Below are 72,089 nucleotides of genomic sequence, written 5' to 3'. Positions count from 1 at the left end.
AAACATGACATATTATTGATGCATATCTAAATCTTAAAATGTACTGATTGCATATAATACATTTCTCAAATAATTCACTTATAAAACTTGCGTGTCAAATGGAGGAAAAATAGACGATAAACAACGTTCAAAGTAATTTGCCAAATCTTTGTTTTTCTTCTTTAATATATATATTATGCATATGTTTTATGTTTGGATTTATAAGTATACATTCACCAGTTTGCGAATTGTCTATAATATTGTGCAGATTTTCAGAATCATTCAAATGCCAGTGTTACTTTCTCTAACAGGAAAGAGTGATGTGATTAAAAATATTGTCAGCAATTTATTTTGGCTTTCGAATGAGTATCTGAAAAGTAAAGTCTTTCAAGACCAAAACTAGGTTCAAATTCTAGATTTGCTAAATTATTGTTCTGTGTCTCTGAGGAAATTAACATATATCTTTCCCTCAGTTAATGTGATTTGAGTTTCACAGGTTTGTTGTGAGGACCGAATGAGAGAACTACAAAGATACAGTACATAACAGGAGTCTTGTAAAATATAATTCTCCTGTCTAAAATTGCAAACACCAATTTAGCACCAGATTGATGGTCTGAGTTCAGATCTTATACCATTTAACTAAAATTATTACCAATTTATGTCTGATGTATCAAATCAAGGATGACTAATATGTTTCAATTCATATGCTAATGTTGATTGATTGGTTGTGGCTTCTAGTAGCATTGAAACATTTCAATGCTGCATCCAGATTCAGTGGGAAAGAGTATAGTGATTGATTAGTGATTTCCCATCAGAAATGATCGTTTTCTCTACATAAACCTGTAGATTCTACTGGCATATTTAGTATATGGCATATTTAGTATTTAGCATATTTAGTATATACTGGCAAATCTAGTATTGCTAGGGTATTAAACATTCTTAGGCTAAGTATAAATATTTTTGAAGTCAAATATAAAAACAAGAATTTCTTATACAAATTGGATTCCCTTATTTCTTCCAAGCAAAAAATGGTTTGTTTAAAACACTCCAGCTATATCTGCAATTCTATATGTGTAAAAGGGATTATATATTATTCATTTAATATAGGGACTCTAAGAGCATCAGAGTTTAGAATAACAATACAAGAAATTGAATATTTGTATTGTATGTGCTGAACCTTAAATGATAAGGTAAATTGAAATGAATATTGAGAAATGATTTTTCTCCCATTAAAAAAAGAAATTTAGAATGTTAAAAAAATGAATAAATACCACCAACCAAACAATAAAGAAAGAAAAAGCCTGAGGTGCAATAAATGACAAAGATAAATAAAGTATGAAAATGGTTCCAAGGGACTTAATCATTAATAGTATTCCCAGTGGCATTAGACCATCAGTTTGACAGAGTTTAGTTAGTGTTGATACAAAGGCAGCCAGAGTTAGGATTGAGCTCCCTACACCATCTAGAGAACCACGAGGGGGTCCTTCAACCAGTGAGACAAGGAACTGAGACTATTTCACTCCAGTCTGGGGAATCAGCAAGGAAAACATGTGAAAGGAAGAAATTAAAAAAATAAATAAATAAATAAACAAATACATAGCAATTGACATTTTAGAAGTATAGTCATTAAAATTAAAAATTCAATAAACACTTTGAACAAAACATTGGACATATCTGAAGGGAGAACTGTTAGCATAATTGACAAATTTGAGCAAATAACCAAGAACAGAGAAGGAACAAAGAAATATAAAATACTAAATAGCTTTTAAGAACACTGGAGTAACATGAGAATAATAGAAACTCTAATTGTGCTTTTGGCTGTATATAATGGAATAAAAGGAAGAGAAGTTCTACTTGAAGAGGAATTTGTAACAAAATTTTCACAACTGAAAACAAAAATTCCTAAGTCTTCAGATAAAAACAACAGAAAAGATTATGAACAAGAGAAAAGCAAATCTGGACTTGCATACACTATTTTGAATCCATGGATCATAAAATATACAGAATATTCTTAAAAGCTATACAAGAAAAAGACAGCATAAAATGTACAAATTAGCCTGAAAATAAAGATCTCATCAACAATAATGAATGCCTGTAGATGACAGGTTAATATCACAGAAACACTAAAGGAATGTATCGGTCCACCCAAAAATATTTCTATACCCATCTAACCTACCATTCAAAATTTATTGCAAAATACAAATACTATGAAACAAAACATAAACAAAAGATGATTTCCTACACACATACCCTCATTAAAAGATTTACCAAAGAACAAACTTCAGTAAAATGTAAAGAGTGAGATGAATCAAGAATGACCATAGAAATCTATAAACATTTAGATAGATTAAACAATTAGTTAAGGAGGGAGGTTTAAAAACAAGACATAAACAAAATATTTGGTAAATTAAGAGAGTTTTAAGAATTATAAAAGAAAATTGTACATATTGATCAATCTTAGACATAATTAAGCCAGGTGAACATCTAAAATTTATTTTAAAATAACAGAAATAGTTGGGGCTCCTGGGTGGCTTAGTCATTAATCATCTGTCTTTGGCTCAGGTCATGATCCCAAGGGTCCTGGGATTGAACACTGCATTGGGCTCCCTGATCAGTGGGAAGCCTGCTTCTCCCTCTTCTACTCCTCCTACTTGTATTCCTTCTCTCTCTGTCTCTTTCTTTTTGTGTCAAATAAATAAATAAATACAATCTTTAAAAAATAAAATAAAATAACAGAAATAGAATATATAACTTCTGAAGAAACACATGTGTAAAAAAAACAGAAAAGAAAAATCAATATATGCAATAAATGATTTAAAAAGAAGATGCAACTAGATATATATCCCATAAATACAAATGTAATGATTCAAAGGGGCACCTGCACCTTAATGTCCACAATAGCAAAACAATCATAAGAGCCCAGTTGCCCACCAACAGATGAATGGATAAAGAATATGTGATATTTATATACAACGGAATATTACAAGTCATCAAAAATAAATAAATCTTGCCATTTGTAATGACGTGGATGGAACTAGAGGGTATTGCACTAAGTGAAATAAGTCAATCAGAGACAATTATCATGTAATTTCACTCATGGGGAATTTAAGAAATAAAACAGAGGAGCATAGGGAAAGGGAGAGGAAAAATAAAACAACATGTAATCAGAGAGGGAGGCAGACCAATAAGAGACTCTTCACCATAGGAAACAAACTGAGGGTTGCTGGAGGGAAAGGGTGTGGGGAGATGGGGTAATAGGGTGATGGGCATTAAGGAGGGCCCATGATTGTAATGGGCACTGGGTGTTATATATCACTGATGAATCACTGAACTCTACCTCTGAAATAATAATACACTTTATGTTAATTAATTGAATTTAAATAAAAAGTAAAAATAATAAGCAAAAAATACATGGTCAATGGGAAAATACAATAATAAAAATATATATAAATGTTGATAATAAATAATAAATATATACATCAGTGTTTATAAATACACACAAAATATGTTATACAGATTAAATTCCCCTAAAGATAGATAGATACTTTCAGGTTGGATTAGAAATTCTCTTCCATGTGTTGTTCTAAAAACATATACCTTTTGATAATTTATGCTTTTCTATGGTATTTTCCTTCATTGAAGGAAATGATTTGGTTGAATAACAAAGACAGTTGAAAAAGACAGAAAATAACATACCTAGAAAATGATAGAGTCAACATAGCAATACTAATATCAGAGAATTATATTATAGGGCAAAAACAAAAATTAAGCATAAATTGTTTAATGCTAAAGTAAAAATTTAACATAGAATCTATAATAATCACTATTCTTTAGTACATATTAATATGGCAAAAATATAAAAGTAAAATGGTTAGAAATGGATGTACACAAAACAGGTAGTCAATTTTAACTCAGCTTTGTGAGAAAAAATGATAGCACAATCCTTATTATTAAGGATATTCTTATTAGTAAGGATAATGTAAATTAACAATACAATTAATACAGAGCTTTCAAATCTGTACTGCAGACGTAGACACATATTTTTAGTATATATATGCATATATGTATATATATATTTTTTTTCAGATCATGTAGCAGGCCACAAAACAAATGTCTACAAATAAAAAGAAACATGATTCTACAAAATACTGTATATGACCAAAATGTGATAAGATTAGGGGCTCCTGGTAGCTCAGTCAATTAAGTATCTGCCTTCAGCTCAGGTCCCATGTCCTGGGATCAAGACCCATATCGGGCTCCCTGCTCAGTGGAAATCCTGCTTCTCCCTTTCTCTCTGCTACCCCCCCTGCTTGTACTCTCTCTCCCTCCATCTCTCTGTGTCCAATAAATAAATAAAATCTTTTTAAAAAGTGGTAAAATTAGAAATCAATTACAAAAGGACAGCTAAGAAATTCTTGTTTGAAAATTGAAACAAGACAAAAATAATCAATAAAACACAAAAAAGTCTTAGTAAGTTCAAAGAAGAAATGATTAAGTGTCACTGAATGGCAAGTGTCACTATAAATCAAAACCTATGAGAAATCTCTAAAATTAATATTTACAAATTAATTTTAAAATGCATATTTCAAAACAGAATCACTAAGAAGTATTGACTGTGAAGGTCATTAGTACAGTTTATCAAATATATTTGGTTTTATTCCTTTCTGGGCAATGATAGAATTATACCTTCTTTTTTTAAGTATATTTGTATATACTTAAGTATATTTGTATATTAAGTATATTTTTTAAGTATAATTTAAGTATATTTGACATTTTTTGGCCAAATGAATTTTAAGAGTCACAAGTCAATGTGTCATGTTTGGGCAGAATTTTTAAGTGCCAGTATTGTGAGACACTATATCCCTCTTCTACTGCTGCAGTGATTACAGAAATGCATGTCCAGATAAGGCCTTCCTCAGCCTGATAGCTAAAGAAGTATGAGCAGATACCATATCAGACAACACTGACATACAGCATGAATGACAAATAATTTCTTATGTATATTTACCAAGATTTTGGAATTGATGTGTATAATCTAGACTACTCTAGCTGGTACAGGCATCACTGAATTTAAGAAATTAAAATTAGAAATTCAAAACAGTCATTGAAAAGTATAAAATAAAGCTCAAGAAACACTGTTCAAGGAAGAAGGAAATAAGATGTAAATCAAGAATATTGAGCTTTTAAAGAGGCACCAATTTGCACAAGCAATAAAGCATGAAGAAATTACAATGGAATATATGAGATATTTTATACCAGGTATTTTGAAACTAATTGAAGTAAAAATATCCTACAAATATATAAACTAGCAAAATTAACTCCAAAAAAACCTGAATCAAACTGTAGCCTTTGAAGAAAGTGAATTAAGCCCAAAACATCTTTCAAAAAGGCATCAGGCCAAAATAGTTTTATAAAGTTAACCAAATCTTCAAGTAAAAGTTATCCTCTATCTGATTCAAGATGTTCCAGAAAAATCAGAAAAATTTTCCACTTCAATTTATGAAGCTAATTTAATCTTGTTACCAAAAAAATTGGTAAAAGAACATTATCAAAATGAAAATTATGGAACATTGGTTTTTTTTTAATTATTAAAATTATTCTAAATAGTGAGCCTGACTACCCTTAGCTTGAGCATACATTTTCTACTTGACCACAATTCAAGCACCCCCTCCCTATGTGCACTGCAAGTACATTAAAGTTATGCTGAGTTACTGATCTACTCAGGCATCAAGCAGCTGCACAGCAATGGAAAGGTAAACTTAGTGCCAGTCTCTTGTATCCAGTTTTGGATAGCTTATTCATTTTTTTCAAAGTAGTTAATAAATAGAATTTTCTGTATGTGCCAAAATCTTTTTTTTTTTAAAGATTTTATTTATTTATTTGACAGAGAGAGATCACAAGTAAGCAGAGAGGCAGGCAGAGAGAGAGGAGGAAGCAGGCTCTCCGCTGAGCAGAAAGCCCGATGTGGGGCTCGAACCCAGGACCTGGGATCATGACCTGAGCTGAAGGCAGCGGCTCAACCCACTGAGCCACCCAGGCGCCCCTATTTGCCAAAATCTTAAAAAGAATTGGGATCAGTGTCATCTTGTCTTATACCTATTTCAATTTACACATTCACTACATACCACTTCCTTGTGAACATTTTAGTTTGTAATCATTGGGTTTCTGAGACTTAATTTCATGTTTAGTTAACTGAAAAAATATAATTGATAATAAGAATAAAGTAATGTTGGGTGTTGCTTTTGAATATAACTAATACAGTAAGTCTAAGTTATACATTTTAAGTTAAATTTTAGTGTGGTTTAAATTCACACCCATGATAAATGAGACATAATATCATTGGATATTTATCTTATTATTTTAATTTGCCAATTGTTATTTTAGTTTTTTACATGAAATATTTTATCCTTAACTCCACAGACTATAGCCCTAATCTTAGGAAACTATTGAGTCCTGGTTGAATTAGTTGTAAAGTCCTTAGGTGGAATTACTGGGACCATTATCATGACAACAAAATAAAAGAAAACAGTAGTCAAGGAATTGATAGTTATCTTTGTTCATAAAAGAGAGAATGTCAGCTATATGTTAAATTTCATACAGAACACCAAACATGTTCTTCATAACGTTTTAGGAATTTCTATTATAGCTCAATTTCATACTGAGATGAATATATGATAAAAATTTTCCACATGTACTGGTTTTACATCTAATTCTGTTGTAGTATTCTGTTGTTTTATTATTCTCTGCTTTGTGATTTCTATTTTATCCTGAAAAGTCGATTATAAAAACTTCCTCCCAAAGCTTTTTTCTTTAAACATCTTTGTCATGTTTATATTTGTTTTTTTTTTTCTTTCAGTTTGAATCATTACTGGATTTAAAGGTAACTTTCCTCAACAAAACTCAACATTGTACACTTAAATTCTTCTAGCCTATTTTAAAATCCATCACTTGCTACCTAGTGAGTTTTGTGTCCACTGTTACTTTTTTTTTTATAAAGCCAATATCACCTCTTTCATAAAAATATTGGGTTATAAAATAGGTTCATTATATTGTGAGTATTTTTCCTTTGGTAAAATTGATTCCAGTGGGGGGAAAAAAAAAAACTTATTTTAGAGTTTAAAAGGTTATAAAAAGGCATGGTTTTAAATGTTTATAATGTTTTCACCAAAGTCCACATTTTGGCACTAGATACAAAATAAATAAAAGAAATAAATAAAAGATAATTTTCTTATGTGATTTTTTTTCTCCCTTGCTAATAAAAATATATCCTGTCACTACAGTAATGGAAGAAAAGGACTGGTTCTACTCCCAGTATGAAATTCTCACATTTTTTATGAGATATCACTGGCATCAGAATTATATGTTATGTTATAACACATTTTTGATATTTAGAAATCATTTGTCATCACTGCCACTTAATTAAATTGTCATTACCACATTTTACAGTGCCAGCCAGCATGTAATCCACATTATAAATATTCAGCAGATATTTATTTCATGAATAAATAGAATTTGGAATCTCATTTTATAACTGAAACATCAAAAACCCATCATATAAATATTTGCTTCTATCATTCATATGTTTTGCTCCCCTAACATTCCATTCTTCATGTACAAAACAGAGATATCTGACTCTTCATTCTTAACATGACTTGAAATTTCACCTTTTTAAAAAGAATTTTTATTGGATATTACCTCTGAAATTAAGATAGGAAATATTTTAATGAAATTCATTACACTTTGAACAACATGGGTTTGGATTATGCAATTACACTTATTCTTTTATTATTTTATTTGAGTATAGTTAACACACAATGTTACATTAGTTTCAGGTGAACAATGTAGTGATTTGAAATGTGCAGGTCAATTTACATGTGGATTTCTTTCAGTGCAGTACTGTAAATATATTTTCTCTTCCTTATGATTTTTCTAACATTTTTTTCTCCACCTTACTTTATGTAAGAATACAGTATGTAATATAAAACATACAAAATATGTGTTAATTGGCTGTTTATGTTATCAGGAAAGCTTCTGGTCAATAATAAACTATTAGTAGGTAAGTTTTAGGGGAGTCAAAAGTTAATATATGGATTTCCAATGGCATGGGGGCCAGCACCCTTATCTCCCCACATTTTTCAAGGGTCAACTGTAGTTACTTTTCAAGTATATGCCCATTAAATGATTTGTGCACATAAAAGATTACGGGTAATGGCCCTCTCATTTTTTCTGACACCACTACTTCCACTTAACTTGACAATCTGAATTTGTCTTATCTTTCTGGATTGTTTCTATTGTTTTTATTACAGTTCTGTGTCTTCCTTGTGGCTCTGACCATTTTGGTCAATTTCTTGTAATCTTCTAACCCTAACCTGTTCCAAGAAATTCTCAGCTCTTCATACATACTGGACTAGTTCTAGGTATACAATGTTTTCATTGCCAGCTTCAGCTCCATGGGAAGGACACTCCTAGTGGATCAATCTAGTCTTTCTCTCTGAGGAGCAATTAAGTGAAAAATCCTGAAAAAGTAAGTTTTAATTTGCTTGATGATTTACTTTCCAAACAGTTCTCATAATAGTTAGGTTTGTAAGTCCAAAAGATTGAGAGTGTGTGCATAAAATCTCAGGTAGAATTTTCCATTCTCACTTGTAAATGTTTTCAGTATGTAGATTATCCAGTTAAATTCAGAGCACAAGTTGTCAAAAATTTAAAAGCCAGAAGCTCTATTTATTCATCAGATAACACTGCTCATTAGTCTTAACCTTAGTAGTCTATGTCAATCTTCATACTGTAGACTCAGTATCCCAATTGTCTCTTTACCAAGAAATTTCTTTAAATGTATTCTCTGTGCCATGTAATTTATGTTAGGTTTATTCAAATAGTTCTAGATAGAACAAGTATCAATTTAACATGAGTATTTTTATAACCCGTGGGAAGAAATTTTTATTTTATTAGAGGATTTTTAGAATTTACATCTTAGGAAGGACTCAGATTTTAAGATACCATCTTTTGTCCTTATGAAAAAAAATTTTTTTTTTTGCATAAAACTGATACCTTACTGGTTGTTTATATTCATCCCCAAACTAGGTTTAATTTTAACTAATTTTAAAGGACAATGATGATAATGGAAACTTTTCAAATTTCCTTTTTAGTAACATGCGTTGCCCTTATTTTCCACTACAAAGACTGGAAATTCTTATTTTGAGCAGCAAGTCATTTATTTATTTATCTCTCTACCTACCTATCTATCAAATGAACAGAGAATATATCTAACTCAGATATCATTCAATTTCAGACCTATGTATCTTGTCAGGGAAATCTTGTCAGGGAAATCACTTCAGATTGTAATTCTATCTGCTAAGAACTGACTGAGTCCCCACTCATTCAACATACTTAGTAATTAGTTTTGATATAGATTCAAATTTGGTTTCATGGATTTCTCCATACAATTTTTATGCAGATATTGGTTTGTCCCATCTAGAGTATAAAATCTGTGAAACATTTTAAACTAAGTACAAATCTGGCAAGCTTGGAAATTCGACAGTTTCAGAAACAAAGTAATTACATGCTTTCATAGGAGAATTTCACATTTTTTTTGCTGCACTCCCTCCCCACCATTCCCAAATGCATTGTGCTCAAAGGCATAAATTTGGTAAGGGCCTAAGAAAAATAAGCTTCCTTGTGGTTTTATTTCATTTTCATTATTTTAAGTGAAAATGCCATATAGTATACTATACATATTTCTATACAAACTAATGTGTATAATATAAAATATATTCTGAAATTAATTTTAAAATGTTCATCTCTAGGGAGCTGTTAATAACCTTGAACCAGTTGGTTGAAGGTGTCATAGGTTTCATTAAGATATTCAGTAGGAGGGGGCGCCTGGGTGGCTCAGTGGGTTAAGCCGCTACCTTCAGCTCAGGTCATGATCCCAGGTCCTGGGTTCGGGCCCCGCATCGGGCTTTCTGCTCAGCGGGGAGCCTGCTTCCTCCTCTCTCTCTCTGCCTGCCTCTCTGCCTACTTGTGATTTCTCTCTGTCAAATAAATAAATAAAATCTTTAAAAAAAAAAAAAAGATATTCAGTAGGAGGACAGGTTTGCAACTTTTTACAGTGTTTTCCACACTGGATATTGTTTGCTCCTAATTTGTGCTTAGTTGTCTCCTTATTGTTAGAGAGCCTTTATTATTGAATTCATCAAAATATACTGAGTCATTTTATTTTACTCCTCTCTATTGCTGTCTCATATGTACCCTACCCATATTACCACAAGTAACAAATGTTATTAACTCTGTAGTGTGTATTCTTGCATAGCTAACCCTATGATCATAACTATATAAAAATATATTCACAGGTACACATACACATATACATTCAGTTACACAACTGCATGTTTTTGTTTTATGTTTAAAAAGTGTCTATATTACACATAGATTTTTGCATCTTGCTTTATTATTTTTTGGTATGTCATAAAAATCTAAGTCAGTTGTTATAAATTTAATATACACTTTTAAATGTCAGTACAAAAGCAAACGAGCAAAGGGGAAAGAAAAAAGAGAGAAGCAAACTAAAAAACAGATTCTTAACTATAAAGAACAAAATGCTGGTTTTCAGAGGGGAGGTGGGTAGGAGGATGGGTTAAATAGGTCATGGGGATTAAAAAGTACCCTCATCATGATGAACACTGGGTGATGTATATAAGTGTTGAAACACTACATTGTACACCTGAAACTAATATTATACTATATGTTGGAATTTAAATAAAAACTTAAAAAAATAAAAGTCAGTACAGTGTTCTGTGTTTGGGTATTGGTATAAATTATGATTTATTCAACTCTTTACTTATTGATGGCATTCTTTTTGTTTCTACTGTTTAACTCAACAAGCAATGCTTCAGTAAACATCTTTATGTTGGAATCATTCCTTTAAAAATTTTTAATCTGAGGGATATAAAATGATTAATTTTCCTTTATGTTTTTCTGACTGGGAAGTTGAGAATCTTTTCATGTATTTAGTAACATGTGGATTTAACTTTCTGTAAATTGTTCATATTCTTTGCCTTTTTTTGTAGCATTTTTCTTTTGGTTATTAATTTAAAAATTCAAGCTTTGCTTTATCTGAAGATACTCTATCTGGACTATAATCTTACTCTTGTTTTGGATCCTTTCAAAATTCATACTTTGAAGTTTCAAGCTGTGAAATATATCTTATTGTTAAACTATTAATCATAAAAAATGCATTCATTTAAAATAAAATAATTGCTATGTACTTTAATTCTCTCTCTTGCTCTTCTAATTCTCAGAAATAATAACTGGTAAAAGTTTCGAGTTTAAAGAGCTTCCTTTAGATGTTCTTTAGAGCAGATCTGCTCATTCCTGAAATATACTTTTGCTGGATGTAGAATACTGGACAGGCAGTTCTTTTCTTTCAGCATTTAAATTATGTGCCACTTTCTTATTGTCTCTACACTTTCTGATGAGAAATCTACTGCCTTTTGAATTGTCATTTCTCACAGGTAATACATAGTTTCATTCTGTTTGCTTTCAAGATTTTTGTCTTTAATTATCAGACATTCATCAGGAATTTATCTAAGCCTAGACATAGATTTCTTTGATATTATCCTGTTTCAGTTTGTTCAACTTGTTGAATCTATAAAGTTTATATTTTATTATGTTTTAGCCCCAAATATTTTTTTTTCAATTTTTTTCTTCTTTGGTGCCACAATTTTTTCTCTTTTTGAATTCTGATGAATAATTCCTTTATCAGGTCTTTTGTTATTGTCTCACAACTCCCTGCAGATCAATTTATGCTTTTTCAATGTATTTTCTTAAAATTTCTATTGCTTTATCTTCAAATTCATTATTTCTTCTATTGTTTCCATTCTGATATTGAATCTATCCTTTTTTAATTTTGGTTTTTGTACTTTTTAATTCAAAATTTTTCCCTTCTTTTTTGCATCTTCTATTTTTCTTTTTGCTGAGATTTTTTGATAGCTTAAATTTGTTTCAAGAGTGTTTATGATTGCTTATTAGACTATTTAAATGGCAGCTGCTTTGAAATCCTTGCCAGAGATTTCTAACACCCGTGTCATCTTAGTGTTAATGCTCATCATCTTTTCTAATTCAAATTGAGATTCTGTTTCATCTAATGTGTTCATTGACTAGAGGATTGTCCCTAGTTACTCAATAAAACAATAATCTAGGTCTTACAGTGAAAGTATCTTATGGATTTGATTAAAGTCCACAATCATTTGAAGATTATTTTAGATAATATGATTCAATTAGTTGAAAGACCTCAAAAAGCATAGTTGAGGCTTCCTTAAAAAAAAAAAAAATTCCCTGAGGATTGTGGCTCCAGCTCATCCCCAATAGCTCCAGCTTATTCTTCCTGAAAGCCTGTCCAATGACTTTTAGACTTGCCTAACTAGCCTCCAGAATCAGATAAGCCAATTTTTTGCAATAAACTTCTTAATATAAATATCCTACAGATTCTTGTCTCATTAAATCTTGCCTGATACAACTATTCTTAGAATGACAAATAAGTTTGCACTCCACCCTGAAAATATTTTGTGTCATAAGACTATGGTTCCTTTGTAAATCTCCATTTTAGGAGGTAGTTAATTTGCTTACATTCAGAATGCATTTACTGACTCATTTCTGTGGGTTACAGTTCAAATGTGGGTGAGTTGCCACCTTATTAGTAAAGGAGGTAGACTTCAGAGTACCATTGGCAGAATCTTCTGGGAAGGGGCATATAAGAAATAAGTTACAATGGGAGAAAATATAAAACATCAGGAATTAAGAAAGACTAATGGGAAGCATAAACATATTAGTAAAAATAAGACCATTCTCTTGAGTTTTTAAGATTGTGTCTGACTGTTAAAACCAAAAATAATTACAAAATGTTTTAATCTGACCCTGATTTTATGTAGAGGTAATATTTTAGATGAGTACGTCATAAAGGAGTGAGGGTAAAGAAATGCAAATGGTGATAAGGTAACTGTATTTTACTTCATATTGTAATCTAATCTTAATAATCACACTTCTATGTATTTACATATGTAAGTATAAAACTTATTTTAACTAAAAACTTGTGAATGGATTATTATAGCAGTCTTTTTTATAGTTTCTAAAAACTGGAAGTAACTAAGATTTGCTTCAACATGTAAATGATATGTGGAATAATAAAAGGGAATAAGCTATTGATTCTGATAACAAATAATGGATGAATCTTTTTTAAAAAGATTTTATTTATTTATTTGTCAGAGACAGAGCACAAGCAGGGGGAACAGCAGGCAGAGCAGTTAGAAGGAGAAGCAGGCTCCCCACTGAGGAGGAAGCCCAATGTGGGACTCGATCCCATGACCCTGGGATCATTACCTGAGCTGAAGGCAGACGCTTAAAGGACTGAGCCACTCAGGCATCCCATAATGGATGAATCTTAAAGACACTCTGCTGAAAGAAAAAAGTCATGTCCAGAGGGTATATGTTGTATGATTCCATGTATATGATAGTCTGGAAGAGGTAAAACCACTGGGAAAGAAAATAGTTCAACAATTTTTTTTTTCTCTTGGATTTTGAAGAGAGAAAAGAGTATACTACAAAAGAAATGTACATATGGAACCAACCTAACTACATATATATATAAATATGCCACATTTTCTTTTTTTGTTGTTGTTAAAGATTTTATTTATTTATTTGATAGAGAGAGAGATCACAAGTAGGCAGAGAGACAGGCAGAGAGGGGGAAGCAGGCTCCCTGTTGAGCAGAGAGCCCAATGTGGGCCTCGATCCCAGGACCCTGAGACCATGCCCTGAGCTGAAGGCAGAGGCTTAACCCACTGAACCATCCAGGCACCCTACCACATTTTCTTTATCCAGTCATCTATGTATGGGTAATTAGGTTGGTTCCACATGTACATTTCTTTTTGTAGTATATATATATAAAATTACTAAGCTCTAAAAGAGAGTGAAATCTTGCCATTTGTGACATGAACGGACCCAGGGAGTATATATATGCTAAGTGAAACAAGTCAGACAGATAAAGACAAATGCCATGCAATTTCACTTATATGTAGAATCTAAAATATAAAACAAACAAAAAACAGATACAGACTCACTAATTCAGAGAACTAGTGGTTTCCAGATGGAAAGTTGGTGGGAGATGGGAAAAATGGGTGAAGGAGATTAAGGTGAGGAAATAAGTGAAGCAGTTATAAAATAAATGAGTCAAGAGGATGAAAAGTACAGCATAAAGAATATAGTCAGTAACAGTGTAATAATGACGTATGTTGACATATGGTAACTATACTTATGGTGGTGAGCATTGGGTAATGTAAAGAACTGTCCAATAACAATGTTGTACACCTGAAATTAATATAAAAATGTATGTCAACTATACAGCAATAAAAATTGAAATGTGCAAGGAAATGTTGAGGGTTATGTAATCACTCTTCTGTATGATACTGGATTGGTGGATCCATGACTTTTTGTATTTTCAATATCTGTATATCACAAAGAGTGATCCTTGATATAAGAAAATTTAAAAATTAACCAGGAACATTGGAGGATGCCAGAATGGAATACAGACTAATACCAATATGGTGTATATTAGAGACGATGTAGAAAAAGTGAATGTCTTAGTAGAAACAAACACACTTAGCACTCAGGCTTTACTTTACAAATACCCATTCTCCAGGAAAAGTAACTAGATATTCTTGAAGAAATTACTTATACTAAGCCTAGGGAAGGGAAAATAAGTGATGAGATGGAGAACTTTATAGTATTAGAAGCTAATAGGTGCTAAAACTGGAAAAATTTAAAAGAAAGAAACAAGTAATATCAGAAGGACACAGAAGGCAATGTGAAAGAGCTCTCAATGGCCGAACTTGGAATAATTGAGCAACAAAATAAATAACATAGTATTGGGTTATAACTCAAGTCATTAAATAAATATCACTGAGTCCATAATGATATACATAAATGATTGAGAAAGGACAATTTTTCCTTAAAGGAGAATACCAAATAATATATGAAGATACTTCTCCCACTAAAATGTAGGACTTACTTCTCTTCCCTGTGAGTATTGGCTGGAATCACTAATTTTCAAAGAATGGAGTACAGAAAGGAAAAAAAAGAGTAACTTTACAGTGGAGAAGTCTGACAACCTCAACTTAACCACAAGATCAAGGTTTACCATCACCAGAATAGGCAAGTTGATGTATGATGCAATAAGAAGGCAACATCCTCTCTGCAGTATTCTTCTCCAAAATCCATAACCCCAGTTGAATCATGGGAAAATATCATTGAAACCCAAATTAAAGGACATTTTACAAGGTACTGAGCAAATATTTTTCAAAAGTACCAAGAGCTTGAAAAACAAGCAGAGTGAGCTTAACTGTCAGACAGACATGGTTACTGTTTCCAGAATAGTCTCTTTATTGTAGTCTCTTTATTATATTCCACCACTTGGGAACTCTTACCAGCTATGAGTTAATTTTTGTATTTCTTATGCCTAGTACAGTGCCTGGCACAATTATGTTGTGCATTTTACATTAGTGTATTAATTTCTTTTAATAACCAGTTATGTACGTGCTAGTGATTTTGCATTTTGTCCTCATATAGTTCTTTTTCTCAATGTACCACCATTAACCTTCATCTTGCTATTTGGAATTCCACAACCTGGTGCTATAATTCTTTCAATATGCATTAATGTTACATAAGTTTAATATAAAGAACATGGAGTCCACTAGGTATGCAAGAAAAAAATAAACTTTAGTATTCTCCCCCATTATCTTTTAATCACTAGGTTTTGACAATTACCTTAAGGCAGAATTGTTTGAGTGCTTCAGGCATGTACATATGGACTCTCCTTCAGTTCCTTCTATGATTCCAATTAATCATTTATGGACATCTCTGCTAACCCACAGTCTTTTTTGCCTATAGGCTTTTATGATCCCTTGATTCATTTCTGCTATAAGAATGCAATTTAGACATTTATACACCAAACTACTATTCTGGCTCTAGAAAATCAAGAGGATAAAAATATGTAGAAAAATATTCATGTCGTAAATGTCATCTTTTTGTCTTTTCTGGGGAGAAGCTTTTATAATAAGTTTAAGATATTAGTCAATGGTATATTGGTAAACCAGCTCTCTAAGCTAAAGCAGAAAAGAAAAAAAAAGGAATTAACTGATTTGTAGCATTTGTTGATGTCCATGGTGTAAATACTCATCATGACCAAATTCAAACAGACAAGATGGTATCAACAAATTAGAAAGAAAAGCAACACATCAACTACCATAAGGCAGTGTGAATCAGCTCCAGAGCACTGGGGCACTATCCCAGTACTGTACTGACTTGACATGACAGAAGTAGTATAATTTCTTTTGTTACCTATGAACCTGAAGGAGATTGCGTGCTAGGATTAAAGGATCTCAGAGCACAACTGTATTCAGCAGTTTGGAAAAAGTTCATTCTTCAATTAAACCTGAAGTCAGGTGCAGTCAAGCAATCAGATTTCCAACCAGATATTCTAGGTGAAAGCACTGAATGTTAAATTTAATTTAACCAATATTAACTTGGTTTTTTAAAAATTTTAAAATGCCTTGTGATGATTTAAAATGTAATCAGGTTTTAGAAAACTATTTGTTTATTCAACAACTCTTTAAATAAATGGACTATTTTTTCAAGAACTTTTAGATTTATAGATAAATTGAATATGAAGTAGAGAGAGTCTGGATATACCTCCTTGTTACCACCAGCCCTACACACATGCACACACATACATACATATACACAGAGTGTCTCTGATTATTAGTATCTCGCATCAGTGTACTGCATTTGTTACAACTGATGAGCCTATATTGATACATTGTTACCTAAAATCTATAGTTTACATTAGGATTCACTCTTGGTGTTGTACATCATATGGCTTTTGACAAATGCATAATAATATGTATCGACCATTATATTATCATACAGAATAGTTTCACTGCCCTAAAAACCCCTATGCTTCACCAATTCACTCCTTCCTTCCCAACCTCTTGGCAAACACTGATTATTTTACTGTCTCCACAGTTTTGCCTTTTCCAGAGTGTTATATAGTTGGAATCTTACTATGTGTAGTCTTTTCAGACTGGCTTCTTTCACTTAGTAATAGGCATTTAAATTTCTTCCATGTCTTTTTGTGGATGATAGCTCATTTAGCACTGAAAAGTGCCAAAAGATATTCCAGTGTCTTTATATACCAAGTTTATCCATTCACCTACTACTGAAGGACAACTGGTTTCTTTTACGTTTTGGCAATTATGAATAAGGCTGCTACAAACACCCGTGGGCATGTTTTTGTGTAAACATAAGTTTTGATTTCCTTTGGATAAATATAAGGAAGTGTGATTTTGATCATAGTAGGTTTAGCTTTGTAGAAACTGCCATACTGTTTTCCAAAGTGTCTGTACCATCTTGCATTCCTATCAACAATGAATGTGAGTCCCGATTGTTCCACAACCTCATCAGCATTTGCTGTGGTTAGTGTTTTGGATTTTAGCTGATCTAATATGTAATTAGTGGTGTCTCATTATTTAAATTGTTGATCATCTAGGGGTGCCTGGGTAGCTCACTCCATTAAGTGTCAGACTCTTCATTTTGGCTCAGGTCTCAAGTGAGATCAAACCTTGAGCTGGACTCCATGCTCAGTGCAGAACCTGCTTGAGAACCTTGTTCTTCCTCTCCCTCTGCCCACCCCCCCGCTTGCACTCTTGCTCTCTCTCTAAATAAATAAAATCTTTAAATCGTTGATCATCTTTCACATGCTTGTTTGCCATATGTACATCTTCTTAACTATTTTTGAAGCAAGAACTTCCTATGGAATTACTTTAATCTCAGTGTTAGAAATAAATGGAGAGTAAATGCAACAAATACTTGGAGTGCATGTCAAGTTCAAGCAAGTCCAGTTGCTGAGGAAGTTCATATGAAGGACATTCAATCATTTTATGAACTAGGACAGAGAGGCCACGTTTTATTGATCTTAAGACAGAATCCAAGAGAATGTGTGCTTAACATATCAGAAGACCCAGATGTGAAAGAGGAAAATTTGATAGGCCCTTATATACTGAAATTTGTAATGAATGCTTATTCACTCCTATTAGTCAGCTCTGATAATTAAAGTGATGAGTCATTTGAAAAGGTAAGTAAAGTGATTTCTGATTCCATCTTATCTAGGGCCTTTCACATACTTTCCAGTATTCAATTTCACAATTTAGAATTTACACTGAAAATCCCTAAAAATTTGGTCTTTTCATATTTGTAAGTTAGTAAGAATAAATCCTATCAGAGACTTAAGAAAAATAATGGTTATTCTAAAACTTCAGTTGTAGCAATAAAAGAATAAAAAGGAATAACATGAAAGCCACTGTAGAACTGTCTGCTATTTGAAGCCATTGCAGGTATCAGAAAATAAGTCCTGTGCAGACTGAAATTTTCTTGCTCCTCAAGTTCTGTCTGAATATATTATTTTTAAAGGATCCTTGAAACATAAAGCATCCTGTATGTGCAGGCATTAAAATAAAGTACTATTAAAATAGATACAAGAATATATTAAGTGAAAAATACCAAATAAATAAATTTGAGGAGGATGTTGGAAAAGAAAAGAGGATCCCATACTGTTTTCACAGTAGACAAGATCAACAAATGAGAGAACTAGTAAAAGTTACAAAAACATCAACTTCCTTACAATATCTATATGGAGCAGTGATACATGTTTCCCAGAAAACTGTGAGCAGATCAAACATTCAATCACAGTCTGGTCTGTTATCTAAGACAGACATTTACTCAGAGTTCCACAGAAATCAAAGTGCATTTTTTTTTCACATAAACTGCTCATTTATTAGCATAATAAATACTAAATATGAGTACAGCAACATAACCATTTCCAGTCAATACATGGAGATGCATTGGAGGTGGCAGAACAAGGGGAGGCAAGTGGCAGCCTCCTATTTCTTCCACTCCTCCTTGTTGTAGTACCACCTGGCTGAGAACCTGTGAATCAGGCTGACCTTCATATACAGCATCCTCTTGGTCTGCTTGGTCACCCACTCCTCTTCCAATGTGTGGAGGATGGAGCTGTACACATTGTGCTTCTCCCAGATCAGAATGAGTGGTGAAGTCGTGAGGATCATGCCGGCACCCACAACCATCTCCCACTCTTTCCTGCTTCTGTTCATTTCAGCAAAGCTCTAATTGAACTTCATATGGTACAATTCAACTTTTTCATTAATGGGGAGGCTGCTCCAGGAAGCCCTCTCCTCCTCTTCTAAAGTCTTCTGGTGGAGAGGTTCTTGATGTGGGCCACCTCAGGCAGGGGATAGCTGGTGGACATAACTCGGGAGAGAGCATAGTCTTCATTCTTCAGGACATTTCCATGTGCTCTTACACATAGTGAGTGGAAATTGCTCACTTGCCAATTAAGCTAAACACCCTGCTAGCAACATCCTGCCACTACTGTCCACTGCCCCAAAATGTAATTTTTAATCCAAATATAAAAGAATTAAAATTGTACTTGACATTGAAACAGGAATTTCAGATTGACAGATTTGCTGAAACTCTATGTTGAAGAAGAAAATGTCACATAGGAAGATATATTTCAAATATGTTAACATGGTCATTTAGAAGGCAAAAATCTGTTTATTCCTAACTATCCATGATTATCTGTGAAAACAAAAATATGAAATTGCATGTGGTGAATTTCCATAAAATGGAAATTATGTTTTTGGGGTTTTTTTTGTTTTTTTGTTTTTTTTTTTAAGATTTTATTTATTTATTTGACAGAGAGAGATCACAAGCAGGCAGAGAGGCAGGCAGAGAGAGAGGAGGAAGCAGGCTCCCCGCCGAGCAGAGAGCCCGATGTGGGGCTCGATCCCAGGACCCTGAGATCATGACCTAAGCCAAAGGCAGCGGCTTAACCCACTGAGCCACCCAGGCGCCCCGGAAATTATGTTTTTGGATGAAGACCCAACAACTCTGACACTGCTTGCAAACCATGTTATTTTTAAAGTACACAATATTCAATGTTCCCATGAGCATGGCATTAGAAATATTTCACAAGCAAACATAGTAATAAGATAACATGGTATGATTTTCAGAAAGGGCTACAAGAAGGTAGACTCTATATCCTGGTATATTTGTGGGTCTATTTGCTGCTTAATCAAGACAGAACTTCTGCTGGAAACAATGCTGTGAATTCTTGTTGTTTCATTTTGTAAACAAATTTACCAGAATGATAATCACAATGTCATTTTGGTATCTTAATCTGACTTCTCTCTTAAAAATGCACTTATTTATTATTAAATCTGATTGCTTATAATAAACAATATAGGCTAGAGACAAAGAACTTTATTAATTATGTATTAACAGTTTGAATATAAATATACTGAGAAAGAAAAGACAAATAATAATCTATTCTAATTAGTGTGTAGTTTTAGTATTAGTTCATGATTCAATGGCAGCCCATGTTGTTTTAGCTTGCCCAGGAATGTGTTACTTGTCTGGGCCTTCTCTAGTGTTTAAACTCTTCCCATTCACACTGATTTGGTGACTCTTATACTTCCCCCTGACAAACATTTTCTGCCTTTTTTTTTCCCCCTCTTTTTTAAGAGACAGAAAGAGAGAGAGAGAGCATGAGAGCATGCTGGAAGTGTGGGGAGCGCAGAGGAAAAGGGAGAGAAAGAATATTAAGCAGGCTCCATGCTGAGCATGGAGCCCACTTGGGCTTGTTCTCACAATCCTGACATCATAACCTGAGCTGAAATCAAGAGTCAGTCACTTAACTGACTGAGCCACCCAGGCACCCCTAGTTTTGCTTCTTGATCCTAGACAGCTTCCTCTTGATATTAATGACAATACACTAATTCCAGAGAGCTCTAGGGCCCTGCCTCTAAATCTTCAGATTTCAAATATAATTGCAGAGATATATTATTGTTCATGGTCAGTTTTAAACTTAATAGTGGAACTCTTGATTCCATCTCACAAAAATTAGAAACAGGCAATAGTATCAGTTAGTGTTACACAGAAGCTACACATGAGCAGTGGAAGGAACACTCCAAGTCCAAGTCCCAAGTCCTTAGAGGGAAATAATAGAGAAATTTCCAGAGCAAGGATGGTGATAAGTAAACCCAAGGACACAACATCCTGACCTGTGGCTTCTAAGACCTTGGGGCTGACGGATCAAGAGCCACTGGTTTCAAGCATGCATTCTCCTCTTCTTCCTCTACCTCAGGGTAACCCCTAGACTCATTAATGCATTCGCATTACAGTTACAGCCTCCATCTCCATGGAAAAGGTTGCCATGGTGATTGGGGAGCAAACCTTGCAGGGTCAAAATCTCCTCCTTCCAACCTGTTGGGGGAAGTTCTCCAAAGGCTTAGAAGCAGACTTCATTAGAGACCACCCTCCATATATCTTGGCTCCTCCCAGCCCAGAGAGACACAACAAATATACAATCCCTAAAGAACCTAGGGCCAGTTTCACCTCATGGAACCTCCTTGCTCTCCCACCTTGAGAGTGTACTTTCGCTTTAATAAAACTGCTTATGCTTGCTACTTCCCTTCTGGCTGTCTTTATTCAAGCCCAGATTCCCACCTAAACGCTCTTGTGAGGAATCCAAGGATCAAGACCTCTATTCACACAACACAGACTCTCCCATTGGTAACATTAGTACATTTCTCATTTAATAGCAGCTTAAATACTCTTAAAAAAATGCAATGTCAAAGAAAAGGTAGTTTATATAATTAGCATATCATACTATACCTCAAGGATTCCCCACATAACAGCAATGATCAGAAATGGTAGTGAAGGCCATAAACTCTGCCATCAAGCAGTCCTGATTTCCAGCCAATAGACACAGCAAGAGGGACATCATATATTCTTTGAAAATCATAAAATATATTAGATTTCATATGACAAAGAAAATAATTGAACAAATCATACATAGTACTTTAGTTGTTAGTTTCACGGATGCTGTTATTTTACTTTAACATTGATGTTAAAATGTTTACCTTGGAAAAAAGGGTCAGGCATTCCCATAGAGGCACTTCTTAAGAACAATAAGGGATACCTTTTGGTAACAAACCTCAAATTTATTTTTAATTTTATAAAATTTTTAAAAATGTATCTATTTGACAGAGAGAGATAGATCACAAGTAGGCAGAGAGAGAGGGGAAGAAGGCTCCCCACCAAGCAGAGAGCCCAATGTGGGACTTGATCCCAGGACCCTGAGATCATGACCTAAACTGAAGGCAGAGGCTTAACCCATTGAGCTATCCTGGTGCCTGATTTTACATTAATTTTAATAGACAAAAATTTCAGTATTAATCACATAGCATATAGAGAATCTAGTATAGGATAGATCATCTAGACAAGTTCATCAATATTGATTCTTATACTAGGAGGGAAGATGAAGATAATGATTTTATAGGAGATACAATTAACTATTTATTCCAATTAGCCAGGGGCACAGATTTCTAGTTGTCCTCCATACCTGATTTTTCCTTTGTCATAGCATTACAAATTTAACTGGCTCCATGAATTTCCAGAATAAAAATTTCATTCCCCAGACTCCTTGCTGCTAGTATTAAGTCTTAGAAGTATTAGACAGTAGGCTCTGGGAACTTTCTATCCTGCGATAGAGGGTAGCTCTAACCCACTGCAATGCACTTTGATGTCAGTCTGCATAGGTTTGAATCATTGACACATACTCAGTGCTTAGTAAATTTAGTTATTAAAGACACAGCTATTAACTTTTGATATCATTTTGCTGGAGCAGCGTTCTTCATCTGGGAGTGATTTTGTGCCCCTCCTCACCCCCCACCAGAACACATTTGCCAAAATCTGGAGCCATTTCTGAATGTCACCAGGAAACTGGGGTGGGGTGGAATTCCTGGCATCTAGTAGGTAGGGGTGCTGATAAACACCTACGATATGCACGAGACAGCATATTTGATATTTTAAATTTGGTATTTTTAAAAAGTTACTTAAATTTGATATTTTAAAAAGCCACTTAAATAGCGAAGCCTTTAAGAGAGTTGTAACACTAATATCTTTACAGATCCATGATATAAAGATATCAATTCATTCAGGCAAAATCCCCCAAAATCAAAAAACACCAAACTTCTATTTTGTTGCCACCCCTCTAAGTTCTGCCAGAAATTTTAAGGGTAGAATGATAATAAGAGACTACAAGTTTCCAAAATGGCATTATTCAATGTTGTCAATCCCAGCCATTTTAGTTAGAATGTCTAAGTTAAAAAAACAACACAAAATTAAAGAAAAAGCAAAAACAAAACAGAACAAAACAATAGCAACAAGCTCATCCAGACTTCTATTAAAAATCATCCAGCCTAATCTTTAAAACCCTGTACTTGGAAAAAGTAAGGAATTTTTTCTATTCCCTAATCTGACATATTTAAATTTAGCTTTAGAAATTTCAATGGTTGGTTTGCCTAGCCCAACCTCAAGTATAACCACCTGAAACAGAATGATTTTAAACTTATTTCTATGAAAACTTTTCCTTGTGTCCTACACTTCACTGGCTTCCTGGGAGATATTTCCTCTGTTGCTGGACAGCACCCTCTTTGAGTTTCTTCTCTTCCAGGGCTCAGCTCTCTGTATCCACCTCAAGCCACAGCTTCGTTGTAGAGCTGGTAGATTAAAGAGCATCCCCTGGGCCTCTGTCTCCGGTTTTCCACTGAAATGCTCCTGTCTGTCCTTTGCCTAGCATTTTCAGCCACAGTCACCTCTCACCACCTTTTCTGTGCCCCAAGACATGAGATCATTTATAGCTTCCCTGACATACAAAAGTGCCACCATTTCTGCCAGGCTCAGACCACATTAGCCTGAACACAATGCACAGTCCTTCCTTTATTGTGGCTGTGCCATGCCTCAAGGTGTCAGCTAGTGAGGTGTTGTCAGTGAGACAAGATGTCCACACAGCATCCAAAGCTCTTTCCAGGTCAATGGATTACTTCCTACAAAATCCCCTGCTGCCTCTAGTCTCTTTACTCACCCATATTCTCTGTCTTCCTACAAAACTAAAAGAATATTCTCCAGTTTCCCCAAAGCAAGGAGCTCCCCAGTCTCAGCACTTTTGACATTTCAGGCTAAGTAATATTTTGCTAGCAGAGGAGAAACTGTCTAGCTTATACTGTAGGTGTTTATTGTTCCCAGATAAAGAACACTGCCCCAGCAAAATGATATGCAATCCTCAAATCTCACTCACCAAAACATTTAAAATATGCTAGAAGTGTTCCAATTTTTTTCAAGGGCTGTAGTACTTTGGAAAGAAAAGTTAGCAAAGACTTGCAGAATATTTTCTATTTTCTATCAAACTTATATCCCTTACCCCAAGATAATAATTCTGTATCTCTCTAATTGAATGGAATGATGGGGGTGGAGGGAGAAAAAGGAAGCAAAAAAAAAAATCAGTATCCCAAAAATATTATTCTGTTGCATGTATCTGTTATTCTTATAGGCCCAGTCTTCTGATTTGATGGGAAGAATAAAGAACATTTATTTAGATTATTTTTGGAAGTGAGTAGGAAGTCAAAATTATTTTTCTCATGGACATGCTTCTCCCATAGCATATGGAGCAGATTGCCTCCAGATGTTACTATGCATTAATTCATACCTATGATCATGGGGTGACAAAATCTGTCTCTTCTTTCTGTACTTGTTTCTTCGATTTAGAGACATAATTCCCTCAACTTTGCTTCTCACTGGGACGCCTCTACCATTCTTACTGATCCTATTCCTCTAGCTATGAATATAGTGGAAGGACCTGATTTTAGAACACCGTTTGCTTCAAATTTGACATCTTTAATGCATGTGGTTTGTTGTGTATATAAGACTTCACTGTAACACCTTTTATTGACTGGAGGAGTTGTTTTACTTTCTCTTTTCCAACAAGTGAGGCTTTCTCTTAGCTTAATTTTTCCTCTAATGGTACTATCATGTTCCTCTCTCTTTCCATAGTTTTTAAATACAATTTTTGTTTCTCATTGTGAGTTTTCTCTATTTACTTATTTTTGTTCCTGTGAGACTCATCTAAGGCTGTCCCAAAATTTTAATCGCTGTGTTCTATGAAGGATGGCTCTGGTTTAGCGTTCTTTGGAATTTGATTTATATTTCTTTTCCACTCAAATCATTTTTTTTCTTTAATTTCCTCTTATGAATCCATAGGATAATTTTGCTCTGGAAAAACACTCTGGAATCATTTTCTTTTTCCTAAAGATTTTATTTATTTATTTATTTGAGAAAGAGAGAGACAGAGCATGAGCGGAGGGGGACAGGCAGAAGGAGAGGGAGAAGCAGACCTCCCACTGAGCAGGGAAGCCTGACGCAGGGCTATATCCCAGGACCCCAGGATCATGATCTGAGTGGAAGGCAGACACCCAACTGACTGAGCCACCCATGCCCTCCAGAGGCATTCTTGATTCTTTTTTCTCTCACAACCTATATTCATTCTGTTGGGGAATTCAGATGGCTCTACCTTTAAAATATATCCGTAAGTCCATAACTCTGGTTGATTCTCTGACATTTTCCAAGTGATATGCCAGTGTCTAGAAATAGTAGGTGCTTGATAATATTTGTTTAACGAATGAATATGTGGATGAAAATAAAGATATTATCCATGTATGCCACTCAGTTCACATATCTAATAAATAAATACATGTAAAATCAATAGCAGTGCTAATTATGCAAGAATTAATTTTGCCTATAAGAAATATAGGCAACTGCAATCATGGTAACCAGCATGTTATTGTTTTCTAAGAAAATATTGGCAATATCATCAGATAACCAATAATTATCGTTCTAATTTCAAATATTTCCTATGTCTTAATGAAAAACATCTTCACTGTGCACTGATGAGTACATCAAATTGGGGAACTGCTGCTACAAAAACATAATTTGCTGCATTGTTCTCTAAGATTGCTTTTTATTAGTTGAAACAGAAGTGAGCATTGTCCTTTCCAGTGTACATATATTTTTATTTTGACTATAAAATGTTCATAATTAAACTTCTCTTAATGTTTTTCTTCTCATGCAAAACATTTTCTCAGGAGTATCTTAAATTTTTTTTCATTGTATATTAAATTAGAATCTGAAACTTTTGGAGAATTTTCTGTAAAAATACATTGGTTTATTTAAGCGTTTCTTTCTCTATTTTTTTTTTAATTTTCCCCTCAGAAAAAATGGGGCCTAATATCTAGAAGGAAAAAAAAAAAAAAAAAACAAAACCGTCTTTGTTAAATAAATCAATGAATTGGTACAATATGTGAGTGGTAAGTCAGCATTACATATTCGTGGACTTCCAGATTCTTTTATTCTGTTTTCCCTTTTAGATAATTGTCCATGAAAGCTGGCACACTGTTTCTTTAAATTCTATAAAACACTTTTGTACAACCTGGAGTATTGCTTTCTGTATATTGCGCTTTTTTTCAGTTTCATGGTCACCTACTTCTAGAGACCCACTCTATCAGTTACATTTGGCCCAATAGTCATCTTGGTCATATATGATCCAGTTCATCAGATTCCTTTGATGTTTGCTTTGTGAGTGAAGTATACATTGGTCAGCAAGATTAATCAAGTATCAGCTAGGTACGTTTGCTTTACTTGCATGAGTGTCCCGGCAGGTGTTTAAGTGGATTTGGTGCTCATTTAGTACTCTTGCAATGCTGCCAATATTGAGAACTGCATATGGAACTTATCTATTTACATCATCAAACCAGATGGCTTTATCATATATTCCTTAATTGATGCTATGTGTCTTACTCTTTCCTTTTATTCTCTGCAAAATGAAAATTTGCCTCATTAGTTCTATTTGCTTAGAGAGATAGACACCTGTTAGATTTCCTTCCTGAGTCTCTACTCTCAGTAAGAAACAGTTTGATCTAAAAGTGTACCGTTTTCTGTCCTGTTTAGATTATGAAGGTGGTCTTGGTAAATACCAAGCTAAACTATAAACACAATTAAGATTGCATTAGTAGTTACTTTAATGAAAATTTCTCTCACATAAATATATATGTGTGGGTACATATATACATATATATGTATATATATCATGATAAAATAAAATGGTCAAATATCCTTTAAAATTAAAAAGTGCTAATATTAATTGTATCCTTATGTAAGGAAATTTATTCAATCAAGGCACTAGAGAGGGAAAAAATATAACTGAAATAATTTTTCTATGTCATTTTGTAATTAAGAATCACTTAACTAAGCAAGTATATAAAATGTAATCAAAAGAGTTTAATAAGTGCTCTAATAGTACTGTGAAAATTAATGGCTTCAATGAGAACTAATTATCTAACTTGCTGTTTCAAATATTTAAAATAAGTTTTTGTTCTTCACCCTTTAAATTCATTAATATTAAACAACTTCATTAATAATGTTAAAGTGCAGCTTACATTTGGTGATTAGAATACATAGATATACTTCCTAGCATAGAAATATAAAGGCCTAGTAAGAAAAAAAAAGTAAAATGGGCTTCAATATGGGTATATTATAGCACAGATTTGGTTCTGACCCAGTGGGAGCATAACTGCATGTTGTTTTCTTATAATGGGAATAGTTCCCATAAGAAAGATACTTAAGGGGGCGCCTGGGTGGCTCAGTGGGTTAAAGCCTCTGCCTTTGACTCAGGTCATGATCCCAGGGTCCTGGGATCGAGCCCCGCATCGGGCTCTCTGCTCACCAGGGAACCTGCTTCCCTTCCTCTCTCTCTGCCTGCCTCTCTGCCTATTTGTGATCTCTGTCAAATAAATAAATAAAATCTTTAAAAAAAATAAAAAAAAAGAAAGATACTTAAGGAGTAGATATTCTAAAACTGAATAATGTTACAGTTAGTATAATAACCAATCACTGAGAGAATCATAAAGGTAAATGAGTATTTGATAGTCATTTTTCATTAAAATGCAGCAGTGTCCTGGTGTTAATAACTAGTTAAAAAAAGCTAAATGATACTTGCATTTTGATTGCAAATCTAAATTTTCTAAAACACAGACAGTGGCTTAAAAGTTCTTCTGCATTTAATCATTTCATGCAATGATATATATTTAGAACTTTATATTTTTTGAAGTGTTTTTCACTTCTAATTTTCAGTTTTTAAAGGGTTTTAGTTAATTATATTCTTCAAGATATTTCAGCTTGGTTTTTGCTAAGGGAGATGTTTCCTCTAAACAGGAAGAATGGATTAAAATTTAATCTCAATAAAAATCTACATCAGTTTAAAAGAAAATAGAAATAAAATTGTCCAAACGATTTAGAAGAAATCATGACTGCTTATCAAAGTTTTGCTCTCATTTGTGCTCGTTTTTTTCACTTAAGTGAATTGACGGTATTTACATAGTTATACATCTGCTTTAAATTTATCATGCTCATAATGTTAAATTTGGTCCCTGCTATAGTCACTCCACATGTTTTTAGAGACAATTTGAAATAAGAGATTTGATTATTTTTATATTTTGAAAAAAGAATTGACATACTATATAATATATGTAATTGACATACTATATAATATGAAGAGAAGAGAGAAAAATATTCCTTCAATAAACATCCATGAGAAAGTTTTTTAATGTTCAATAAAATTTTTAAAAAGACATAATGCATAATAAGTTATTCTTTATCCTCAGGCTTTAGCTTTCAAAGTCTTTTACACATGAAACAGAAAGTTATCCCTACTATAGGAAAATAATTTATTTTCCATGAAAGTTTTGCTTAGAAGTAAATTATTCTCACAAATTGTATGGATTTTCTTTTCTTTTTTACTTTTTTTTTTTTTTAAGATTTTACTTATTTATTTATTTATTTATTTATTTATTTTTTTAAGATTTTATTTATTTGACAGAGAGAGACCACAAGCGGGCAGAGAGGCAAGCAGAGAGAGAGAGGAGGAAGCAGGCTCCCTGCAGAGGGGAAAGCCCGATATGGGATTCGATCCCAGGACCCTGAGACCATGACCTGAGCCGAAGGCAGAGGCTTAACCACTGAGCCACCCAGGTGCCCCAGATTTTACTTATTTATTTGAGAGAGAATGAGAGATATTGAGAGAATGAGTGAGAGGAAGGGCAGAGAGAGAAGCAGGTTGCTGGCAGAGCAGGGAGTCCCATGTGGGACTCAGTCCCAGGACCCTGGGATCATGACCTCAGCTGAAGGCAGACACATAACTGACTAAGCTACCCAAGCACCTTGTATGGCTTTTCTTATTAAATGTCTTGTGTAGTTTGGATTTTGACATCTGTTTTTACAATCTGAGGGTAACTGATAATAGACTCTGGAACACAACAATAAAAGGTAAGATTATGTATTATATATTATTTCTGGGTCAAAGATCCACGACATAACTCACTACAAACATGCTTTCCTGACATGGCCATGTTGGTGGGATGTGGGAATGTGTGAGATTTAGAAATGGCTTTAAGATTGGCCAGGAATGGGGGTGCCTGGGTGGCTCAGTGGGTTAAGGCCTCTGCCTTTGGCTCAGGTCATGATCCCAGGATCCTGGGATTGAGCCCCACATCGGGCTCTCTGCTCAGAGGGGAGCCTGCTTCCTCCTCTCTCTCTGTCTGCCTCTCTGCCTAGTTGTGATCTCTGTCTGTCGAATAAATAAATAAAAATCTTAAAAAAAAAAAAGATTGGCCAGGAATGTGTTTTATGGTATATATTTATGTGTATGTGTATGTGATTGTGTATGTGTGTGAATCATTTTGGCTCCAAATCCATTTTTAAGTTTTCATACATAAAGATAGAGCTTCAATAGCTTGGCTATAGGACTAAAACTACATGGTTCAGGCAAGAAGACAGGGTGTGGTGCAAAAATAATGAATACTGGGACGCCTGGGTGGCTCAGTTGGTTGAGCAGCTGCCTTCGGCTCAGGTCATGATCCCAGCGTCCTGGGATCGAGTCCCACGTCGGGCTCCTTGCTTGGCGGGGAGCCTGCTTCTCCCTCTGCCTCTGTCTGCCATTCTGTCTGCCTGTGCTCGCTCGCTCTCCTCTCTCTCTGACAAATAAATAAAATCTTTAAAAAAAAATGAATACTGTTTCGCTGAAAAATAAAAAAATTAAAAAAAAAATAGAACTACCCTGTGATCCAGCAATTGCACTACTAGGTATTTACCCAAAGCATACAAAAATATTGATCCAAAGGGATACATGCACCCCAATGTTTATAGCAGCATTATCAACAATAGTCAAGTTATGGAAACAGCCCAAATATCCATCAATTAATGAATGGGTAAGGAATATAATATAGTAGAATATTACTTAGCCATAAAAAAGAATGAAATCTTGCCATTTGCAGTGACATGGATGGCAAAATTAAGTAAAATTAAGGCAGTCAGAGAAAAACAAATACCATATCATTTCACTTATATGTGGAATTCAAAGAAAAATAAATCAATGAACATAGGAGGGAGAAAAGAGCAAAACCAAGTAACAGACTCTTAATCATAACGAATAAACTGAGGGTTACAGGAGGGGAGGTAGGCAGGGGAATTGGTTAAATATGTGTTGGGGATTAAGGAGGGCACTTGTGATGAGCACAGAGTGTCATATATAAGTGATGAATCGCTAAAGTCTACACTTAAAGCAATTATTACACTCTATGTTAACTAACTGGAATTTAAATAAAAACTTAGAAAAAAGAAGAAGATAAGGTAAAAGTAAACTAATGTAAAAATTGTTGAAAAAATATTGTTTCTTCAGTTATTTTTCAGTAAGTCAGCCACTGAAATGTTATGCTGTCATATATACTTATAACAATATTAGGACCTTGACTTTTCATACTATCAACCAGGGAATACTGCTATGATTTCCTAGATAGAAAAGAAGAGCTGCACAATTAACCATGAAGTCCACAGAAAATATTTTGTAAACTTGAACTTGTGTTATCAAACTGAGTACTTAAGAGCCTGCATCTGGAATCAGAAAACCCAGCTTCTAGTTGACTTTGTGAAAATAAAGAGCTGTGTGATTTTTTGGAGATGTTCGTAACATTTTACTTTTAAAATATTAGCCTGTTTCAAACCTTATAATGCTGTATTTACAAGAAGATTTCTTTTAATAATTTTACAATCAGTCCTTCTTTTGATAATTAACATAAAAGTATGCTTATTTCTATGCATGATAATTTGCATATATAAATTCCCACTTATAGTAATGGCAGAGTTATATGCTATGAAACCAGTTCATCTACCAATGAAAGTTAGAAAAGTCATGGTACTTTAAAACAAATGAAAACAGACAATATTTGTTTCAAGTAATCTGAGCAATCAAGCCATCCAGACATGAGGAGGGTTTCAAATCCCAGTGAAAACTAAATGCCTCTAGATGAACGTGAAATTTTATCAATGACTTTGAGAGAGTCAAATGAGCCTCTTTGAGGCATCTGCTGCTTTCTTTTTTTTTTTTTTTTAAAGATTTTATTTATTTATTTGAGAGAGAGACAGTGAGAGAGAGCATGAGCGAGGAGAAGGTCAGAGAGAGAAGCGGACTCCCCGCAGAGCCGGGAGCCGATGCGGGACTCGATCCCGGGACTCCAGGATCATGACCTGAGCCGAAGGCAGTCGTCCAACCAACTGAGCCACCCAGGCGTCCCGCATCTGCTGCTTTCTTAACTGGTGTTCTATCTAGAGAGTTAGAGTCAAATAAACAAACCAACAAAATGACTATGAGACCAGAAGGTAAGTATAGATTGAAGTAATTCTGTACAACTGGAAGACAAAATTTGTATTTCAGAGATTGACAAAGCAGCACCCTTATACCATGCATATTTCTAGTGAGGATCTTAGAAATACTATTACCAAAGAAAGTACAAAAGCAAAGATTGTCTAGGTCTTACAAAGAAAGAAGTTCAGTTTCAAATTACCTAAATCCCATATTATATTAAATTTATATGCAACTATTCTAATTTCCTATCACAAAGAAAAAGAAAAATCTCTCTATTAGGAGATAACACCAACCAAATCTTGAAGTTAGTCTTGTCAATCATTTTATACAAAGGAAATGACCCAACTCTAGGAGAGGAAACAAAACCAGGAGAAAGAGATATGTAAATGATCTTGAAACTGAAGTAATCAAAGACTTTAAGTATCTTGATAATCATTCAAGATAATGATGAGTAGTTTCTCCAGATATTACAATCTGAGAAAAGACAGTCAAATTAAAAAAAAAAAAAAAAAAAAAAACAACAACAATGAGGGGCACCTCAGGAGAGTTGAATAGGCATCTGACTCCTGGTTTCGGCTCAGGTCATAATTTCAGGGTAGTGAGACTGAGTCCCACATCTTTGCTGGAGTTTCTGTCTCCCGCTCCTTCTGCCCTTCCTGCTCATGCTCTCTCTCCCTACCTCAAATAAGTAACTAAATCTTTTTTTTTTTAAGAAAAAGATACAATGAATGAAATTAAGAATACAATGGTTAAGTTTAACAGATTAGGCATAGCTGAAGACAGGATTGGTAAAAATGGAAAGTTAAAAATATGAAAGTTTTGACCAAAATATGCAGAAAAAGTGAAAGAAAATTAAGAAAAGAGCATAAGGGATAAATGGAGCATAGTGAAAAACCAAAACAGTTAATTTGGGGACCTACAGAAAGAAAGGAGAGCATGATGCAAAAGTGAAATTTCAAGAGATACTTTGAGAATTTTCTCAAAACAATGAATGACATCGAGCCTCAGATTCTAGAAGCCCAATGAATTCAAGTAAGGAAACACACACACACACACACACAGAGTTTCCAGGGAACAACTATATGTCTGATATCTGACTTTCATAGAGGACAGAATAAAATGTGTTGATATATTTTAGTGTTTAAAAAAGAAAAACTAGCGGGACGCCTGGGTGGCTCAGTTGGTTGGACGACTGCCTTCGGCTCAGGTCATGATCCTGGAGTCCTGGGATCAAGTCCCGCATCGGGCTCCCAGCTCCACGGGGAGTCTGCTTCTCTCTCTGACCTTCTCCTAGCTCATGCTCTCTCTCACTGTCTCTCTCTCAAATAAATAAATAAAATCTTTAAAAAAAAATAAAAATAAAAAAGAAAAACTACCAATCAATAATTTTAAATCCAGTGAAATGTTAGGATGGAGTGATGATTTTCAAGTTCTTTACATGCCAGACTGAAAACCAGGAGTCTATTTGTTTTTAATAAAATTAAAGTCTTATGTTCTCAGGAGAAAAGTAAGTGATAAATAAGTTGTCTTCTTTTTTCCTTCCATGTTCATTTCCTTTTTTGTTTAAAGGAATAGCGAACTGTTTGTTATTCATAACTACAAAGGCTATCAGGATTTGATAATTATTACTGGAAAAAAGAAACAAAATGAAATGGAGTGATGGTTAGAAAAAATTTAAATAATACAATTATTTTCCCTTTTCCCTTTGAGTTATTAAATGGAAAATATCAATGGACACCATTAGCTATTTAGGGACAAGGACAGGGAGGGTACCTTAGGTCAATAAAGACTTTCAAAAGATCCTAAGACTTGTAGGGACTAGAGGTAGCATGTCCTTACATGTATCACTAAACATGTATCACTAAACATAAAAATAAACATAACATAAACATATATATATGTTATGTATAACTAAACATAACATATTGTGGCCCAATATGTATTTCCTTGTTATATAAGAAAGCAGTGATTGGGGGTGGGGGGGTTACCCAAGTGGCTCAGTTGGTTAAATGTCTCCTTTTGACTCAGGTCATGATCTTGGAGTCCAGAGATCAAGCCCCACATCTGACTCCTTGCTCAGCAGGGAGTTTGCTCCTCCGTCTTCTTCTGTCCCTTCCCCACTCATGTTTTTTCTCTCTCTCTCAAATAAATAAATAAAATCTTAAAAAAAGTAAAAAGAGAGAGAGCGAGAGCAATGGGAGTTGTTAACCTGTAGGAAAGTACTCATCATTAAGGGGTATATGTGCACCCTGGGTTTTCAGTATTCAACATAATTTTAGACTCTTGACTCCTCCTAACAGCTTCCCTATTTTATAGTTTCCATTTTCCTCCATTGGTATAGATTTAATCATGAATTCAGTACACTGAGCAAAGAATTTCCTATCATTGGGATAGTCATCTCTATTAAAATTTGGCCGTGATATGGAACCACACATAAAAAACTGGCTTAAATGGTCCAAGGGATCTTTGTGATGTCATGAATAATTATTGTGATTTAACTCTTTAGTGATGTGGACAAACATTTCTTTAAAAAATATTCATTTAGGGGCACCTGGGTGGCTCAGTGGGTTAAGCCTCTGCCTTTGGCTCAGGTCATGATCTCAGGGTCCTGGGATTGAGCCCTGCATCGGGCTCTCTGTCTGCAGGGAGGCTGCTTCCCTCTCTCTCTCTGCCTGCTGCTCTGCCTACTTGTGATATCTCTTTCTCTGTCAAGTAAATAAATAAAATCTAAAAACAAATTCATTTAAACAAGTTTTAACACAATATAGTAATGATTAAAAATTTTATTAATCTTTTTTCACCCCTGGGTTAATTATAATACCTAAATTTGCTTCTACTTCCTTTCTTTATTCAATACATACAACAATTTAGTGTCTCTTTTTTCTTTGTTAAAACTCTCTTACCAGTGTCTTCCAAAGGTCAGCAGATAGACAATCTAGTCACTCTGACATTTCTCTAAATAGAAGGTGAAGTTTGTGCACTTTCTGTTTTTCTTTCCCTAGTCAATGATTTGTCTCTCCAAGAGCAAGTGTACACTTACTGAAGTCCTGACTTTAATTAAATATTAGCATTAACTTATTCCAAGAAAGTTTTAACAGAAATAACTATGTCAAACCTCTATACAATTTTCAAATTCTGGAAATAAATTTTTTTAAAATAGAAAATATCAGGACTTTATATATAATAGTGTGTGTCATATGTATGTATGTGTATATAGTGTATATATATATATATTTTTTTTGCCATTAACCTCCATTTTCAATGGATGATTTTAAAACCATACTTTAAACATAATAGCTTATAAAATATACATAGTCAGTATCCATTTATTCTCCCTCATCTTCAATATAATTTTCATGTATTCATATAAATAGCTAAACTATTACTGGGTATATTTTTATAAATAATGTATAAGATATAAAATTTGTTGTAAATCATACACATGTACATATATCTTATATATAAGTAAATATGTATATGTTTATGACTCCATTGATATATTCGTATTTTCTTATAATAGTTTTTCTTTTTTTTTTAATTAACATATAATGTATTATTTGTTTCAGGGGTACAGGTCTGTGAATCATCAGTCTTACACAATTCACAGCACTCACCTCATAATATTATTAAAAGTTACTTTATCACAGTAATATTTTCCCTTAGAATTCATTAAAACATAATAATTTCCTGTAATCACCCACCATGCCTGTTGAAATGAAACACAGATTATTTTAAAATACCTCATGTTCTTTGGTTTTATTCTTGTAAATTTGTTTTTTTCTTATAATTGAGCTTTATTTTCAGATTATATTTCTTATTCTACAGTTCTACATTATAGGCTGTAGTCTGTAAGAATATTAAGGTCATTATCTATATATTTGCGATTCTTCTCAATGAAAACATTTTTGTAATAACATGGAAATGGTATGTCATTGTCAGCTTTCAATATATTCATAATCATATCAGAGTAACTGACAGAATCTTTTTTAAAAAGGCAAAAGTGAATTCAAATATCTACAAATTACCCCAGGAATAAACAGATTTGCAAAAAGCAAGACTCATACCAAAGTAAACATCAATGCTAACATATTGAATGACTAACATACTGAAAATTACATTCCAATATAGCAAGATGATCAGAACAAGAAAGTTTAGTTTCTAAAGGAGTAGTATTTTAAAAACGTCTTTGCAATTAATTTTATTGAATGGATAGTTCTGATATCAACTGAAGCACCCTCAAAAAAAAAAATAGGCAGAAACAAATCTTAAGACATACTTTACTCAAGTAGTGTCTTAAAATTAAGAAAAATTTTACTCAAGAAGTTATTTGCCTTCTACCCCCAATTTTTCATTGCATAGATTTAAAAATGTGTGTTACATTTATTTGTCTATGTAAATTGAAATGCAGAGAAACTAAGATTAGGTCATCTTAACAGAGGAACAACAAATAATAAAAATGTAAGTGAGTTATAATGCCTAAAACCCTCACTATTTCATAAGGTAGGGATTCAAGGATAGATTTAAAATTTCTTTATTAATAAGATATCTACCTCTGTTTAATAGCAAATCATCTACAATGTGATTAACAGTACAGTGATAATATATTTGGCTACATCCCACTTCATTTTCTTTACAAGAAAGAGTGAGTTGAACATTAATCCATCAATGTATCTACAACTTAAAAATTACTTTTAAGAATTAGGAGGTACTTTGAGTGTTTTTTCAATGTGCTCAGTTGGTATTGAATAAAAAGTGGCAAGAAATGATTATGTGCTAAAAGTTGTTCATGAACTATGCATATAAATCCCCATACATAGTCGAATCTGTTACACTATAACAAAATATTCTGAACTCTGGTGAATCTACACAGTAAATTCAGTTACAGTGAATACACACAATTAGTTAACTTAACCTATCCTTTAAAGTTATCACTGTATTAATAATGTACCTCCAATAACTTCTACATAATCTTACTCTTTCTGCCCCCAAATAAACTACAAAAAGTGAAACCCAAGTGTATGTAACATGCCATCTAATGTGAATACAGATGAAATTTCCACTTGCTCTCAGTTGTTGGGGTAAGAAGATAAGCACGTTTTGATTCAAGTTTCTTTCTTTGTGTGTCACTAGAAATAAGGGCACTTGGTTGCTATTTTTTGACAGTAGTTTTGACATATATCATGGCTGATGTTTGTAATCTTGAGAGTGGAAAAGATTTAGTTTTTCTTTCCTCAACTCTTTAAGAATTAAAAATTTACACATGAATTTAAACCATATATGGATTTGCATGTGATTGTGAAGTTACAGGTCTGTGGCTTATTTAGGAATGACATCCTGATCTATATTTCAACAAATCTTTACATAAATCAAAACAAACAGAAAAAAGAATTGAAACCTTACACTTTTTCTCACTGATCATCATAGTGTCTAAGATTAGACTATATGGGGAATTCTTTCTTTATGGTAATCTTTTTTTGTTAATATTAAGAGGGAATGAACAAAGAATTGGTAAATATGAGTCTAGGTGATTAACTGATTTGGAGTACATCTATTAATATACTTTCTTCTCAGACTTTTCTTGTCCACTCATTTTCCTTGATTTGACTTATAAAATCTGGATATGTTCAGATAAAGCTCTAGATTCTCTTTATAGCTCACTTCTCTCTTTACTATTAGCCTCTTACTACCTTCATAATTTCATCGCATGCCATAATTTTTCTTACTTACATACTGACAAATTTTAAATATGTATCTCAGGCACAATACTGACACAAATACAGCTTTATAATTCAAAAAAATATTAACACTTCTTTGCCTGGTTCCTCTCCCTTGTCCCACATATTTCATGTAATATGCATGTTTATTCTACTTCAAATCTCTTACATTTATCCTTTTCTCTTGATCTCACTGTTACAATTCTAATCCAAACTACCATTTTTTTAACTGTAGCAATAACTCCTAATTGATTTTTTATTGTGGCTAAAAAACATAAGATCTATTATCTCAACCATTGTTAAGTGTATAGTTCAGTAGCATTAAGTATATTAATTCACACTGTTGTAAGACAGATCTCCAGAACTTTTTCATCTTGCAAATCTAAAACTCTATAGTTTTTGAGAAGCTCCCCTTCCCTGATTTCCCTTCAGCCCATAGTTACTTCCATTCCATTTTCTAAGAATTTGACTACTTTACCTACCTAAAATTGTAGAATCAGTGTATTTGTTCTTTTATAATTGGCTTATTTCATTTAGCCTAAAATCCTCAAAGTTCATCCATGTTGCATCATGTGACAGGATTACTTTCCTTTCTAAGACTGAATAATCTGTAGTATGTATATACTGCAGTATGTATATATATAATATATATAGTATAATATATAAATTAAATATTTTACTTAATTTATATTATATATTTTATTTATAATATATATTATATAGTAAAAGTATATATTAAATATATAATATATGTTATATAATAATCTGTAGTATGTATGCATATGTAGTATGTAGTATGTATATATACATTTCATCTACTCATTCATCTGTTACTGGACATTTGGGTTGCTTCCATCTCTTGGTTATTATGAATAGTGCTGCTATAAACATGGGTGGACAAATATTTTTTTAAAGACATTGCTTTCAACTATTTTGTATATATACCCAGCAGTGGCATTGTAGTTCTATATTTTTAATTTTTTTCAGTGGCTTTCCTACTGTTTGCCATAGCATTTACAACATTTTACATTTCCACTAATAGCACACAAGGGTTTCAATTTCTCTACATTCTCCCAGCATTTGTTCTGTTCTCTTTTCTTTTCTCTTTTCTCTCCTCTTTCCCCTCTCCCTTCTCCTCTCCTCTTCTTTTCTTAGTGGTAGCTATCCTAATGGGCATGAGGTGATACCTCAGTGTGGTGTTGAATTCTACTTCTCTGATGATTAGGGATGTTAATCACATTTTCATATGCTTGTTGGCTATTTGTATATAATTTTTAAGAAATGTCTATTCAAGTCCTTGGGCTATTTTAAAATAGAGTTATTTCATTTTTCCCTTGTTGAGTTATAGAAGTTCTTTATATATTCCAGATACTAAACCCTTACAGAAATATATTTGCATCTTCTCTCATTCTTTGTCTTTTCACTCTTAATTGTGTCCTTTGATCTGATTTTTTAGTAGCCTCTTTTATAAGCCCCCAATTCATTATCCATACTCTTTGTCAAAAAAATGCTTACAAAGCCCAAATAGGATCCTATAATTTCACAACTTTATAGTTACCAATGTCTTCCCAAAGCTCTCTAGTTAAAATTCAAAATGCTTAAAATTGTGCTATATAATCTGGCATCAATCTATCTTACCAGTATCTTTACACACCTTCTTTCTCCCTTTACTTTCTACCACACTGATTCTTCTCATACCTCCTCTGATGACCCAAGCCCCTCCTTATCTTAGGTCCTTTGTCTATGCTTTTAATTCTGTTTTGTGTTTCTCCTTATTCCATGCAAAGAAAACTGTATTTTTTGAGCCTCAGATTAAATGTCTCTTATTCAATGAAGCATTTCCAGACTTTCCAGCTTAGAACAAATTTTTAGGTCTATAATGTCGACATTCTCTGAGATGATTTGTAGTATTCATCAAATGGAAAAATTATTTGTGCAATTATACAGTTATTTATTTCATATCTGTCTCCTCAAATAGAATGTAAGATCCATGAATAAAGAACCATCCTTTCTTATTTATCATTATGTCTCCAACACCAGCAGAGTTCCCTGCCTATTGAACTGTTCAATAAATACGTTTTAGATGAGTAAAAGAATAAATGAGGGACTAAATTAGTTGTCTGATTTCTATAGGGTAATTTTGGCTATCAACCAATGATATCAATTTGGGCGATGTGGTATCTGGACTTGAGGCTTGGGTATTATATTCTAGTTGACACTTAGGAATAAAATATTAGGCCAAAAGTCTATTGGGTTGAAAGGTGTAGCCAATGAAGTGTAGGAGGAAGACCTTGATGTAATACAAATCAGGAACAAGGGACCAGGTAAAACAAAATTAATTTAGGAGCAAGGCTAGTAAAAAACTGACAAAAGCCTAAGAAATTCATATGAATGGAAATGAAGAGAGGTTTGCCTGAGTTACTGGCCTGGAGACACATTTAGGATAGGTGAGTTGAACAGAGATGGTTTCCAGGGGAGTAAGTGTTAACATGATCAAAGGTATGGCCCAAGGCAAGGACTTAACTACTTATTTTTTCCTTCAAATTTTAAATATCTGCTTTGAATTGTTACATATTACCTTTATTATAACTATTGTGTTTTCTCCATGAGATCCACACTGTTTGTGTTACTTTATAACAGGTATTCCTAAACCATTTAGGAATGTATTAAAATTAAAGCATGTAATGTGAAGAAATTTAGAATACTTTATTAGGCAAGAAGAATCCTGGTAATTTTAATTAATGGTCTAGTGCTCCCAGCTAGAATTGTATGCAGTTGCCTGGCAGATACCATCTATGCCTATGACCAAGGAACATAGCTTACGTTTCCCCTCTCTATGTGATGGAATTTAATTATAGTACATTGCTTATTGCTCTGATCTCAACCATAATCTTCTGCACAATATTTTGCCATCACTTAATCAGGAATATGAAGACATTAACTTCAAATGGCAGTTTTACTTCCTGATTGTGATTTATTTATATTTATTTTTACTACTCTAAGAAAGGAGATCATTTTTCATAAGTAGGTAGAAGAAGAAATTTTGATAGTCTTTTCCAGGTGGTATTTAATACATTATGGTGCATGAAGAGATTTTTGTCCTGATTATTTCATAAAGATATCTTTTACCCTTTGAAATGCCAGCATCTGACAGTTGTGAACTCCTTACTTTGTTGAACAAGCTCTAACTCAGGGAAAATACCAAGAGTATACGTGCGATTGACCTTTAAACAAGACTTGCCTTCTACTGGAATGTGTAAGTCTCTGTGACTGAGCTTCTCTCAAAGAAGTTTTTTTTTTTTTTCCTATTATACATTATCATACAAGTAATACTTAGTTTTTGAATTTTCAAATAATGTTGCATTCTATTTACATCAAAATATCAGACTAAGAGGTAATACCTGACAGTTACATCACTTAGTTATAATGTAGGTACTTATGGATATTTTTGTTTCCAACAGCGCTTCTTGTTTTGATCAATATTACTTGTGTATAGAAGCAAATTGGCCATATTCCATGCCTTATGTTTCTTTTATGTTATCCATACTACCTAGTAAGAATGTACTGTTTTAGACAAATCAATTTCCTTCTCTGTGTCCAAGCTTCCTGTCAGTAAAATGAAGGTTTTTGAAAATAGCCTATTGAGCTTGCTGTCAAGCTCTGACACTGCTGTCAAGCAGTAACATTGCTGTCACTCTATGTTTCTGTATTCTCAATGGGGATGATACTATCTCCAAGGATGTAAAAACTGTTTGGAGGGGGGGGCAGTAAATGACATCTTAATGTGTGGCCCTCCAAAGGGCCATCATAACAGTAAATAACAGTATTAAAATTCTATGAAAGGAAAGACGTAGTTAAAAACAGTATATTTAGGGACACCTGGGTGGTTCAGTTTGTTAAGTGTCTACCTTCGGCTCAGGTCACAATCCCAGGGTAATGAGATTGAGTCCTGCATCTGGCTCTTTGTTCAGTAGGGAGTCTGCCTCTCCCTCTCTCCCTCCCTCTGCTTGTGCTCTCTCTCTCTCTCTGACAAATAAAATATTTTTAAAAAATGATCAGTGTATTTAGTAAGTTTCCTTAGGAAGTAATAATTTAAAACAACAACAAAAAAGTTTAGAAACATTGCTCCATGCATTTTTGCACCTCAACTCATGGGCCCAGGCTAAAATCATATTTAAGCCTCTGTTTAATCCTTTTTTCATTCATACCATATAGTCATATGATCACTATGTAATGTGGATCATACATATAGGTGTTTACAGTGATTATTTTCTGTCTAATGTTTGTTTTCATGTATACATTCTTTATTTCTTTCAGGCCTATATCTCTAGGTCATTATTTCCAAGTAAGGACTTGAACTCTCAATGATATTGCCCTCAGGAATATTATACAATGTAGAGAAAATTTTCCAGCTTGATAATAAATATTTTCTTCAGGTAGAAAATTATTGGATTTTTTTAAAAGATTTTATTTATTTATTTGATATACAGAGAGAGACAGCAAGAGAGGGAACAGAGCAGGGAGAGCACCAGAGGGGGAGGGAGAAGCAGGTTCCCTGCTGAGCAGGGAGCCTGATGTGGGGCTCCATCCCAGGACCCTGGGTTCATGACCTGAGCTTAAGGCAGACATTCAATTACTTACCTACCCAGGCACCCCTGGATTATGTTGGTTCAGAATGATAAGCCATGACTTAAAAATGGAGCAAAAAGTCAAATATGATTCAACTTACTACCCAAATATTTAGAACAGTTTCATTTATTTATTTATTTATTTATTTATTTATTTATTTGACAGAGAGACACAGGTAACAGTGAGAGAGGGAACACAAGCAGGGGGAGTAGGAGAGAGAGAAGCAAGCTTCCCAGCTGAGCCCAATGTGGGGCTCTGCTCCATCCCAGGACCCTGGGATCATGACCTGAGCCAAAGGCAGCTGCTTAATGGTTGAGCCACCCAGGTGCTCTTCTTCTACTTTTTTTTTTTTTAAGATTTTATTTATTTATTTGACAGACAGAGATCACGAGTAGACAGAGAGGCAGAAAGAGAGAGAGGAAGGGAAGCAGACTCCCCGCGGAGCAGAGAGCCTGATGGGGGGCTCAATCCTACAACCCTGAGATCATGACCTGAGCCGAAGGCAGAGGCTTAACCCACTGAGGTGCTCCCTTTCTTCTACTTTTTAATATTAGATACAAATATATACCAATACAAAGAGTGCTCTTTCTTAATCATGGTTCCAGTCCAACATTTTGAGACACAATAAGCATATGTGTTAAATAATATAGGATTACATATATATATGTGTGTGTGTGTGTGTGTGTGTGTGTATATATATATATAAAACTTCCCTTTGTTTTTCATGAGGAAAATTTTAAAAAAGAAAGCAAAGTAAATGTAAACAAGTGACACAGGATAATAACAAACTTGTCATCAAAATGTAATCAGTTTTCACAAATACTTACAGGATTCTACTCTTAAAGAGTTTATATTTTACACCAGAGAATGAAGTTAAGTATTCAAATTGCAGTTATTACCAGTATGGTTCCAAGAGTCTGGGAGAGTAGATAAAACTGCCATGCCTTGCTACAGGTTCACTGACCAAATGGCAATGTCCAATAAAAACCAAACACGTGAGTGGTTAACACAAGTAATGTTTTCTAAATTTTAGAAACAAAACAATTTTATAACCCAAAATGTCAAAGGTACAATTAAGTGGATAATTAATTTATCCTCCCATTAAACTGTGATGATAATGTTTTACACACACACACACAAGCACACGTACAAAATACTCTGTATAATAAATATGTCATGAGTATGGTGGGCAGAATAACGGTTCCCCAAAATGCATATGTCCTAACCTCCTGAACCTTTGAATATGTTCTATTACATGGCAAGGGGCAATTAAATTTGCAGATGAAATTGAGGTTGTTAATCAAATGACCTTAAAATAAAGGGATTATCCTAGATAATTCTGTGAGCCCAGTGAAATATTCTCCTAGGCATTGCTCGCTGTGAAGATATTCGGGAGCTACAAGGCAATGAAAGAAGGCAGCCTTGAGAAGCTGGAAGAGGCAAGAAAATGCATTTTCTCCTAGGGCCTCCAGAAATGCATGCAGCCCTGACAATTTTATTTTAGCTCAGTAAGGCCATCTCTGTTCTCCAAGCTCCAGAAATATGTGTTGCTTTTTTAAGCTACTGTTTGTGGTAATTTGTTACAGCAACAACAGAAAACAAATAGAATGAAGTAAAATATTCAAAAGCCTAGAAATATATTATTAAGGCCAAGTAAGTTAACAAAAATATCAGAAGTTACTTATGCCTTTAAAAACATTATTTCTGGGACGCCTGGGTGGCTCAGTGGGTTAAGCCGCTGCCTTCGGCTCAGGTCATGATCCCAGCATCCTGGGATCGAGTCCCACATCGGGCTCCTTGTTCTGTAGGGAGCCTGCTTCTCCCTCTGCCTCTGCCTGCCACTCTGTCTGCCTGTGCTCGCTCTCTCTCTCTCTGACAAATAAATAAATAAAATCTTAAAAAAAAAAAAAAACATTATTTCTATAGACAGGTGGGACAGCAGTATAGTTCAGAAGAAAGTCTCTAGAAATAGTCTACTTTTTTCCAAATCCTAGCTTTACCGTATTCTATGTGGGTAACCCTAAGAAAATAATTCCTGTGGCCCCACTTTCTCATTTTTATAGTGGATGAAATAATAATTGTACCTCAAAAATTATATCAAATAAATATCTCTGATATTACAATCAATATTACCAAGCACAGAGGAAGTCCTATGTATAGTTTTCTTAATATTTTTATACTATTTATTATTTGCTATTTGTGCTATTATTATTCTGAGAGATAGCACTCTAGTACCCAATTTCATTTTTGTATTGTATCTTATATAGACATAGTTCTTTTGGTTTCAGTATTATACCTGAAAGAACTGGTATAAATTGTTAGCCTTTGGTTATCTTTAGAGGTTGATAGGGGGAGGTTTTTTCCAAGGGCTTTTTATAATAATCTCATTATCATAGATAAATAAAAAGCATAAATAATAATAAATAAATAAAATAATAATAAATTAATAAATAATAAATAAAAAGCATAAATCTGTGTATCAGAGATAAACATGAAGAAGTTGATAATTTTTAAGCCATTTTGTGGTGGTCATTTGAAAGGGAATTGGCCCATCTTGAAGCTATCATTCTTTGAAAATACATAATGATTTAATGTATTGCCATATATAGACATAAGTACTGTGAAATTTACCAATTACATGCTGGTTTTGTGTTATGTTTTGGTTAAATAGGGCTATTATGAAAATGAAGCCGTTTATTTTGGGGTGCATTTATTTTGGGTAAAGACAACAATTTACACAAAGATAAACTTTTTTTTTTTTTTTTGGTTCTCCCCTTTTAAGGAAGTGTTGATGTTAGCAAATTTTAATCAGTGAAACATCCGTTCCCCTTAATATATTTACGCCACCACAAATTCACTTATATCAGACAACTCAAGGAAAGGAGAACATATTGTATATTGCTCAAAGCTACACAAAACCACTGAGATGTAAAAAATTATCTAATGACAGTTTTTATTTCAAAAATGAAGTTACTTTTTTACAGAAGAAAAAAAAAGAAACCCAAGCACTGTAAAATCTTGGGGTTTTTTTCTCCACTTCTGTAAAATGAATTTAGATTAAACATTCCTAGCTTCATCTGGTTTTTTGAAGTCTGTTTTTATTGTACATGATGGAAAGATGTTTTGCAGTTATAACCACATCAAACAGTGAAAGATGATACTTTGATAGACTCAGCATCTTGTGGATCTGGGAGGATTCTAAAAATCATCAAATCCACATATACTCAGCTAAAATTTGACAATATATTGAATAAACCATTAAAATTTTATATCAATTTTCATGTTCAGGATATGAGAATCTCATATATTTATGCTATGACATAAGCCCTTTTAGTTTGTCTATTTATAGTAGAAGTTAAAAATACTAGATTGCTCTTTTGCTTTGTTTGTTTTCATGATAAAATTTCAAATGCTTGAAGACTATGTCAAAGTTTCTTTTTCCTTGCTCTTCTCAGTAGGTAAAGGGATACTGTTATTCTTTGTCCCTTGGGTTACTGTGTCCAATATCTGGTCTTTTTCTCAAGATGGACTTCAAGTTTACTCCGAGTTTCTAAAGAATATATTGACTATAATTTCCTTAATTTACTTTAAAGGCAAAACAGTTATTTGTATTCTACCTTGGTATCACCACTTTACAATGAAGATGATAAATCAATCTTGTTTTCATTGAATGCATCTGGCATTCAACATCCAAGCCTAATAAAAACTATGATCTAATGAAGATGAGAAAAAGAACATTTCTGTTTTCTTTATACTGACAAATCTAGTCAAACAACAACTGAAATGTTCATTTATAGAAAGAGAAAAACTTCTTTATCATCAGAAACTGATTTATCACACCTGAGTTTTTCTGTGCTTGAATTTCCTTGGGGTATCTTTAAAAGTAAAGTTGATTTTAAAGGTAGAAAAGGTAAAACCAATTTAATTGGAGAGATCAAGAGAGCCGAGGTGAATATCACTTTGAAAATATTGCAGTATTATCTCAGAAACTAGGATAGACAGTGTTATTTCAAAAGAAAAAAATACAACTATTTCTATTCAGGCAATCATAGGAATATAAAATGTGAAGCAGGGGGATAGGGTAGTATAAACTGAAAAAAAAAATGTGTTAAAACCTCTTCTGTGTCCTAAACCTTGAGGGCTAGAAATCGCTGACCCCCAAATGAAATTATATTGGTGCATCTTTAATGTGGATGTGTATGATATCAGGATTTTTTATTTATTTGAAAGGGTGTGGGAGAGGAAGAAGCAGACTCTCAGCTGAGCAGAGAGCCTGATAGCAGGTTTTATCCCAGGACCCTGGGATCATGACCCAGGACCCAAGTTGAAGGCAGCCACTTAACCAATTGAGCCACCAGACATTCCTGATATCACTTTTGTTTTTTGTTTTTTGTTTTCCTTTAAGAGACTCATGACTGAAATTAAAAACATAGGGAAAAGTTTAAAGTAGCAGATGGTCCTTATTAGTATCTCTCCTTTTGTTGTCCAGTTTGAAAACATGACATTAAAAGTTAACACATGTGTGTGCTTGTGTGTTAGTACAATGTGTTATAAATATATGCATATATTCTTTACTAAAGTGGAGTTTGACAGTTGGCACAGAAGTCATAATATTCTCTTTTTTCAAGATAATAAAAAAAATGCAATGTGTCTTTTTATATTCATTTTATGAATACTACTGAGGTTTCAAATGCTAAAATGCACCCTTCAGTGACTATGGCTTTTACAGAAAGGTGGTAGAGACAGCTAATGATAATTCTTTTAGAAAGCATGGAAGATAAACAAGAAAATAAAGCATTATTTTAAAATGCCTTAATAAGAATGATTATAAAATAACTACAAACTAAGACCGCCTTAAAGGGTATTTTGGTATTTGGGCCATGATCCTCCAGCACAATGTTCGGCAAGTCCAGTTGGAGATGATGTGTTTCATTGGCAAGCCACAATTACAGGACCTAATGACAGCCCATATCAAGGTGGTGTATTCTTTTGGACAATTCATCTTCCTACAGATACTTCTTCACACCACCTAAGGTTGCATTTGCAACAAGAATTTATCATCCAAATATTAACAGTAATGGCAGCATTTGTCTCGATATTCTAAGATCACAGTGGTCCCCTGCTTTAACTATTTCTCAAGCTCTTGTATCCATTTGTCCACTGCTGTGTGATCCAAACCCAGATAACCCCCCAGTGCCAGAGACTGCATGGATGTATAGAACAGACAGAGGAAGTACCACAGAACATCTCTGGAAAGGACTCAGAGGAATGCCATGTGATGCTACTTTAAAGTCAGAATAACCTAACCTGCATTAGAGGTGGAATAAACTTTAACTTACTGTTTAAAAAAAGGGGGGGGGCACCTGGGTGGCTCAGTGGGTTAAGCCTCTGCCTTTGACTCGGGTCATGATCTCAGGATCCTGGGATCGAGTCCCACATCGGGCTCTCTGCTCCACGGGAAGCCTGCTTCCTCCTCTCTCTCACTCTGCTTGCCTCTCTGTCCACTTGTGATCTCTCTCTGTCAAATAAATAATATCTTTAAAAAAAAAAAAGGTATCTGGTCAAGACTCTTAAGTTCACTAAGATATAAATATAAATTACTATCTATAAATTGGAAATAGCTACTGGTTAATTTTAAAAGGTCTTATTTGCAGATTTTTAGAAAAGACAATAATAACACTAAGCATCAACATACACAATATATTATGACCATAAAAATCTGTTTTGCTGAGTCAAAATAAATGTCAAACACTAATTCCTAATGTTTGGAAGGTTTTGTGCGTGTGTGTGTGTGTGTGTGTGTGTGTGTGTGTGTGTGTGTGTGTTTTCCCAAAAAATCCCTTGAGAAATTATATACCCTTATATTTTATAATCTGATATTTCTCTAAAGTGGTTTATAATGATAAACAGCTTTGGAGATAAGAACAAATCCTTTATTACTATTTCCCTTATGTTCTGTTTTGCAAATATGTTTACTTTAGTAAGAGTAAATGCAAAGAAGAAAAAATCCAAGTCAACCTCTCAACTATATCTGAAAAAGTTCAAGTGCATCAGTTACAAAGGGCCTGATAATTGGTAGAAAGGACTCACAAGTCTCCATCGGATGTGGTGACAAAAACTTTAGTAAAAGTCAAGAGTATGGTACCTTAGGAGAAAGAAGAACATACCCATCATGGAGGGTCTGACACTTCCAGGTGCAGTCCCATGTTTATTCTCAACTGCAGATGTTCTTTTCATCAGATTATAAATCAATAAGACATGCAAGGCATCTTGCTTTCAGGATTGCCCAGTCAAAAATTTACAACAGTATTTTAAGATTTACTTATTCATTTATTTGAGAGAGAGGGAGAGAGAGCACCATCAGGAGGGGCAGAGAGAAAGGGAGAGAATCTCAAGTAGACCCTGGGCTGAACATGGAGCCCCATGGCAGGGCTCGATCTCATGAGCCGAGATCATGATCTGAGCCAAAATCCAGAGTCAGATGGTCAACCAACTGCGCCAACCAGGCACCCCTACAATGGTATTTTTTAATACCTAACTGGTTATATAGCTAAAGCCAGGCTGTGCAGATTGAACTGAGTGTAAACCTTCAACCCATCCCAAAACAGTGTGGGTAATTTAGCACTGGGCACCTATATTATATGGGAGTTTCAAACTGTAATTTGCATTTTATCAGTAGCTAACATATCCCTATTCCTATCAAGTGTCAGGACCACATTTCTAAGCATTCCTGGAGATTAGCACAAAGTAGAAGAGCTGCCGCTGAAAGATGACCTTACCTTACAAACAACTGTTAGTGTTGTCACTTCATTGATGAGAAAGCAGAGGCAGAACCAATAATCAGTTTTCCTGAGTTTATTGTTGAGAGAGCTAGGATTGGTAACCATCCATTGATACCTAGCCATGAATCTTCTGGTGGAATACACAACCTCTTAGAATAAGAGTCTGATATTTGCATTTGACTAGAATTAAATAGCACGATTCCTTTGGCTAGAATGACAGATATTTGCAAAGAGTGAGGGATTTCGTGCTTTTTCCATTTTCTTTGGGAGCTCTGAGTGATCCCATAGTAATTTCAGACATGGACAAAGAAGTGAAAAGAAGGAAGGAAAAGGAGAGGCGAGTAGAAGAAATAAGGAAGGAGAGGCAGAGAAGGAGGGCGACAAGGAGAAGAGCAGAGCAAGAAGAATCTAACTCATGCAAAATTATAAATGCACAATAGAAGATCTTTGTCTTTTGGCAATCTCCCCAAATATATCTTTGTCAAAATAACAAACAATCTCATAAATTCCAGGAATAATTTACTAGTGGTAGAAATAAGAGTTATCATAAAAACACAAGGATAGTTTTCACTGGGGCTCAAACAGTAGAGGAAATCTCGGTTCACAATAGCACTCAGCTTCTAGTTACACAGGGTATAGTGTGCTATATAGGTACTACTAAAGACACGATTCGTGTGTGTGTGTGTGTGTGTGTGTGTGTGTGTGTGTGTGTGTGTATGGAGGTATACACACTTTAGAATTCATTGGATTTTTCATCTTATCCAAGAGAAAAAAAGTCATATGTAAAATCATGGTATTAAGGAAAAAAAATAATTGCTAATTTAAATGAATAATCTCTACAGCAGTTATTCAAACCTAGTACAGAAGATATCTTTCCAGCCCCCAACCATAGCTTCTCATTTCTACATTTTTCATGACCTTATTGCAAGTAACACCATGTGTTTCCAACATAAAGCTATTTGTCTCCTTAAAAAACAAAACAAAACAAAACAAAAAGCCAAAAACAAAAACACAAAACAAAAAAAACAAAATCCTGGAGCCTTATGTATTCTTGATAGCCACTTCACAGACAAAGAAATGCACTTACTGTGCCTTATGTATTCTTGATAGCAAGACAAAGAAATGCACTTACTGTGGCAAGTTTTCTGGGTCAGAGTCCATAGAATTCCTTGAGAAAAAAACTGAAAAGAAAACATATTTTTACTCTAAGACTAGGAAGCTTGTAATTCTAAATATAAAAACTTGTCTTTAACTTTTCTACTTTTCTTAGTTCACTTAAAATACCTTCTTTATCATTTTAAGACTTACTACATCATCACATGATGGTACAGCTGCGGTGTAGTCATAAACATTTGCTCCAAGAGATGGCCTGGCCTGAAATGCTTCTCATCTTGTGATTTTAACATGAGTTGGAATAACTGGTGTGAATTACCTCTCAACTGAAAGCACATCATTATAGAGCAGAAGTAGCATGCTCAACACTCACTCAGCGTAGACATCTGCTTTAAAACCCTGTCTAAAAGATGCATTGAAAGTATGAGAAGACATCAGAAATCTGGCATTTCAGATAGGTATTTATGACAATGCTAGTCCACTTTCTCTGGGCTTTCTGAAGTCTAGTTGACCACTTCTCTATAAGTGTTTTGAGTGCTTATCATTGCTTTTCTTTCTGTTATTAGCTCTGAGGAGGGTAAAGAACATAAAATTTATTTACCCTTCCTCTGGGTATTGTAGATCTTGAGGAAAGAGTCTCAATTTCTTTCAGCTAAGTCACAGTAGAGTGGGTATGAGAAATAAAGAATCCTGAAAATAAGATCTTCTCCATAGACACAGTGTCTGCTACACACAGAGTTAAATTATCTTGGATCACTGTGGTAATTCACATTTTTTTTTATTCCTGTTGGTAGTAAATCTTAATCAAAGCTCTTATGTCTTTGAGCCATCCATGGGTTTATCTGCCTGAATCCTGATGTCAAGAGGCTGCAAAGTATTGGAAGCAAAGGTATCAAGAAAAGAGAACTTTCAAGAGTTCAATGGGGGGCGCCTGGGTGGCTCAGTGGGTTAAGCCGCTGCCTTTAGCTCAGGTCATGATCTCGGGGTCCTGGGATCGAGTCCCACATCGGGCTCTCTGCTCAGCAGGGAGCCTGCTTTGCTTCCCTTCCTCTCTCTCTGCCTGCCTCTCTGCCTACTTGTGATCTCTCTCTGTCAAATAAATAAATAAAATCTTAAAAAAAAAAGAGTTCAATGGGATTTTGAATAAATATGAATCCCAACTCTCATGCACTAAGACATTCTAAGGGGGTAAGGGCATACAATCTGATATTAAGTTTCTTATTTGTTTGTTCACTTACCCATTCAACAAATATTTATTTGGTGCTTACTATATGGCAGGCACTTTATGGGTACTGGATATATAGTGTTATCATGGAACTTATATTTTAGTGGTGGAAGACATTCAATAAAAATACATATATAAGTAGAAATTATGCTAATTGTTGTAGAGAAAAGTAAAATAGGAAGAGAAATAGGAAGGATTGAGATGAAAGACTTAGTTATTGAGCAGGAAAGGCCCTTTTGAGGTTAAGATTAATAAAATATCAGGTCAGAAGGGACCAAAATTTATTTGGGCGGGGCAAGTATTCAGACAAGGAACCACAGGACAGCTTTGCTTCGCTTAAGGCTTAAGTTTTCCTGGCATGGTTGCTCTGCCAGTCAGCAATAGCATAATGACCAATAGAAACTTGACGAAGATGTTCATAGAAGATTTTCAGTTTTCTGCTTTTTAAATATGTAGAAGTATCTCAACATAACAAGATTGAATTTTAAAACAAGTATTATTGTGAAGCAATGTAAACTTTAAAAAATATAAACAGAACATGCCAAACATCCATATACTCACCACCTATATTTAAATGTAAACTTAAATTTTTGCCACGTTTTCCAAAATTCTTTTAAGGAAGTAAAGCATCTGTGAGAGTGATGACAATACTGACTCCACCTTTGGCCTTCCATCTTGTTGATATCCAAACAAGGACCTCCCCGCTTTGGGGATACATGTTCTAGGCCCCCTGGAGGTTAATGTAAGCCCTGACCAGAATGCAGAAAGTCTTCTGATTTTCCCTAAAGGGACAACATAGCAGTCTCCATTGCGGCTAGCCAGAAGAAATGACTGGCGTACAGATGGCCTCAGTGTAGATAACTACCCTGTGACCTCACCACCATGTCCCTCTCTCTATAGACACTGGGGATTAAGTTCTCACAGTGAAAAGGACAAAGTATCAGGGAGGGGACACTATTGAAAAGAAATCTGGAAATTCAATTTTCTACACAGGTAATCCACAAAGGCACAGATGTAACAAGGAGCAAAGACTACAAAGGTTGTCATACTCTTTGATGATAGGATGAGATGTAAACACATAACATAGATCCTTATTCCAAAAAATGGTGCTCGGGCAGTAACAGCACAGAAAGCCACAGAGATCCACTGGGAGAAATGACCAATGAGCACCTATGGGAGTTTATAGGAAGGGATTGAGTTGATCAGGAGTATGTAAACTTCTTCCAGTGAAGAGACCATGGAGAAATGAGGAATGATAGATATACTTGGCCAGCAATATACGGAACCAGTGTATGCTGCCTTAATCAACATGTGGTAGGTGAACAGAATGCAAAAGATGGCAGTCCCACCATTATCTCAGAATACAGCTACAGATCAGGAGACATATTCAGGTTCTACAGTTGTTATGAGAGCAGCAGAAGCCCAGCCCCTGTGAGCTTGAGCTATCTGGAAGACGAATACTTGATGATGAGAGTGAAGGGAAAGATAGGACAGGGACATCTGACATTCTGAATGCTGGTAATAATGTGGATAAAACGAAGTACATGGTAAATTGCTGCAGAAATAGCCATTAAGCCTGGGTAAATTGTTCCAAATAGTACCAGTCCCAGCCATCAAACCAGTTACAGAAATTACAAAGCCCCTCTTCAGCCAGGAACTGGGTAGTCCAACAATTAATGTACAGATAAAATTTGTGGATGACATTTTAAAATCTCAGGACAGCCAAGAAACAGGTGAAGAAAGGTAACAGTGATTGATCACTGACTGGAGGAAATCTTCACAGGTATGTTCTGCTTCTCATAGGATAACCGCAGCAATCTCAACTAAGTCAACTTGACATCAAGGGTTGGCAACCCAAATAAACAGTTCCACAGCATTCCTCAAAAAATCGGCTCTTTTGGAACAGAAGTTTTAAAAATATATTACTGATTAATTTTTAGCAGTAAAGTGCACTTAATTGAGTAATTGTGAAATTAAATGATAAATAAAAGGCTTACAATGATTAAAATGAGTAAGAAAACAATGGGGAAAATTATGGATGAAGTGAAATGCTTTCCACAGACTCTTACATTAGTCTTCAAACATACAGCACCACTGACCCATAGAGGATAAGAAAATTGGATTGTCTGGCTTCCTTAGAGAACAACAGCCTAAAGAACCAATGTAGTAACACTTGCCAACTCAACTTTGGCTCTGTACTTTTCTTACATAATGCTTTTAAAATCTTTTAACTGATTTTTTAAAGTTAAAAGATTTAACTGATTTTTTTTTAAATCTAAAATAGTGATTTACTAAAAATTTAAATCTAATTGTCAAAAGACTACTTCAACCTAGCTGGGATTTCATATTTTTTTTAAGATTTTATTTATTTATTTGACCGAGAGACCACAGTAGGCAGAGAGGCAGGCAGGGAGAGAGGGGAAGCAGGCTCCCTTCTGAATAGAGAGCCCGATGCGGGGCTTGATCCCAGGACCCTGAGATCATGACCTGAGCTGAAGGGAGACACTTAACACACTGAGCCACCCAGATGCCCCCATATGTTCTTAATCTATGATCAGAATGTATGATGATTAATTCCTTTTTAAAAAATTTGGAATTGCCTTTCATTCGTTGCTATAATCAGACTCTTATGGGGTTTCTCAACTTTAATGTGCACATAAATTATCTGGGGATCTTGTAAGAGTGCAGATTCTGTTTCAACAGGATTGAAACTAAACTGGGTCTAAGATTCTGAATTTCCAGCAATTTCTCAGGCGATGATGATGGTGTTAATGTGAAGATAACCCTTTGACTAGCAAGGCCTTGGACCTCACTTGTACTATCCCAACCCCAGCCTTGTCTAGCTGAGAGCATTCCTATTAGCAAGTGAGATCAGGCCTGCAGACAATGGAAGAAATAGACGAGAGATTATAATCTTTTTAAAATAAATATTATCTCATCCCCTAAAGAAACTGAAAATTTTTCCTGAACAGTGGTTCTCTTGCAGGCAAGTTGTTAGATCTGCTGAGATGTAAATAGGTTATTCCTTATATGCTATAAGCTTGTCTTAAACACTTTGTAATATTTTTTTAATTAACATGTAACAAAAGATAGGCCTCTGAAAGTTAAGAACCACAAAACAATAAAGAAAGTAAACCCTTTTGTTGAAAAGCTCTGATTCCCATGTTAACATCTCATTCACAGCCTAATTGTAACCCAATTAAGAAAATTAATGTAAGTAGAAACAGCTGGAACAGAAGGCACTCGGAGTGAAGTGTACCCTCCGCACTCATTATTTGATGGAGATCACCCAACTCTACACACAGTGCGTGATATTTAATATGATTGGGCTAATTTATATCTGAAAAGAATAAGAGCACCTATGTAAATAAATGAATCGACCTATTAGCTCTGATTCTTTAAACACTCCGCTATTTGATGTTTCAAGTGTAGCCATGTGACACGCCTCGGTTATGTTGTTAGTCTCCTTTCTATGTCCCCGCATGGCTTTTCCTCTTACCTTTTGGTCCTGGTATTGTATTCACCCTGTGAGTGTTGCAACCAAAGAGGCACTGGCAACAACATTGAGATGTCCAGTGTTCAATTTTATGTGTTGTTAGTGTTAAAGACAGAATGAAAGCCTGGTTTGAATTTCACACCAGTAGTTACACACATATAGTCTTGCATTCAAGGGACTCTCACACTGAGGAAAAGCCTACATTGTTACAGCATGTTTTTTAAGAAGACAAGTTATGCATCACAAAAGGACATTTTTTTCTTTTCTTTAATCTATGTGAGATGATGGAGGGTAGCTAAACCAATTCACAATTCGTGTAAATCAAACCATCATGTTGTACACCTTAAACTTATACAGTGATATATGTCAATTATTTCTCAATAAAACTGAGGAGAAAGAGACCACAAATTATACTGTTAATAGTGACTTAAATTCTTCAAGTCTTACTTTCCTCATGTGCAAGAATAAGCAGTAACCATTCATATCTCACAGAGCTGTTGAGAGGATTAAATGAAATAACTCATGTAAAACCCTTGGATTGTGCCTGCCTGTGCAACTTCTCAGTAAATACTAGCTATCTTTATGTATGGGGACCCAGCACATGGATTATTATGATTCATAATCTCTCCTCAAGATCAGCTCCTAGACAAGTTAAATACAGTGTAATTTATAGATTGTCCTGTGTGTATATACACGGATAGCTCGCCATCCCAGCAGGCCCATCTACAATCACACTGTGGAGTTCATGAAAACAAGTAAAATAAATGACAGGAAAAAATAATACTTCTGATATGCACTTCGGCAATATGAATATAAGCTAAAATATTAATGAAGACATAGTTTCAAATTATCTTGGTGTATTTCCATTTTAAATAAAAACTCAAAGATACTGGATTTTCTTGTCTGAGATCATGTGTAGTTGTTATCTATGGCTTCTGCATTTTGAGTGGATGGAGTAAGCAAAAATAATAAAGCAATGGATTACATGATTTCTAAGGACTACAAACTCCAGTTCCCCTCTACACACACACACACACACACACACACACTATACTATACCTTCAAATATACATTTATGGGAAATATGGCCATCTAAAAAGTGACCCAAGCAGTCTGATAAATTTGAACTTTGTCTACACAGTAATAACAGGACTCTTCAATTTGATCAAGACTGTAAAACAACTCATCAGTTTCATGAGAGGTAGGGTTCCTTCATGGAATTAGCCAGTGGTTCACTGAGCTCATTGATTAATTCAGTCAGTTTATAACATCTTGTAACCCTGGAGAGAGAGTGGACCCAGGTCAGCAGCTTCAAGCACTGCTCTGGTTTATACTGGAATGATAATATGTTGGTGGGATAGCCATATTAGGATTGGTGAGGTTTCTCAGATTCTGTAAGAAAATGAGCTACTGGCTCTATTTTGCATTACCAAGAAAAAAAAGGAACAACAACAACAAAAAGATGTGCTTTCTGGTACATATGTAATGTGTTGTATCCACAGGATAAATGGACTAAAATTCCATTTCTGATATAGCAATCTCAGATGGAGAAGAATAAAAATAATATATTCATGACTGTGACTAGATTTGCATTAACATAGCTAAAGGTAAAATTTTACCCCTTGTGTTTATGCTTCTTGACAATCTGGTACTTAATTTGGGGGGAATTTCTATTTCCAATATCCTCAGGCAATATGCATATATAGAAATGTTCAGCTACTTAAAAGTGACATGGAAGCAATTCTGCATATCTTTCATGACTAATGGAAATACAAAAAAAAAAAAAAGCAGTTTCTAACTAGCTAAGCTTGACAAGCTTAGATTTATACTTCACAAGCCTGATTATTTATAGCCCATTTATTTCCATACTAACTATAGAAGAACAATGAAATAGTCAATGAAGTTTGACTGTTATTTTGAAGATTTGTAACCAAATTACTTTGTACATTTTGTTTGAATTTTTTCCCAATAAAGTTATTATTTTTTAAGAATCTAAGGAAAAAAAATTGAACATGCATAGTATTAAGAAATAAATAAAGGTTCTTAAAGAACAAGAATAATTTCAAATAACATTAGTGAATTTAAAAATAACTGGTACTTTTTAAGGGGCCATTATGTAGCAATTAAATATACAAGTTAATCAGTACTGAGAGAATATAAGATTATTAGGAAAAAAAAAATACAAAGTCTCCGTGAAATAGCCATCCATACATCCAGCCTTGCAAAGGCTTTCCTGGGCTTCCTGACTCCCCTCTGGGCTCCCTCTGCCCTGCCTCCCTAGCTCCCACCAGCAGTGTGCGGTCCTACCTCCAATTCAAATGCTCATCTGGAGAGCTGGACACAAGTGTGGGCCTGTGGGAGCGCTGTGAACCTTCTGGAAGAGGTTCAGGGAGCTGGGAGGAGCTTCCACAGCTGCTGCTTTCTGTGTATGGATTGCAGGACAATTTTAGATGGCACAGTGGTAGTGGTGCATGATGAGATCTACTTGCAAATCTTGCTGTGGAAAGAAGGATGGGCTGAAAGGCTATTGTTGCAGCCAGGGCACTGGCACACTCAACATGGACAGTAAGGAGAGGCTGGGTATCAAACCCAAGTGTGTTCAAACTCACATGGCTACAACACACGCAAACACTTCCAAATTTGCTCAGAAATACAGTGGTACTGAAAAGTGTCCCACATGTAGGGATTTTGAATATGCTGCTGAGAGGATAATTGGAGCTGGAAAACCCTAGTAAAAAAACTGTTTCCTAGGTGCCAACTGTGGGAAAGATCTTGACTCAACAACTCCAAGAAGATGAAATCTATTGTAAAGGATGCTAGGCAAAAAACTTTGGGCGCCAGGGATTGGTTATGGTTATGGAGCAGGAGTCCTTGTTCATGCTCAGTAAAGATGTACATCCAGAACTGAGATCATATGCTGAGAAACTCTACATAATCTAATATGAAGCTACTGTAAAATTCTATGAGCACATAGGGCCTATTACCCTGTCCATAGATATATTGACTGACTAGCAGAAAGAGAGCACTGTATCCTTTTGCTTTATTTATCGGTATTTTCAAGAGCCATTTTTTTTAATCTTTAAAATTTTTATTATTTATTTATTTAACAGAGATCAAGAGAGAGAGAGAGAGAGACTGCATAAGCAGTGGAAGAGGGAGAAGCAAAATCCACACTGAGCAGGGAATCCAATGCAGGGACTTGATCCCAGGGCCCTGAGATCATGATGAGAGCCAAAGGCAGATGATTAGCCAACTGAGCCACCCAAGCTCCCTTCTTTTACATTTTAAATGAAAGTTCAGCTTGAAAATAAAAAGTATCCCTATGTAATATTTACTATTCAAATATAATATTTAAAAAACATTTATTTTTTAAAATTTTATTTATTTTTTCCCAGCATCATTATGATATAATTGATATACACCATTGGGTAAAAGTGTATAATACGTTCACTTGATATAATTACATATTGTAAAATGATTATTAATATTAAAGAAATATGTTATAACTTCTATTCCATTAAAAGTTTCAACCTTATTTGCATTGTTTTATATTGGGGCAGGATCCTATGTTTCACTAAAATGCTTAGCATCCATAAGTTTTATCTGGCTTAATTTTCCTGTCCACCTTTTTAAACACATGCAGGCCATAAAAGCCATCAAAAAAATCTACAGATTTTCTGAGAGGTCAAAAGCTGAATTTGAGAAGTCCTCATAATTGTCAGGGGCTACAGGAAGGATTAGGGTATCTCAGAGAAGATTTCCAAGAAGCATATACTTTCTAGGAAAAGTAGAACTTGATTTTTTCCCAATATATTCTTGGTGTGTCCTTCAGACCATATTCCATTGAAAACCACCAGCTCTGTTCATTCTCTTCAATACGTAGTTAAAAACCTATTTGAGATTTCTCTGCTGATTTTATCAAATCCAAGTCCCTAATTCGGTGTTTTCTCCCCCAACAATGGACTTTGAAATCTGTTTGTTCTTTCGCCTATGACACCCCTTTTTGTTTAGAACACTCTTCCCCTTCCATTCTTCCAATTAACTCCTATTCCTTCTTTTAGACTCAGTTTTGCTCTCACTTCGTCTAAGTCAGAATGGCTATGTTATATTGTAGTAACAAATAATCCCCAAATCTCATGGCTATCAACATCAAATATCTGTGTTTCATCCATGTTATACTTTTGATGTAAAGGAGCAGGAAGTTCTGTTAAATGCAGGTCCTTAGGGCTGGTAGAGGCCCTATTTCTTCATTTCAGGATTGAGATATGGCAATTCATAGGGAAGGAAATGCAACAGAGTACACTTTAGGCCCTTTAGGCCCTTAGGCTTCCTCTCCAAAGATGACACGTTATCTCTGTCCATATTTCATAAATGGCCAGTCACATGAACATACCTGACTCAAACAGGAATATTAAGAGTACAATCCAATGATGTGTCCAGTGGAAGGAGCAGGTATTTGTGACCATCATTTTGTAATCAAGGGAATAAAAAGTGCTCCGTATTTACCATGATACGCACTGGCTATGCAGCTTTCAAATTCTACATGTATATCCTGAGTGCAAATCTACGTCTAACAATTTCTAAGTTATTAATTACTAATAAGTATAATACATTATCCTGGCTCTTGACAACAGGAAATCAACCTTCAACCACAAGGTAATTAGCCACTCTATCTCTAACTTGCAAAATTAGAACATGCTTGAAGAATCAATAGGCCTTTGAGGTGATTTTTTTTCTTTTTTAAACTTAGGAAAAACATTTCAGCGAACAGTGAGCTTGCATAGTCAGGAGTAAGACAGCATTAAAAATAAGTGGAAAGGGGTGCCTGGGTGGTTCAGTGAATTATGTAGCCGACTCTTGATTTTGGCTCGGGTCTTGATCCAGGATCTTGGGATTGAACCCTGTGCCAGCCTCTCTGCTCAGCAGGGCATCGGCTTGTGGATTGTCTCTCTCCCTCTGCCCCTGTCCCCACACTCTCTAACAATAAATAAATACATCTAAATAAATAAATAATAAACATAAGTGGCAAAAGTGAGCACAGAGTGAAAAAAGACCTATTTCCCAGCTAATTAACCTACCAATTTCTAAGTCAGGGATATATTCAGACAAATTGAAAACCTTGTCATAATGTTGAGGAGGAAGATAAATTTTCACACTAGAACATTTAAAGCATAAATGAGATCTCATAAAGAATTACCATTTTATTTTTGATTATGGCATAGTAAAACACTGAGACTCACCCACAAGAGGGAAACCCTCTCTTCACTGCCCAAATATAGGAGACTATGGAGGTGTTAATGACAGACCTGATTATGCACCAAGAGAACAGTAACATCTGAACACAGGCAAAGATTCCCAAAGGCTGACTGACAGCTCTTCTTTAGCAGATAGTTCTTGGAAAGGAAAAACAAGTTTCCGTTATCACTTGTCACCACTTCTTTAATGAACACTGCCTGTATCTGACTGGTAATCCTTCACCCATTCCCCCACCGCTGCCCCCCAAGCTGTACATAGATATGGCTATAGAAAAATGCTAGGAAGAAAACCTGTCTTGTGCTGGTGTCATATGTGTGCCTAGCATACAGATCCTTTCTTTCTGGGTACTAGGCATATGATCACATGATTTTCTTGGACTTCTATGCACCATTTTGCAATTAGTTTTATGTTTTACTATTTTGCATTTGTTTCACTAAGGCTTATAGTGTAAGTTTTTACCTAACTTAATCTTCCTGCTTACTTCTTTAAATATATGAGGAATGCTCTAAGGTTAATGGAGTTACATAGACATATGGCAAAATCACCTTGAAGAAACATAAAGGATGAATCTTAAGCAAGTAAGATCACAGGGTGCCTGGGTGGCTCAGTGGGTTAAAGCCTCTGCCTTCAGCTCAGGTCATAATCCCAGAGTCCTGGGATCGAGTCCCCTATCAGGCTCTCTCTGCTCAATGAGGAGCCTGCTTCCTCCTCTCTCTCTGCCTGTCTCTCTTCCTACTTGTGATATCTCTTTCTGTCAAATAAATAAAAAAAAATTTTTTTTAAATGACCATATTTTTTAAAAAAAGAAAGTAAAATCACATTTTCATTTGTGTAACAAGGAAGAGGGTCCTGAACTCTTCTTTAATACAACTTAAAATAAAATTTAAAAACTGTAAATTAATCAAGTTAAGATACTGTATTGTTTCTTATATATTGTAATTCCCTTAGCATTTTGAGCATTGTGGATTTTTAGTAAATATTGCCTCATGAGGATATGATCATCATTCAGTGAATGATGCTAATAAAGTCTAGATAATTTGGCAAAGCTATAGCCAACTCAGATTTACCCTACTGCTTAACACCTCTGAGGAACTCTATGAGGATAGGCTAGAGGACAAAATTATGTGGTGGAGAGGTATTTCTCATCCTGATCTACTTTACTTTGAACACTTTACAGACACTTACTTTGCAATGCCTTTCTAGCATTGTGTACCATGGTGCTCTTTCATCTATAAACAAAACAAAATAACATAAGACAAGGATCTTTCTTTCCTCTCTATATTTATAAAATACCATCTCCTCCATTGTCTTTTATTTAGATGGAACAAATTGGGTTATTTTAAAAATCATAGTAACAGGAAAATTTACCTTAAATTTTTCACTTCTTTTGGCCTTCAGCATAGTGATTAGTTAGCAGTAGACTTGTTTTATCAGAATAATAATAATAGTTTTACAACTATAAAAGACCATCCCTATAAAAGTCAAAAAAGGGAGTAGTCGATGATAAATGCTGTAATTTTAAAGACTTGTGCTCTGGTTTGAAAAATATTCCCTTTTCTTGTCTTGTAGAAGTAAAACACAAAATGGTAGTATCTCTCTGAATTTTGGTAAATGTGCAAATCTGATCAACAGAAATATAGTAACTATATTTTATTTGCTGGTACAGGTCCATATTAAGTAATCAGTTTTAGCATTTACCTGTGTATTTCTATTAAAAAGGAAAGAAAAGAAAATTACTGTTTGTTACCATTCACAATTAAAGATTAAGTACATATAATTTGTAGGGACTATATAACACAATAAGGATAAAGTAGTAAACAGTGGCATGGGCCTTAGCATCACCTAGAAGATATAAAAAGAAGCAAATAACTGCCACAGAGAGAGATGAATGCCACATGAAAGAAGTAGAGATACTTTGTTATCTCTACTTCTATGGGATGCTAGCTATGGGATGGTGTGTGGCAAGGCTTGTCCGAGAATGTAATTTTGAAGTAGATCTATAGATCAATAAGTAGTTTAATAGAAGGTTGGAGATAGAGAGCAAATGTCTGAGAGGTGTGTGTGTGGGTACGCGAGTGTGTGTGTGCACGCACATGTGTGCTGTGTTTCAAGACACAAAGAGCAATATGAGTGGCTGAAGGAACAGAGGAAAAGGGCCTAGTTATGAAAGTCTTACAAACTATATTAAGTTATGAAAACTTTACCTAAGAGCAGGACTGGCTCCATTTTTATTTGCAAATAAATAAATTTTATTTTAATTTGCAAAATAAAAATACGGAGCTCTTTGTTCAAAGATTAAGAATTTCAAGGGTACCTGGGTAGTTCAGTCAGTTAAATGACTGACTTTCGGTTTTGGCACAGGCCATGATCTCAGGGTGGGGGATCAAGCCCCATGTGGTCTCTGCACTCAGCAAGGAGTCTGCTGGAAATTCCCTCCCTCTCCATCTCTGTCCCTCCTTCCACCACCCGCTAAAATAAATAAATAAACCTTAAAAAAAAAGAAGAATTTCAGATGATAGAACAGAACATTAAATCAAGATTGGACCCTTCTAGAAGCAGGACCTGTGCACACTCATGTCATATACCTAAGAAACTGGTCCCATCTAAGAATAACAGGAAATTATAAAAGTTTTTAAGTATCAGAATACTAAAAGGTCATTTTAGTTTTAGAAATATCCCTTGCTTCCTTCATAGTGTATAGCTTGGAAAGGAAGCCATATTTGAAGCAACAAGACTTGCCTGAGGGCTATAAACATTCAGATGATCATCTTGGCATCAACTATGGTAAAGGCCATAAAAGTAGAGTGAATTATAAAATTTGAGGATATAGCATTTAGAAGGGAAAAGACAAGAAATATGATAGATTGATGGGAGAAATAGACAAGCAAGCTCAAGAATGAATCTTAGACTTATGTTTGAGTAAAAGGAATATAAGAAATAGAAAAGTATTAGGATATAAAATAGTATCCCCATTTAATTGAAATTGCAGTGATCAGTTGTATTTATGCTATGAAATTAAGAGATATATTCTAAAAATAGAAGCTAGGAAACCATTGGTATTTCTAAAAGAATTTGAATGGTGGAATTTTTGAGACAATTTACAGAGACTATGTACAGTGAGTAGAGAATAAGAAGAGAGTCCAGACAAAAACTAACATGATAATGATATGCAGAAAAAATTCTGAAACAAGGAAGGAAGGAAAGAAAGAAGGAAGAAAGGAACATAGGCAGACAGACAGAGGTGAAAAACTAGAAAGGTAGGTGTTATAGAAGCCTATGGAAATGTTTTTCAAGAAGAAACGTGTTGTCGATGGTATAAAGGTTGCCAAAAGGTCAAGTAAGGTAGGAACTGAAAGGAATTTTGTGATAAAAAATTCACAGTGGCCTTGATGAAATTGATTTCCAAGAATATGTCTGTAGGGTAATGAGGAAAAAAAACAAAACAAAACTGTGAGTAGGCAATTCCAGGTGATTGGCTCTGAAGAGGCCAGAAATGAGGTGATCACAAAGCAGGGCTGAGAAGAAAGACTAGGAACGAGCATTGGGCAATGGTGATAGGGAAGGATGAAATCAAGAATGATGGTTTCCCAAAGATGCTTATATTCTAAGCCTGAAAACTGTGAACATATTACCTTACATAGCATAAGTGACTTTGCAGATGTGATTAAGGTTAGTATCTTGAGATGGAAGGCTATTCCTGGACTATACTCATAGTATTCTTATAAGAGGAAGACAGGAATGCCAAAACCAGGGAGGAAGAAGTAAGGATGAAAGCAGACATTGAATTCAGATGCTTGCTAACTGAGGGTTACAAGCAAGAAATCCAAGCAGCCTCTAGAATTCAGAAGAGGCAAGGAAACAGATTCTCCCATAAATCTTTTACAAGGAACAGAGCTCTGCTGACACCTTGATTTTAGTCCTCTAAGACCGATCTCAGACCTCTGAGCTCCAGAACTGTGAGATAATAAATTTGTCTTTTTCTGAACCACAAAGTTGGCGGTCATGTGTTACAGTAGGAATAAGAAAATAATACAGAAGATATTAGTAGGGAGAAAAAATGTAAAATATAGGAGAAGAGGGAAATCAACGGTGGGATAGTCCTAAGAAGCAGGAGGAGATGGAATCTGAAGCCAGTCAGAGGAGTTGAGTCTGGACAGGAGGAAGCAGAGGACAAGGGTGCAGAAAAGCCCAGGTTTTAAGAGGTTAGAAGTAGGTGATATATAACAAGAGGGAAAACAGTCATATGGGAGGTCTGAGAAGAGAAATGGGGTTTCTAGACTACACTAGACTAGATTAGAAAGAAGCCCTGGAAAATGTACAGAATTTCTAGGAAGGGTTGAAGGCCTTTGTGGAGATGGAAGTCTACCTGTATAGATCAGCACATGCCTACTGGGTTGTGTGATTTTGTTTAGGATTGTTCCTAAGTTCAGATTCAGAAAAGTCAGAGGGTTGGATTGATTTTTAGGTGAGGTATTAGAGCAAAGTAAATTATACCACTGGCAAGATGATGGCTACAAGGATTGGTCATGCATTCTCCATCTCAATCAAACTATAAGAAGTTGAGACATTTACCCAAGGAAACACAGCTAGTAGGAAAGGTGATATTGCACTCACAATCCCCCTCTCATCCTGATCTCAAAGTTCATATTCTCAGTTATTTCATCATGTATCATTAGTAGGGTTGTAGGAACTAGTGGTGGATAACAAGAGACTAACAAGAGACTAAAGAAGAGAAAACAAACTGATCAGAATAGCCACAGACTCATTTTTGTTCCTTCAAATAATCTTGAGTGGATTATTTGAACACCAATTTAGAATTATTCCCCAATTCATAAATATAACTATTGCTATCTACTTGGGTTGCATTGCTGCTTGGTATGCAGAATACATACTGTGCATAGACTTCATTCATTAAAAAAGGTTACTATTTTGAGGATATGTTTTACTTTACTGGTCATGACTAAATGCGGAAGAAACTTCCAAGGTTTTATTTAGATATATATTTTAACACTAAAATATAGATATATATTTTAACATTAACAAAATAGTTAATGTGTAGATTCAGGCTGAGGAAGAGCAAGAAGAAAGAAGAAAAAATCCTATTTTCTCAGGATGTCTGTCTTTAAAGACCTATTTTACCATTTTCTTGATCAATGAGTAGTTTTCTTGATCAATGAATGTAACTTACAAGCCCCAAGAGTAGGCATATGTATGCATCTGATTCACTAGTTCTTCATTCCATGGATGAGTAATTAGTGCAAAAAGCAGCCTATGGCCCAAGCTGGGCTAATAAGGAATTTTGTTGGGATTTTCACTGAAGATATCTGGAAAAATACGTGCTTCTTATTTTCCTCTCTAGCATGCCAACCTCCAAGGAACATATAAATTGGCAGTTGCCTGGGGCAACTTGTTGCTTTACTTGAACAGCATCTTTCTGAGAATGAATTCACACAGAGCAGAGAAAGGGAGAAATAAAGAGCTCTCAACAATTGAATTCCTGAAGCCAACCATGCCTGAAGACAGTGTCATCCTTTGAGTCATTAAGTTCTTTTTGTGCTAAGGATAGATTGAGCTGTGTTGTCGTTTGTAACCATGACTGAAAAAAGATAGTAAGTGCATTTTTTCTTTTTTTGCCTTATTTACATTAGTAACTCAATGGAGACTCAATGGAAAAAAATCTGTTAGTTTGCTTTTTCTTTATGAAAGTCTTAATCACGCTTCCATTTCAACAATGGTTTCACATCAGAGATTATTTTTTTAACAGTTTCAAGTGCAGTGAAACTTCTCTAACAAAGAGAGTCTCTGCCTATTCAAATTGTAGTACAGGAGATACATACAAATGATTATGCTATAAAAGACTAAAAGTATGAACTTAGAAATATAAATTAAAGCAAGAGTAAGTACAAAGTCACAATTAGAAATTTGCGGAAATAATGTTTTCTATTCACCAGGATTATGGCTAACCTGTCTGTATAGTCACATAATCCAAAAATATAATATATTGAAAATAACGAATTTTGGAAGTTTTAATTCTATTTGTTAAAGGTGAAAACATTTTCATACAGCTTATAGGAATTTATGTTTCTATATTTAAGCTCTTTCTTACAGGGTAATTTTCTCTATACATCTCCCTAACATCTACAAGGCAAGTTAACATTTAAGAGTGTACATCATAACTTATGCAATATTTAAAATCATTTTACAATATTAAAGATAAAATGTTTATATATTTAAGATCAAGTAATATGTAAGCTCATGTAATTTTTGCCCACTATACAGATAATTAAAATTAATTCTAAATAACTATGATTACATTTCCCAATTAATAACCTTAGCAAATCTATTGTAAGAAAAAAGAATATCAACTATCACATTTAGCTTTGTCAGAAAAACTTTCCAACCTCTATAACCTAAAGATCCTTAGGGAGCTTAAGAATTTTAATTGAGACAAATTCATTGGTCACTGATTTGTGGCTTAGCTGACTTCCATTTTCAATGACTGTTTTTTGTCACTTTAAGAGTACAATAGAGTGCATTGGTATAAATAAAGCAAGATAGAACATGTTAGTATGCAGTTAAACCACTGGTAATATTGAAAATATAGTCTCTGTGGTAAGGGATATACTAGTTAAGAAAACACACAAACAAATGCATGCAAATATGTATAGTAATACAACAACAAGGAAAGTCCAGTCTCCTAAGAGTTAGTAGACAAAGGAATTAGATCATTTCCTGAAGCCTTTTTTTTTCCCTGTATAATCTCCCTTCCACTTATTTATTGCAACATTTTGGTTTGTGCGTATATTTACCATCATTATTAATAATTTTCTAAAATACTTTATTTTCAATAATCTATTGTATTTAATAATTGTCATTTGTGAATGTTAAAAAAGACTACAGCTTATTTTTTCTATTTATTTTTAAATTTGTATTTCATCCTATTCTAACTAGATGCCTATTATCTCCATTGGAGAGAGTAAACAAGTAATACTGATTATCAATAATAGTCTTTAATTATCTAGCATAACTTTGACTCATTTTCTTGTCCCTTCTAATCATTGAATAGGCAAGAATAAGAAAATGTGTCCTTATTTTTATAAATTAGTTCTAAATAGTTCGTAGCTAACAAAGAAGAATATGTAACTTGAAGAGATCTTTCTGTTCACACAAACTGGTCCCTGAACCCTATAAGACAGCATTTGTCCTAATGAATTCATCACTGTCTAAAATCTGATAATGACTTTGATATACACAGACTAATTTGAGGAGCACATTTTTTTAAAAGATGCATTTATTTTATTTGCGAGAGAGAGAGAGAAAGAGACACAGTATTCATGAGTGGGGCAAAGGGCAGAAGGACATAGGGAAGCAGACCCTCTGCTGAACACAGACCCTGACACAGCTCGATCTCACAACAATGTGAATATGACCTGAATTAAAACTAAGAGTCAGACACTTAACTGACTGAGCCACGCAGGCACCTCTTTCTGCAGACTGCTAACATTAAAGTCAAGTTATAATTAAAAAATATTTTATAAAATGCACAATTATGTGAGCTATGACTCATTCTCTCATACCAAAGGCAAGCTATATTACGCACCATATTATCAAAAGTTTGCTTGATGATCATGAAAGCAGCACAAGGGAATTAGTACATATTAAGAAATCTCTTTTAGCTAGCTAGCAACAAAATTATTTTTCACTTTGGGAAGCCTTGATAAGGTAGTATTCATGTTGGATTCTGTATACTTAAAGCCCCTTCTCCATGGCCAACCTCAGACTCTGCTATGCATACTTCTACTGATACTCCATACAATGTCTTTAAAAGGCTTTTCTTAGTGTGAGCCTAAATTATATCTCTTTTTTCATCCTGGAGTGGTTACTTCATAGCATTTGGCAAAATCTTGAACTTAAATCATTGCTTAGTCAATATTTACAGAACAGTAAGCTCTAGGAAGTCAGAACTTTTACCTATTTTGATCATTATTTTATACACAATGTTTGACACACAGTAAGCATTTGGTTAAGTACTTTTTTTTGCATGTAACAAATGATAAACAGGCTTCAGTTTCTGATCTGGCCTTGTGCTATGGTCTCAATGAATCCCTTTCCTCCTCCATTCATATGTTGAAATCCTAATGTCCAACATTATGGTATAATGAAGAAGAACCTTTGAAAGGTGATGGTTAAGTCATGAAGATGGAGTCTTAGGAATGGGACTAGTGTTCTTATAAAAGAGATTCTATAAAGCTTCAGTAAGGCGGCACTGGGTATGAACCAAGAAGAGGGACTTCACTGACCTAGTGCCTAGATCTTAGACTTCCAGCCTTCAGAACTGTGAGGAATAAATTTCCTCTTTATAACCTACCCACTCTGTGGTATTTTCTTATAGCAGACCAAATGGACTAAAATAGCTTGATATATGCTTAATCAAATTTTGATTTATTAATTATTTATTAATTTCAAATCTGTCTTTCCAAATATCACTCTCTTAAGAATACCATGATTGAAATTCTGGGACCTCTTATACATCTATGATCTGATTATTTACTCTTATGTGTGGCTAAATTTACTGTATGTGAACTTCCTAGTAAAACATTGGGACAACCATGTATTTTGACAAACGTATTCATAGGTGGCTGCTCTGTTATTTCAATGCACGTTTCTATGAAGCACCTGAATTCTAGGACAGAAAACATTTTGTTTGAATGTACACACTTACAGCAGTTCCTTTTTGAAAATTGTTTAAATGTAATGAGTTGTTGGTATAAATTTTTAGTCAACTAATTATGAATGTCAAAACTTCTAGTGAGTTCACATAGGAAGTTATATATATATAAAGATATGTATGTATTTCTAGACAAATAAGAATCTCTTTTCCTATTTGTAAATCTAAAAGTACAAGTCCATGTACCTCCTTCCGTTAGAGTTCTCAAAAATAAATGAATAAATAAACATACAAACTGGCCAACCAACCAGGAAATGATGTTTCAGTCAATGTAGTTATTTAAACATCCATACTGCAGGAAGCTGTGAAGAACTTCCAATGTAATGACAATTTAGTTTGTGGCATATTTCAACATATATGTTTCTAAATGAATTGGCTATGTAACAGAGACTGATTTTTCAGTAAACTAACTCATTCTGAGGTTTATCCAGACTCTAAACGTACAAAGACTCTCAAACGTGCAATACTTTGTATAGTAAATGCTCAGAATTTCCCAAAAGAGATTGTTATCACAGAAAACATTTAGTATTCTGATACAATAATTGCTAAACTTGAATCAAAACACATCTATCTATTATTGTATGTTTCCAAAAATAAAGTAAAAGTAAAAAGTCAAAGTTAATTATTAAAGATAGAAAATAGACACTGGTGGGTATTTATATAGTACTATGGACTTTCATTTTAATAGAATTTCATCTACACGATACAAACAGTGCCATAAGTGTTATGCAAATATTTAATAACTGGAGATAAACTGATATTGACACATAGGAAACTAAGGACATTAATTGGCCGGTAGATGACCAGATAAATACCAATGACCATCAAGGAGTGTAAGGGATCTGAACTTCTAACCTACTCATGGGCAAACAATTTAGCCTGCTTTCACTGTATAGAGGCTGGGAGAAGGCACACACCTCCTAGGCCAGAGACTAAGGTGGGTTGATTACACAGAGTAATAGCAGTACCTCACTTTAATAAGTCAGACTGAGAGAGACAAATACCATACAACTTCACTCATGTGCAGAATTTAAAAAAAAAATGAATAAACAAACAAAAAGCAGAACCAGACTTACAAATACTGACAACAAACTGAAGACTGCTAGAGGTAAGGGTGGGAGGACGTGCAAAATGGGTGATGGAGAGAGGAAGATGGAGGCCTCCAGTTATGGAATGTATAACTCAGGGAATAAAAGACACAGCATAGGGACTATTGTCAGTGATATTGTAATAGCCTTGTGTGGTGACAGAAGGTTGCTACATTTGTGGTGAGCAGAGCATAATGTGTAGGGAAGTTGAATCACTATGTGGTTCACCTGAAACTCCTGTAACATTGTGTATCAACTATACTCAAATTAAAAAAAATATATATATGGGGGGGCGGAGTCAAGATGGCAGAGAAGTAGAAGGCTGAGACTACTTCGGGTAGCGGGAGATCAGCTAAATAGCTTATCTAAAGATTGCAAACACCTACAAATCCAACGGGAGATTGAAGAGAAGAAGAACAGCAATTCTAGAAACAGAAAATCAACCACTATCTGAAAGGTAGGACTGGCGGAGAAGTGAATCCAAAGTGACGGGAAAATAGACTGCGGGGGGAGGGGCCGGCTCCCGGCGAGCGGCGGAGCAACGGAGCAAAATCAGGACTTTTAAAAGTCTGTTTCGCTGAGGGTCATCGCTTCAGAGGCTTAACTGGGGTGAAGCCCAGGCGGGGTCAGCGCGGCCTCAGGTCCCGAGAGGGTCGCAGAAGGATCGGGGGTGTCTGAGTGTCGCAGAGCTTACCGGTATTAGAACGGGGAAGCCGGCTACAGAGACAGAGCCGAGAAGTGACTCTCAGCTCGGGGTTGCCTTGAACCGGTCGCAGCCTTGGTCAGCTCGGAGCGCGGCCGGGGGCCAGGGTGACGGGAGTCATTGGGCGTTGTTCCCTGAGGGCGCACTGAGGAGTGGGGCCCCGGGCTCTCGGCTCCTCCGGGCCGGAGACCGGGAGGCCGCCATCTTCATTCCCGTCCTCCGGAACTCTACAGAAAGCGCTCAGGGAACAAAAGCTACCGAAAGCAAACCCGAACGGATTACTCAGCGCGGCCCCGGGTAAGGGCGGTGCAACTCCGCCTGGGGCAAAGACGCTTGAGAATCACTACAACAGGCCCATCCCCCAGAAGATCAACGGGAAACCCAGCCAGGACGAAGTTCACCTACTGAGGAGTGCAGTTTCAATACCAAGGAGAACGGCGGAATTCCAGAGGAGAAGAAAGCAAAGCACGGAACTCATGGCTTTCTGCCCATGATTCTTTAGCCTTGCAGTTAATTTAATTTTTTTTTCTCTTTTTCAATTTTTTTTCTCTTCTTCTGCTAAATTTTTTAAACTTTTACCGTTTTCTTTTTTTAACGTTTTTTAAATAGTTTATCATATATATATATATTTTTTCCTTTTTATAGTTTTTATTGGCTTTCTTTTTTTAATAGTTTCTTTTTTTTTCTTCTTCTGAACCCCTTTTTATCCCCTTTTTCCCCCTCATGATTTGGGATCTCTTCTGATTTGGCTAAAGCATATTTTCCTGGGGTTGTTGCCACCCTTTTAGTATTTTACTTGCTCCTTCATATACTCTTATCTGGACAAAATGACAAGGCGGAAAAATTCACAACAAAAAAAAGAACAAGAAGCAGTACCAAAGGCTAGGGACCTAATCAATACAGACATTGGTAATATGTCAGATATAGAGTTCAGAATGATGATTCTCAAGGTTCTAGCCGGGCTTGAAAAAGGCATGGAAGATATTAAAGCAACCCTCTCGGGAGATATAAAAGCCCCTTCTGGAGAAATAAAAGAACTAAAATCTAGCCAAGTTGAAATCAAAAAAGCTATTAATGAGGTGCAATCAAAAATGGAGGCTCTCACTGCTAGGATAAAGGAGGCAGAAGAAAGAATTAGCGATAGAGAAGACCAAATGACAGAGAATAAAGAAGCTGAGCAAAAGAGGGACAAACAGCTACTGGACCACGAGGGGAGAATTCGAGAGATAAGTGACACCATAAGACGAAACAACATTAGAATAATTGGGATTCCAGAAGAAGAGGAAACGGAGAGGGGAGCAGAAGGTATACTGTAGAGAATTATTGGAGAGAATTTCCCCAATATGGCAAAGGGAACAAGCATCAAAATCCAGGAGGTTCAGAGAACCCCCCTCAAAATCAATAAGAATAGGTCCACACCCCGTCACCTAATAGTAAAATTGACAAGTCTTAGTGACAAAGAGAAGATCCTGAAAGCAGCCCGGGAAAAGAAGTCTGTAATGTACAATGGTAAAAATATTAGATTGGCAGCAGACTTATCCACAGAGACCTGGCAGGCCAGAAAGAGCTGGCATGATATATTCAGAGTACTAAATGAGAAAAACATGCAGCCAAGAATACTATATCCAGCTAGGCTATCATTGAAAATAGAAGGAGAGA

At 34.8% G+C, this 72,089-nt stretch overlaps 3 pseudogenes; 2 read left to right on the top strand and 1 right to left on the bottom strand.

The window, feature by feature from the left end:
- Positions 1 to 18,968: 18,968 nt before the first annotated feature.
- On the bottom strand, positions 18,969 to 21,321 carry LOC125104516 (cytochrome c oxidase subunit 4 isoform 1, mitochondrial-like; annotated as a pseudogene).
- Positions 21,322 to 46,737: 25,416 nt separating this feature from the next.
- Positions 46,738 to 47,318, top strand: LOC125104515 (ubiquitin-conjugating enzyme E2 D3-like; annotated as a pseudogene).
- A 9,655-nt stretch (positions 47,319 to 56,973) lies between these two features.
- LOC125105314 (cysteine and glycine-rich protein 2-like) lies at positions 56,974 to 57,543 on the top strand (annotated as a pseudogene).
- The last annotated feature ends 14,546 nt before the right edge of the window (positions 57,544 to 72,089 follow it).

This window comes from Lutra lutra, chromosome 7 (assembly GCF_902655055.1).
Source record: "Lutra lutra chromosome 7, mLutLut1.2, whole genome shotgun sequence".
Lineage (NCBI taxonomy): Eukaryota > Metazoa > Chordata > Mammalia > Carnivora > Mustelidae > Lutra > Lutra lutra.
This window is presented reverse-complemented; position numbering and strand designations above follow the sequence as displayed.